At 37.1% G+C, this 60,948-nt stretch overlaps 1 protein-coding gene across 2 annotated transcripts; it reads left to right on the top strand.

The window, feature by feature from the left end:
* The first annotated feature begins 39,122 nt into the window (after window positions 1–39,122).
* Crebl2 (cAMP responsive element binding protein like 2) lies at window positions 39,123–60,009 on the top strand. 2 transcript variants are annotated; one of them, XR_007342032.1, is made up of 5 exons: window positions 39,123–39,448; window positions 50,647–50,844; window positions 52,218–52,362; window positions 52,475–52,569; window positions 56,880–60,009. XR_007342032.1 is itself a non-coding variant. In XM_015498176.2 (4 exons), the coding sequence occupies exons 1-4, from the start codon at window positions 39,434–39,436 to the stop codon at window positions 56,882–56,884; spliced, it is 363 nt and encodes a 120-aa protein (XP_015353662.1). In that variant the 5' UTR covers window positions 39,125–39,433; the 3' UTR covers window positions 56,885–60,009. The 2 variants fall into 2 exon arrangements, 1 of the variants encoding a protein (XP_015353662.1); XM_015498176.2 differs by lacking the exon at window positions 52,475–52,569 and having other exon boundaries at window positions 39,125–39,448.
* The last annotated feature ends 939 nt before the right edge of the window (window positions 60,010–60,948 follow it).

Raw genomic sequence — 60,948 nt, forward strand, 5'->3', positions numbered from 1 at the left:
TCAGAAGTTCAAGGCCAGGGTCAGCAATTTAGCTAAGCTCTGAGTAACTTAGTGAGACCCTGTCTAATAAATGAAAGGTAAAAAGGGATGAGAATCTGGTTCAGTGGTTAAGTGCCCCTGGGTTCAGTCCCCAGTACAAAAAAAAAAAAAAGGATAAAAGAAACATCATTTCTAATATTAGATATAATCTCTTTTAAAAGGCTGAAAAATACTTTCAGTCATAAAAAAATGGCAGTGGCTACAGGAAAATAAATAAAAGACTAGAAAAGATTTACAAACAATATCTTATAACTTTTCTCAATTGCTGATTTATAGCTCACCAGAAAATTTAAATATAACTTATGAATCCCTGTGTAGTTTTTTATTATCTATAATTATCCCAAATATTATACAAAGCTCTCACAAACTTGAGAATTAAGTTGAGTTTAATTCACTTTAGTAAATGAAGGTCTTAGAACAGCTTTAATAGAAAGCCTATGTAGGAATCAAAAAATTAGAAAATGTCAATAAGGATGTTGCAGCAACAAAAATTTGTGAACCATTAGTTTAAGTGAATTCTGCTTCTTTTCATCTGTCCCTAAAAGAAAATACTTGGAATGAATACAGCAATGTTCTTTTTTTCTGATATAAAAAATGTTTTTTGAAGATCTGTGATTTTTTAATTTTTTTTCCTTAGTAAACATAGATATCAATGTGTTCAGTTTTTAAATTCTCAGTGGCTCTTTCAACTAACAATGGCAACATTTCAATAACATTATTCATGTTTATAAATGTAAACATTTACCTTTAGGAACAGTCTTCTTGTCCAGTGTTCTTTAAACAGCAACATGAGGTATTCTGACCAAATAGCAAAATGCGACTTCAATTAAAAATACTTTTAAATTTGTGTGAACTCAGTTTTTGATGTCTTGACAAAAAAGTTCTATTCCTCTAGATTAGGTCACTGAGGTTTAGGAATATCTCAAACCACTACTATTTTTAAGACCCAGAAATTAAATGGAATTTGAAAACAAAATGACATCACCACATCAAATCAAATACACAGTAAGTAGCTCTTATGTACTTGATATGTATTGGGTTTTTAACCTTTAAAGCAAACCTAAGAGAGATTATTTTCTTTCCTACTTTATAGTGGAAGAAAATTGAGGCTGAGAAAAGTTAAGAAATTTGCTTAAAAGATACAAAACTAGTAAATAACAAGTTAGGACCCAAGATCCAGTTTTCTCACAAGGATAGGTTGTTGAAAAGATAAACAAAAACAAATGTAAGTCATTCAAAAATAACATTATAAGCAATGCCACTATCCTAGAATGCACTTCTGTGATTATTGGCCAAACTTATCATTCATATATGAGCTACAAATGTTGGAAAAAAATGAGAGCTCACTGAGCTGAGGCCAGAGCCAGTAGGCTACAGATTCCAGCGCTGCCACATGCTGACTGTATGACTTGAGGAAAATTCAGTTTCCTTATCTGTAAAATGAAGACAAGTGATACCAGCCTCCCAAAGGTCTAAGTGGTATACCAAGTAAAGCACCAGGTACAGTGTGTTGCACCCACAGTAACTCCGCCAGCTGATTCCTTCCCTCCTAGGAAAGGCTGTATGTAGAACTGACCTAGATCTTGAACAGTAGATTGAATTGGGGTATTGAAAGAGAATGGGGAAACTCATTCCAGGAAGAGAAAACAAGCACAGTGAGAGACACAGCGGGGAAAATGTGTTTAAAATAGTTTAACTGAAGCAGAACATTTGAATTTAATATTATAAAATAAGCCTGGAAAACAGTTTGGAGCCAGATTACATCAGGCCCCAGCCAAAGGATTTAGAAGTTATAAGTAACAGGGAATAATGGAAATTTTGATTCTTTTAAAAATCACATTTTACCGTCCTTATTATAAACCCATATATGTTCAAAGTAGAATGTCTGTAAGTTATTGAGAACTATAAAGTATAAGGAAAAAAAATACCAAATCCCTTTATTCAATGTTCACCTTGGGGCATTCTTAGTAAATATTAGCTGTTATTGTTTTTATAGAGAGATAAAATTCTTTTATTGTTATATCCATTAGAGATATAACATTATACTTATAACCCATTTTCTCTGCCTCACTTTAATGAGGCGTAATTGACAAATAGAAATTATACATTCAAGGTATGCAATGTGATGATTTGATATACATATCCATTATAAAATGGTTACCATAACCATATTAATGAACAAATCTGTTACCACACAATTGCTAGCATTTTCCTAAGATGCTAACAATATGTATTTTGATTTTCTTTTTTCTTTTACCATGTACATTTATTATTTTAATATTAATACTGAAGTTTATAAACACATAAAAACACTAATAATATTTATGTAAACTCTCCTTGTAGGAAAAGATTTGCCTCCATAAAATGAAATTGCTTATTTGAAATGGTCTCCAGTAGGAAATCCTCAAGAGTGGAACAAATTAAGTTTGAGTTTCATACTTATGGGGTTCAATGGTTATTTATCCTTATTACATATCTTGTCCTATAATTTCAACATGTAATTGTAACATTTTTTCCTTTTCCTTTAAATATAGGAAGTTTTTTATTTAATTTCTCTCAAAAAACATTGCTATCATCACATTATCCAAAAATGACCTATGGGGACATTTGGGTATATTTTCAGTTTAAAAGTTTGAACTTGAGAGTTAACTGGGATAAAAGTAGGATTTTCAGCAGTTTAGTCAGACCAAAGCATATTAGAAAGATCTGAGGAGAGATATTATGAAATAAGGAAACCATATTGGGCTATGGCAACAATTCAGACATAAGTCAAAAAGAAGCGAGACTGGTGAGGTGACGATGAATATGGAAAGAAAACAGCAAATTCAAGAAGTAGTAGAGAGCAAATTGACAGGACTTGGTGAGTCATACACTGTGGAAGGCACTGAAGATGAGTAATGAAAGATGATGGTAAGGTGTCATTCTGGCAATTTACATAAGCTTCAATTTCCTCATCTATAAAATGGGGTTAATAATTGTACCTTCCTCACAGGGTTGTTGGGAGGATAAAATGGATGACATCTAGAACACAGCACAGTAACTAGAATGCATTCTTAGTAAATATTAGCTGTTATTGTTTTTATAGATGTCGAATCTAGATGATTGGGTTTGAGAATAAATAATTATCAAGAGAAGTAGGGCCTGGCACAGTTGTGTACACCTCAAGCGGCTCAGGAGACTGAGGCAGGAGGATTGTGAGTTTAAAGCCAGCCTCAGCAAAAAGTGAGGCACTAAGCAATTCAGTGAGACCCTGTCTCTAAATAAAATACAAAACAGGGCAGGGGATGAGGCTCATTGGTTGAGTGCTCCTGAGTTCAACCCCTGGTACCCATCCATCCACCTCCCAAAAAAATAGAAAAAAAAAGGTGGGGGGAAAGGGCTGGGGATGTAGCTTAGTGGTAGAGTGACTCTGGGTTAAATCCTTAGTACCAAAGGTGGGGGAGGTGCAGTTGAGATGTATTTTAGACATGCCAAGTTTATATTTATGGTGGATAGTCAAGTAAAACTGTTCAGCAAGAAGACACCACTGGGGGCTGCAGTTGTGGCTCAGTGGTAGAGCACTTGCCTAGCATGTGTGAGGCACTGGGTTCGATTCTCAGCACCACATATAAAGAAAGGAATAAAATAAAGGTCCACCAACATCTAAAAAAGAAAAAGACACCACTGGTCCATGATCTTTGACAATGGGCATACGTTAGGAGTACTCCATATTTATGAGAAGCAGACATTTGGAGAATGGTTACCTCCACAAAGTGCTACTTATATTCTCTCCCAACCTCCACTTAACTAGCAGAAATTACCCAAACTAATGAATAATTTCTGTTTGGTATTGACTTCCTGGCTAAGGTGGGACAGATACCAAAGTATCAAAGCACTTAGATTTGGCAACCAGACAGATCTGTTTGAATTACAGATTTTATTGTACTTTATTTTTAAGAGATGGGGTCTCTCAGTGTTGCACAGGCTGGCCTCAAACTTCTAGGCTCAAGTGATCCTCCTGCCTTAACTTCCTGAGTAGTTGGGACTATAGTTGTGCCCAACACACCTGACCTTATTTCTGCTTAACTATTGTTTGAACTTAGGAAAAATTCAACACTCTAAACTTCAGTATTTTTTGGTTGCGAAACAAAATAATAAAAATTTCTACCTCATAGTATTTTTTAAAATTTTTTTTAGTTGTAATGGATCTTTATTTATTTATTTTTTGTAGCTGTACTTTAAGTTTATTTCTCGATCATATTTTATTTGTACAGATATTTTAGTAGGGATTTGAGGCAAGAAACTTGACTTAATTTTTTGTAGTCTGTGAGTTCTACCTCTGATCTAACCCATGAGCTACATCTCTTGTCTTCCTTCCTTTGCTCCTTTCTAATTTCCTAATGTCCTAACTTTCTTCTTTCCTTCCCTCCTTTGATGCCTCCTATATTTTAAGATGAATTTTATTGTGTAAATTTAAGATATATATCATGATGTTATAAGGTACATATAGAGAAAGTAAAGTGATTACTATAGAGGAACAAATTAGAATACACATTGTTTCACATAAGACACCTAACCACTGAGCCATATCCCCAGTCCTTTTTTTTTTTTTTGATTTGTTATACATGATGGCAGAATGCAATTCATTTCATATTACACATATAGAGCACAATTTTTCAAGACACTGTACACAAGTATTTTCACACTATTCCTGTCTTATACATGTACTTAGGGTAATGATTTCTAATTCATTCCACCATCATTCCTACCCCTGTGCCCCCTCCTTTCCCTTCCCTCCTCTTTGCCCTATCTAAAGTTCCTCCATTCCTCCCATGCTCCCCGCCCCCAATCACCATGAGGCATCTGTATCCTCATATCAAAGGAAACATTTGGCCTTTGGTTTTTTGGGATTGGCTTGCTTCTCTTAGCATTATATTCTCCATCTCCATCCATTTACCTGCAAAAACCATGATTTTATTCTCTCTTAATGCTGAGTAATATTCCATTGTGTATATCTACCAAAGTTTCCTATCCATTCATCTACTAAAGGGCATCTGAGTTGGTTCCATAATTTAGCTACTGTGAATTGTGCTGCTATAAACATTGATGTGGCTATGTCTCTGTAATATGCTGTTTTTAAATCCTTTGGATATAAACTGAGGAGTAGGATAGCTGGGTCAAATGGTGGTTCCATTCCCAGTTTTCCAAGGAATCTCCATACTGCTTTCCAGATTGGCTGCACCAATTTGCCATCCCACCAGCAATGTATGAGTGTACCTTTTTCCCTACATCCTCACCAACACTTATTGTTGTTTGTATTCTTGATAGCTGCCATTCTGACTGGAGTGAGATAAAATCTTAGAGTAGTTTTGATTGGCATTTCTCTAATTGCTAGAGATGTTGAACATTTTTTCATATGGTTGTTGATTGATTGCATATCTTCTTCTGAGAAGTGTCTGTTCAGTTCCTTAGCCCATTTATTGATTGGGTTATTTGTTTTTGTGGTGGTAAGGTTTTTGAGTGCTTTATATATTCCAGAGATTAGTGCTATATCTGATATGCTTGTGATAAAGATTTTCTTCCATTCTGTAGGCTCTCTATTAACCTCACTGATTGTTTCTTTTGCTGTGAAGAAGCTTTTTAGTTTGAATCCATCCCATTCATTAATTCTTGGTTTTAATTCTTGTGCTACAGGAGTTTTATTAAGAAAGTTGGGGCCTAATCTGACATGATGGAGATTTGGGCCAACTTTTTCTTCCATTAGATACAAGGTCTCTGGTTTAATTCCTAGGTCCTTGATCCACTTTGAGTTGAGTTTTATGCATGGTGAGAGATAGAGGTTTAATTTCGTCATGTGGATTTCTAGTTTTCCCAACACCATTTATTGAAGAGGGTATCTTTTCTCCAATGTATGTCTTTGGTGCCTTTGTCTAATATAAGATAACTGAAGTTATGTGGGTTAGACTCTGTACTATTGTTCTACAGGTCTATTTTGGTGCCAATACCATACTGTTTTAGTTACTTAGGTCTGGAATAGTAATTCCACCAGCTTCATTCTTCTTGCTAAGGATTGCTTTGGGTATTCTGGGTCTCTTATTTTTCCAGATGAATTTCATGATTGCTTTTTCTATTTCTATAAGGAATGCCATTGGGATTTTGATTGGGATTGCATTGAATCTGTATAGTGCTTTTGGTAGTATAGTCATTTTGACAATATTAATTCTGCCTATCCAAGAACAAGGTAGATCTTTCTATCTTCTAAGATTTTCTTTAGTTTCTTTCTTTAGCATGTTGTAGTTTTCATTTTAGAGGTCTTTAACCTCTTTCGTTAAATTTATTCCCAAGTATTTTTTTTTTTTTTGAGGCTAGTGTAAATGGGGATGTTTTCTTAGTTTCACTTTCAGCGGATTTGTCACTGATGTACAGAAATGCCTTTGATTTCTGGGGTGTTGATTTTATATCCAGCTACTTTGCTGAATTCATTTATTAGATCTGGTGGAATGTTTTGGGTCTTATAGGTATAGAATCATATCATCTGCAAATAGTGATAATTTTAATTCTTCTTTTCCTATCGACATGCTTTTGATTTCTTTCATCTGTCTGATTGCTCTGGCTAGAGTTTCAAGAACTATGTTAAATAGAAGTGGTGACAGAGGGCATTCCTATCTTGTTACAGTTTTTAGAGGAGATGCCTTCAATTTTCCTCCATTTAGAATGATGTTGGCCTGGGGCTTAGCGTAGATTGCCTTTACAATTTTGAGATATGTTCCTGCTGTCCCTAGTTTTTCAAGCATTTTGAAAATGAAGGGATGCTATTTTTTATCAAATGCTTTCTCAGCATCTATTGAGATGATCATGTGATTTTTATCTTTGAGTCTATTGATGTAATGAATTACATTTATTGATTTATGTATGTTGAACCAACCTTGCATTCCTGGGATGGACCCTATTTGACTGTGATGCACTATCTTTTTGATATGCATTTGTATTCGATTTGCCAGAATTTTATTGAGAATTTTTGCATCTATATTCATTAGAGATATTGGTCTGAAGTTTTATTTCTTTGATCTTTGTCTGGTTTTGGAATCGGGGTGATATTGGCCTCATAGAATGTGTTTGGAAATGTTCCTTATTTTTCTATTTCATGAAATAGTTTGAGAAGTATTGGTGTTAGTTCTTCTTTAAAGGTCTTATAGAACTCAGTTGTGTATCCATCCAGTTTTCTTGGTTGGTAGACTTCTGATGGCATCCTCTATTTCCTTGCTTAAAATTGATCAGTTTAAATCATCCTGATTTAGTTTAGGCATATCATATGCCTCTAGAAATTTGTCAATGTCTTTAATATTTTCTATTTTATTAGAGTACAAATTTTCAAAATAATTACTAATTACCTTCTGTATTTCTGTAGTGTCCGGCATAATATTTCCTTTTTCATCACAGATGTTAGTAATTTGAGTTTTCTCTCTGCTTCTCTTTGTTAGTATGGCTAATGGTTTATCAATTTTATTTATTTTTTTCAAAGAGCCAACTTTTTGTTTTGTCAATTTCAATTGTTTCTTTTGTTTCAATTTCATTGATTTCAGCTCTAATTTTAATTATTTACTGTCTCCTACTGCTTTTGGAGTTGATTTGTTCTTATCTTTCTAGGGCTTTGAGATGTAATGTTAGGTCATTTATTTGTTGACTTTTTCTTTTTTGAAGGAATGAACTCCATACAATGAACTTTCCTCTTAGCACTGCCTTCATAGTGTCCCAGAGATTCTCATTCACTTCTAAGAATTTTTAATCTCCCCCTTTGATAACTTTTGCAACCCATTGTTCATTCAATAGTGTATTATTTAGTTTCCAGGTGTTGAAGTAGCTTTTATTTTTTATTTTATCATTGATTTCTAATTTCATTCCATTGTGGTATGATAAAATGCAGGGTAGTATCTCTACTTTTCTATATTTACTAAAATTTGCTTTGTGGCATAACTTATGGTCTATTTCAGAGAAGGATCCATGTGCTGCTGAGAAGAAAGTGCATTCACTCACTGATGGGTAATATACTCAATATATGTCAGTTAAGTCTAAGTTATTAATTATATTATTGAGTTCTATAGTCTCTTTGTTTAGCTTTTATTAGGTAGATCTATCTAGTGGTGAAAAAGGTGTGTTAAAGTCACCCAGAATTATTGTATTATGATCTACTTAACTCTTGAACTTGAGAAGAGTTTGATTGATGAACATAAATGCTCCATGTTTGGGGCATATATATTTATAACTGTTTTGTCTTGTTGACATATGATTCCATTAAGCAGTATGAAATATCCATCTTTATCCTTTTTGATTAACTTTGGCTTCAAGTCTACTTTATTTGATATGAGGATGGAAACCCCTGCTCACTTATGTAGGCCATGTGAATGGTATATTTTATCCCAAACTTTCACTTTCAGTCTGTGGACATCTTTTCCTATGAGATGAGTCTCTTGAAGACAGCATATTTTGGGGTCTTTTTTTAAATCCAATATACCAGCTTATGTCTTTTGATTGGTGAGTTTAAGCCATTAACATTTAGGGTTACTATTGAGATATGATTTGTATTACCGGTCATTTTTGTTTATTTTTGGTATTTAGATTGACTTGGTTTCTCCTTTGGTTGGCTTTTCTTTTATTGTAGTTCTTCCCTTTGCAGATTTTCATTGTTGTTTTTCATTTCTTGCTCGTAGAATATTTTGCCAAGAATGTTCTGTAGAGCGGGCTTTCTTGCTGTAAATGATTTTAGCTTTTATCATGGAAGATTTTTTTTTTCATCATCAAATTTGGAGCTTAATTTTGCTGGATATGATTCTTGGTTGGCTTCCATTATCTTTTAGAGCTTGGTATATGTTGTTCCAGGATCTCCTCGCTTTGAGAGTCTGGGTTGAAAAATCTGCTGAGATCCAAATTGGTTTTCCCTTATAGGTAATATGATTTTTCTCTCTTGCAGCCTTTAAAATTCTATCCTTATTCTGTATGCTAGGCATTTTCATTATAATATTATTTGGGGCAGATATGTTGTAATTTTGTATATTTGGTGTCCTATAGGCCTCTTGTATTTGATTTTCTAATTCATTCTTCATACTTGGGAAATTTTCTGATATTATTTCATTGAAGAGATTGTGCATTCCTTTGGTTTGAATATCTGAACCTTCTTCTATCACAATAAATCTTAACTTTGGTCTTTTGATGGCATCCCATAATTCTTGGATGTTCTCTCCATGGTTTCTTACCATCTTCACTGTGAAGTCAACTTTATTTTCAGGATTGTATATTTTGTCTTCATTGTCTTAGGTTCTGTCTTACAAGTGGTCTAATTTGTTGGTGATGCTATCTATTGAGTTTTTTAATTGGCTTATTGTTTCTTTCATTTCAAGGATTTGTTTGTTTGTTTATTTTTCAGTAACTCTCTTTCTTGAAGTAATCTCTTGTAACCTGTATTTGCTCTCTTATCTCTTTGTTGGAGTGATCGATTTTTGCCTGTATGTTCTCACTTAGGTCGTTCTTTAATTCCCAAATCATTTTAGTTATGTATATTCTGATCTCTGGCATTTCATCTACTTCATTATCGATGGATTCTATTGTTGTAGTGTCATGGTTTGTTTGGAGCACTTTTCTCCCTTGTTTTTTCATGATGTCTTTGTGTCTTCCTCTCTTGCAGTGTAGATCTGAGGTATTACAGCTTCTGCCCTATTGTCTTACAGTGTGCCACAGGTTACCAATACCTCACTTTTAAGGAAGAGATCAATATTTAGCACTCAATGTACCCAATGTGCAGCCATATATATATCAGTTAGCTTCTATTTTTACATTTACAGTTTTGTCACTATAAACAGAAATGATAAATTTGGTTATCTTCAACCATATAATCAATAGGTTTGCATAATGGTTTACAGTTTTGGTGGTGGAAGGGGGGCATAGGGGGTTGGCTGAGATGTTTATAAGGTAGTATGTGAGAATATGGAGGTATTATATTATATGACTAGTGAGAGGATAATCATAGGAAGTTGGCTGTTCGTAGGAAAAACAAGAGATAGGCAACCTATGCAAGACTCCCTGTTACCTCAGCAACAGGATAACTGTTAGCACCCCTAGTAGAGAAACCTCTGGTGTAGCCAGGCCATAGGGACCTTGATAACATCTTACCAGGTCTTTATTGTTGTCTCTTGATAGAAGCAGCAAATCCTAGTTTTGTGGTGGTGGCAGCCTTAAGCCTATATGTTTCCTGATGTTGGGCTGTGCAGCCACACTTTGGTGAATAAGGAACCCCAGTATGGGGTGGTTCTCCTCTGGAACTCTGGGTAATGGTGGTATGGGGCAGGCAGATGGGCTCTGCCTCCTTTATTTATTTTTATGTGGTGCTGAGAACTGAATCCAATGCCTCACACATGCCAGGTAAGCGCTTTACTACTGAGCTACAACCCCAGCCCCTTCCTCATAGTATTTTTTTCTTGTACCAGGGATTGAACTCAGGGGAACTCTACCACTGAGCCACAGCCACAGCCCCATTTTGTATTTTATTTAGAGACAGGGTCTCACTGGATTGCTCAGCACCTTGCCATTGCTGAGGCTAGTTTTGAACTTGCTATCCTCCTGTATCAGCCTCTGGAGCTGCTGTGATCACAGGCATGAGCCACTGTGCCCAGCTTACCTCATAGTATTAATGGAAGGATTATATGGATTATTTAAATGAAACCCTTTATAAAACACAGGATAAGATAGATATATATATATATCATTGTTATTAATCCTGTCTCTCCTTGAGACAATTAGTATATTTCCATTTGTTCTTCATTCATTAAAGTACCAAACTGGAGAAGCACTTTCTACTGACTACTGATCATTTTGCTAGCATAAATTTGGTTCTCAGCTTCTCCCTAAGTCTCAGTCACCTTAGGAACCTTGTTGCCCATGTTGTGTAAAATACCAGAATGTCAAATAGCATTTATTACCAGGGTGAGATTGGATAGACCCTCTGTGTTAGTTTTTGTTTGGAGAGACTCTTTGCATTCATTTTCTATCACTGCTCTAAACAAATTACCACACTTAGTGGCTGAAAAAAAAATACAAACTTATTATCTTACAGTTTTATGATTCAGAAGTCAGAAGTAGGTCCTAGTAGGCTAAAATCAAGGTGTCAGCAGAGCTACATTTCTTTCTTAAGGCTGTAAGGGAAAATCTATTTCATCATGCTTTCCAGTTTCTACAGGCTGCCAGCATTTCTTGGCTCATGACCTCTTCTTCCACCTTCAGGAATAGTAGGTTGAGTTCTAACCACATCATCAATCATCTCTCTGGTTTTCTTCTATCTCCCTCATCTTATACTAAGGAGCCTTGTGATTATTTGAGGCCCACCTGGACAATCCAAAATACTCTACATGAAGATCTATTAATTAGCAACCTTAATTCCCTCTGCAACTTTAATCTCCCTTTGCCATGTAACCTAACATAGTCACAGATTCTAAAGATTAGAACATGAACATTTTGGAAGTCCATTATTCTGTTACCACACTCTCCACAAAGAGAACACCAAGAAAGTTTCCCTCTGCTTTGTTCCTCCACTCTACAAGACCTGATTTATGATGAATAGTTGATCACAATTCAATAATTATAATAATCACTGTTAAGTGGTCTTTCATAAAAATTTTCTTCTGATCTAATCTGATTCTGCTCTATGCTTAAATATATGTTTGCAGTCTAACACAATGGCTGTTTAAAGAAATGTCTCCAATAAATCTTTAGCATGGGAAAGAAAACTTTATCATTAATCATTCATATTCATAAATGATACAAATGCCCATTTCATTTCCGAGATTACCCCATAAATCCACCATGATCTTCACTAATATGTTTCTTATTTCTTTAACAGAATCTCAGCAGCAGTGTTTTCATTTTAGCTCCAGCTGATGATTAATGAACAGCAGAACATATCCTAAGACAGGTGAAAAATATCAGGTTGCCAAGCAAAGCATGTAAATATATCAGAGATAGGAATTTTTTTAAAGGGTGAAAGGCCATGAATACTATTTTAGAAGTACCAAGAATTTAAATACTATAGTTGGCAATGGGCAAAAAATTCAATGCCTTTTGAATTTAACCCTGAAATTCAGTATTTATGTCTTTTAAGTTTTTTTTTAAGCTTGATGTATATAGATCTGTTAAAAATAAACATCCAAATCTTTCTGGACAGGGTGGCACACACCTGTAATCCCAGGCACTGAGGAGGCTAAGGCAGGAGGATTGCAAGTTGAAACCAGCCTGGGCAACTTAGTGGGACCCTGTCTCAAAACAAAGGAAAATTTAAAAATTTATCCAAATCTCCAATGAAGATAATTTTTACCTTTTTTTACACCAATAAAAAATAACAAAGACGTAAGGAATAAATAAACTTTGGCTTAAAAACAGGACAGGTTAGGGCTGGGGGTGTAGCTCAGTGGTAGAACGCTTGCCTCGCATGCATGAGGCACTGGGTTCGATCCTCAGCACCACATAAAAATAAAGATATTGTGTCCATCTATAACTAAAAAATATATATATAAAGAAAAAAACAGGACAGGTTAGCACTAAACTGTTTTATAACTTTGGAAGGGCACTCAAGAGACAGAATGAGAGCAAGTATTGAGCTCTATTACAGCTAAGCACTATAATTTGTGTATATCATCTCACTGTTTTCACAACAACCCTTATAGGTAGGCATTGTTATCCTCACTGTGCAGATGAGGAAATTGAGGCTCTGAGATGATAAGATTCTCTCCCACAATCACAGCTAAAACGTGGCAGCCCTGGGATGACATTCCAGTTCTACCTGGTCCAAAGCTCACACATACACTCTCTCCCCCACCCCCAGCTGTTCTTTCCTATTTCCTAATCTACAAAATGAGAGTTGAGTCAGATAATCTCCGATGCTCCTCAAGCTGTAATTGTGTGGCCTTTTTTGTTGGGAGGGGAAAGGGAATCAAGGAAGGGGTCTCAAGCAGTAGATGGGATGTCTTTCTCTCCCAAGGGGAAACACGTGGAACCATGTGTTTCATCTGTACTGTCTTGACTTCCTGTTCTATGAAAGAAGGCTATTGTTGTTTACAACACTACAAATGATGGGACTCCCATACTCCTCTTTCAAAAATAATAACATTGTCTAATTCTCCTTTTTGAGGCTACTGCTTATGAATTTTAATTTCCAAAAGTACATCTATCAATATTTACTAAGAATTTTATTGTGCCCAAAACTGAGTTAAATTTTATTGTGAGACTCAGGAAACAGCAATACTTATAATACGTATTCTCAGGAAATTTGTAACTAGCTAAGGAACACAACTAACACATAAAGCAAGTTTTAAAAGTCCGCATATAATGCAGGACTGGAATGTGTAATCATCCAGACAACACATACTATAGGAGGACAAAGAAAGGGGAGATCAAGGAGGTAGAAGTACCCGTGAGAACTGGGGCAAAGACAATGTTCTTCACCTTGCATTCTGGACTGGTCTTTCTTGGACTTTTCTGTGATTGTGAAACCCTGGTATGAACCTTTCACATAGTTCAAGCATTCCCAGCTTTGCAGGCTACAGTCTATCCTTCATATCACGTCATCTGAATGCCACTTCATATTTATTGGCACTTACTGGGAGGGTAAAACCCCATGGTATGCAAACACCGTCATGGTTACTTGCTTCAAGCCATGGGAAGTTTCATGCAAAACCAGTTTCTCAATAGGGCAAATGTTGTGTAAAGGTATAAGGAGCTTGAGAAACTAGTTAAAAGAAAAGCCTGTCACAGCAAGAACCAGATTTGAATGGGGACACTTTCTTGTCTGTGTCAGCAATGGTCACCTTCCAGTTCCTCACCTGCAGGGCTTTGTTTGCTTAAGCATTTCTTCAACCCCTTGGCCGAGAGGCCATAGGACTTTGTTCTATATGGAAGGAACTCATCCCCATACCCCTCTGTGTCTGCCCACCTCTCATGCCACTCTATTAATAAAGAGACTCTAGGTGTGAAAAATTATTTCAGAATTCTAGATCCCTCCCCTCAGACTACTAAGTACATGTCCCTTTCTCCAAATTTAAATGTGACATGGGAGTGTGATCCCAAGAGATGATGTGACCTAGTAGGTTAAATAGTCACTATATGTTTACTGTCTGATCTGAAACAAGCTGGACTGAGGAATTTTTTCCAAACTAGTTGAAAACACAATGAATACACAAGAAACAGTAGCTCGGGGTATCTATCAGAATAATAGCATCAAATGCTAAATCTGAGCCAATTAGGCTCAGAAAATCAAGATATTGATGTTGATGAGTACGGAAGTGAGGAGGGAAAGTTTCATGGAGACAAACAAGGTTTAGGATGGACCCTAAAGAAATGGAAGAGTTTGCATAGGCAAGGAAGATAAATCATGACATTCTAGAAATGAGGAATACCATAATCAAAGGCAGGAAAAATGGAAGATGTATACATGGAGAATGAAGGTGGTCAATTTGTCTCAGGGAAGGATGAGGTGAGAATATGCAAGCAAGAACAAGTGGGAAATAAGACCAAATGGATAGGATGAATTCATAAACAAAATCAGCTGACAAATAAGTGCTGAGTAGGCATTAAGAACTATATTAGGGGAGGGAGAGCATGGAAGGATTAGATTAATTCTAGATAAGGAAGAGGGGTGAGAGGGAAAGGGAGGGGGAAGGGGATTAGCAAGGATGGTGGAATGTGATGGTCATCATTATACAAAGTACATGTATGAAGACTTGAATTGGGTGTCAACATACCTTATATACAGAGATATGAAAAATTGTGGTATATATGTGTATTAATGGAAAAAAAGAGAACATGTATAATGAAAAAAAAAGAACTATATTAGGTCTCTTCCCACATAATAGCTAACAGCTTACACCTATTAAAGCTTACACTGTGCCAGTCGTAGTTTATGTATATATTCATATATATACACACACATACATGCATGCCTATATGTACACATATCTACTGTTCATTTCTCCATTTACAGATGAAAAGATGAAGCCCAGAGAGGTTAAGGAACTTGCTCCAGGTCACATAGTAAGTGGAAAAGCCTGGACTTCAAGCAAGTGAGTCAACTCAAATGTGATCTCTGGACACAATACTAAATTGACTCCATACATATTATCTAATTAAATCCTCATAAAAGTCCCTATGACATAGGTATCATTACCTTCATTTTGCAAATGAGGACACAAGGCTCCAGGGGTCAATGAATTACCCAAGGTCATTTTGCAGGGATGTGGAAGTAATTCTGCTAATTCCAAGCTCATTAAACTTTCCATTACAACATAGCTACCTGCTGACAAGGTACTTGAGTATGGTATCAAATAGGGGAAAATTTGACAGGCTGATAAAAGCAAGAAGTCAGGAATAGGGAAGAACTTCGTAAGTCTAGGTCTGGCCTCAGCCAGTGACAGGAAATTGAATCAGGGAAATAGTGGACACGACTCTCTGTTAAAATGACTTAATGGACTATTGTCAGGGCCTGAGATGTTACCCAAGCAGCTGGTTTGTTGCAAAAAAAAAAAAAAAAATGAAGGTTCTTTTAGATATGTTGCAACCTGTATTGCAGAACCATGACTGGCTCATTCCCAAGGAAATGACTAGTAGACATTCAGGAATGTGGCATTGGAGCTCGGATGGAGAACAGAAGGTGTCTATCACATTCAACCGAAAAAAAAGAAATCTACGTAAGGACCACTGAATGCACTGAATCAGAAACTCAGATCTCAAGGAAAATAAATTGTTAATAGTTGCAATAATCTGGTAGTCAGCACAGAACAAAAACGCAGGATAACAAAAGCAAGTCATAGGTCAAGACAAGTGGTCAGGGCCAAGGCACAAAAGGGATACTGCAGCAAATGAGATCTACCAGTAAAAAGGCAAAACTGCAACAGAATAATCTCCTGTTCTGTTTCTGATATCCTATGTGTTTCCATATTACAGGAGCCAAACTCAACTAGATAGGACCCTACAGTTTGACCCTTCAGGTCAGGAACTTTCCAGGCAGAGAGTACATTAGCACAGAAATAGAACTTAAATCATCAAAGCAGGCTTCTCCACTGATTTGCACTCTTTTTAAAAATGGCCAAAATGATAAATGTTATGTATATTTTGCCACAATAAAGAGAGAGAGAGAGAGAGAGAAAGCTAAAGGCAAGCTAGGGAGGTAGCTAAGTGGTAGAGCACTTGCCTAGTATGCGTGAGGCCCTGGGTTTGATATTCAGCGTCACAAAAAAAAAAAAAAGGAGGGCCTTGCCTCCAAAAATAAAAACAACTATGGACCCCCGAAAACCTCCAAAAGCCCAACTAACTTAGCATCTCCTAGACTCACCCCTCTTTGTTAAAGCTCTTTATCTACTTGCTCAAGATGGTGGGGCTGTGATACTGAGGGATAAGAGTCCTTATGAAGTCATGGATTCTGTAGCCGCCTGGCTCCCATGTCTTTCCAATCTGGAGAGAGAATAGAACAGTCAGTTGTGGACAAGTCCTCTCCCCCACCCGCCCGCCACAGTGCAATGGGAACATGACACATTGACCAGTATCCCTGGCTCTGTCACCTCTTCTACATCACAGAAATAAGAAAGTGAGGCATAGAACAATGCAGCCAACATCTAAAAGGGATTTACCTGAGATGGGATCTGGGAGGCCTGTCATTTCAGTTCTTGCTCATTATCCTATTGATTTTTCCTCTCTAGGTTCTAGAGTTCTCCTTCTGACTGATTTCACAGAGATCACCCTTTCCTGCTCTTTATATCACCTATTCCTAAATCAGGCATCCTCCACAAATCAGGGCAATCCATAGAGGCTCCTATACTCTTAAAAGTAGCCAGGTGGGGTTCCTTCTCGTTTTACAAGTGGGGACACAGAGGCCCAGGATTGCTGAGTGGTTTGCCCAAGGGCATACACCCGGTTAGTTGCAGCACAAGGAGATTCTGGCCTTCTGATTCATTCTCCAAATCTCTCTTAGATAGACAAAGAGATCCTGGATGAAATATTTGAAATTCTGGTTTTGGGATTTTGGGGGATTGGGGATTGAACTCAGAGGTGCTTTACTTACAACTGAGCCACATTTCCAGATCTTTTTATTTTGAGACAGGGTCTCTATAAGTTACTAAGGGTTTTGATAAGTTGCTGAGCCTGCCCTTGAATTTGCAGTCCTCCTGTCTCAGCCTCCCAAGCTTCTGGGATTATAGGTGTGTGTCACTGAGCCCGGCTGGAGTTCTGTTTTTATTGAAGCTTTGCTTTCCTCAAGGTTTGATCTCTTTTATTGCCCTTTTCACTAAAAATGCTTAAATGACTGAAAATACCAATTAGGGATCTAGAAGAGAATGGTAACAGCAATGATGGAGTAGGAAAGCTCACTGGTTGCCCACAAAACCATCACTGTGCTGTGGGTAAAACTTGGATCCACATCCCCAATCAGTCCTTGTATACACAGCCTCACAGGGACCCTATGTACTAGCACTTTCTAATTCTTTTCAACAAGGCACCGTGTTAGACCTTAATATTTGCCTCTGAAATCTTTGATTGCCAATGTTAACAGTAGATAGCCAGCTTAGGATAGGACCTCCAAGGCTATGACAAGATAGAAGAATGACAGACAGTACAGCTCATCATAAGTATATTTATTGAGCAAACCTCAGGAAAAACTGGTTTCTCAAGCTTGTCACTTCAAGAAAAGAAGTTTTGTGTGACGCTTGACATGGTATGAAATAGATATAAGCAAGGTTGTTCCATTATCACACTCATTTAGGGAAGGGCATCTATGGGTCGGTTCAATACAAAAAACAAAGGTTCTTTTTTTTTGTTTTTCTGAAGGTAATTCAAGTGATGAAGTTAACCAGAGAAATGAATTATCTGTTTTCATTAAATCTACCTATCTTTGGCATGGTCATGTTCATAAAATGCAGGGATTCACGTTTAGAACTTTTAAGTCGTTGCATCATATTGAGTTGTTGGGGATTTGCAAATCATCTAAACTAGCCCTTAATTTTGCAGATGAGGAAGCTGAAATTTCCCATTATTAGCATATTGTACTTCTACTATGCAGCCTCAGATTGCACTCATTTTTTTATAAGCTAAAATTGTACTGTTGGCTCTTGCAAAACTGGCGGCTAACCTAAAACCCATAGTATTTTTCACAAAAACTGCTGTTCAGCTAGATTTTCATCATCCTGGATTTATACAATAAATTTCTAAAAATTTGGTTTGAGAAGCTTATGTTTTGCTTTTCCATTCCATTTTGTTAGTTTTAACTCCATATTCTAGTCCACAGTTTGAATTTTTGTCTGTCTTAATGTACAAGTGTGTTTAAGAAAGATCATTTGCCACTGTGCACTTTATGCCTGCTATCTCATGTAATAGCTAAACTGTTCTAAATAAAACTCTATGTATGAAAAACATTTAAATTTAGAATTCCCCACTTAGTTTTTTGGGTCCATTAGAGGGCTGCATAGCTTTTCTCCTTTCTGCATAGCTGCAGAGCTCTAAAAATGGGTCTTTCTTCATAGAACAGAATATTCTTATGTTTTATCTCCTGCCAGGAACAGGTGTAGGTGGGATAATGCTGTAAAAGCTCATCCTCTAAACTCCAGAGTCTGGAATATTGTATGTTCATTTTTTTTTAGTTGTCAATGGACCTTTATATTATTATTTATATGTGGTGCTGAGAATTGAATCCAGTGCCTCACACATACCAGGTAGGCACTGTACCACAGAGCCACAACCCCAGCCGTGTTCATTTTGATGTATAAATTAACAGTTTATTAACTATGAAACTGGAGAAGTCAAGATACTCAGGTACAAGAAGGAAAGGAAAATTTTTGATCTCTTTCATATTTAAAAGGATATATTCTATATGCAAATAGAGAACAAGATGAATAGAGTATTTGTGATTACTTTATGTATTGTAAATAGCCTGACATTTAGGAATAATCCCTGACTTCTTTCACTCCTTCATTCCCCGTATCTAATAATAAGAGTGGCTAACATTTAACAACACTTACTAAGTGTCAGATACCTTGCTCAATACTTTATAAATCTGGTTAATATATTCCTCACAACAGTTATCACAATGTTAAAACATGAAGACTGGTACTGTGTGTGTGTGTGTGTGTGTGTGTGTGTGTTTCTGGGGATCGAACCCAGGGCCTTGCATGTGTTAGGCAAATGATTTTTCACTCAGCTATTCTCCCAGCCCAAGAGTGTCACTTTTAAGAAGTTAAATTACTGCTTGAACTCACATGCCTAGAACTGGTATTCTCATTCAAGTTATTGTTTCTCCAGAATCCAAAAGCTTACCCACCATTAAGTTTATTCTGGGTCTTCTAGGAGTGTCATTGGCCCATGATGCAGCTCTGACTCTTTTGAATCATAGAAGGAAGGGAGGGAGGGAGAGAGGAAGGTTGAATGAAGAATCTTAGACTGCAGTGCACTACTGGGAAATTTCTGCAAGTCTGAACATCTTGGAGCTAAAGTAGCTCACCAGAGTAGTTCCACATTGCCCAGGAATGGACCTGTTTTAGACTTCAAGAAGTATAAGCTCAACAAGAAGTAGTGATGAATTTCAGAGCACAGAAATTATTCAATTGTAATCCTTTATGAGCGGTGCATTTTTATTCCTGCCACTTTATATCACACTTTCTTCAAGCAAATCTGCTGGTTTTGTCTTCTCTGCCTATTCCCCTAGTTCAAATAAAGTCATCGTTCACCTAAACAATCCGGTGTGTGTGTGTGTGTGTGTGTGTGTGTGTGTGTGTATGCCGGGGATTAAACCTGGGGCACAAAATCACTGAGCCACATCTGCAGCCCTTTTTTGTGTTTCAGAGACAGGGTCTCTTTTAATTGCTTAGGGACTCACTAAGTTACTGAGGCTGGCTTTGAATTCTTGATCTTCCTGCCTCAACCTCCGGAGCCACAGGGATTACAGGAGTGCACCACCGCACCCAGTTTCCAGTAACACTTCAACATTTTCTTACTTCCAGTTTCAGTACCCTTAAAACAATTTTCTGCAGTGCTGCCAAGATGATCTTTCTGATACATAAAGCCAACTATGTGATAACCCAGTTTAAGCAGCTAGGTAGATATATCTTTTTGTCATTCCATGACAGGTGTGATGATCCTCTAGCATATAAATGACAAGAATCTCACCAGTCTCATTAACTAGGCTAATTTCAAAATTGCCTCATATTCTTTTTTTTAAAGATTTTTAAAATAACTTTATTTACTTTTAAATTTTTTTAGTTGTTAATGAACCTTTATTTAACTTATTTATTTATATGTGGTGCTGAGAATTGAACTCAGTGCCTCACACATGCTAGGCAAGTGCTCTACCACTGAGCCACAACCCCAGCCCCCAAGTTGACTCATATTCTTTTTTGGTAAGTTCATCATTATGAAATTTAAAAATTGGGCTATCCCATGTGCCATACATCATCCATCTTCTTAAAAATTCTTCAAATATTTATAGGCAAAAACCGAAGCTTTTTTAAAAAATTCTTTTTAGTTGCAAATCAACACAATACCTTTATTTTATTTATTTTTAGGTGGTGCTGAGGTTGGAACCCAGTGCCTCACACGTGCTAGGAAAGCGCTCCACCACTGAGCCACAGTCCCAGCCCCCCAAACCCCAAGCTCTTGATCATGGTATATCAGGACCTCTAGGACCCAGCCACTTCCTACTTCTTTCACATTAATCCCTGCCACTTCTTTCCTGGCATTTAATACTCAAAAAAATATAGTAGTGAATTATTTGTAGCTCATGATATGCTATATCATATCTCCATGTCTTATCAAACTCATATACTCTACCTGACATTCCATTTTTTCTCCTCCCTTTGTTTTTATTTGAATTTTATTTCAGATTCAGCAGACAAGAGGAACTGGGTTTAAAAGAGCTGACTGCAACATTAAGCTAAGAAAGTGACGACAAATCACACAACACAAACGTAAGTTTTTCAAATCGAGGGCGGGACAGCTCTACGACCTTAAAGGTCAGCTTCCACACTGGAAAGAGAGAGCATGCACCCAGAATCCATTTATTTATAGGGAAATGAACAAAGGAGTTTTGATAGAATGTTCTTCACCAAATAAGGCAGGGTGTGGGCTGACCTAGCCACAATGGGTAATGCCCAGGTCCAGAAATATGGGAAAGCAGACTTCTTTGCAAGCGAAGGTGGAGACCACCTGCAAGGTGCAGCCCAAACAGCCTGCAATGCCAAACCAACACCCCCTTGGCTCAAGGCTGAGATAGGATGCTTAATAAAGCTCAGGGGTGGCCCCCCACAACCAACTAACTTTTCATAAATCATATATATCCCAACACAAAGATCAGTTAGTCCAATCTCTAGTCCATTCGGGAATCTTATCTAAGCCATCCAGGCAGAAGTTCATCCAGGAAAGAGTAGACTTCACAAGACCAATGGCTATCTCTTTGATTGGTTTATGTGACTATGCTCATGATCACATTAACCAAGCAAAGCCACATCTTATTCCACTCCATCAGGAGTCTGTTAGTTCCTCTTTCTCCATCTTTTCTGTGGGCAGTGGTTAAAATGAATAGCACTCAATTAAAGTGAGTTGCAATAAAAGAGCATTCACCTGCAGCCTCAAGATGAATGGAGAGTTAGAAGTTAGGAGCCTGAGAAATTCTGGCAAGTCCCATAGAGATGAACTCTAGCTTTGAATCTTAGGTGGGGGTGGAGGCAGGAAAGATGAAGATGAGGAAGGACAGAACTTACCAATAAGCCATTGGTTGGTTCTTTATAGTTGTGATTCCTAAACTTTCTGCCTTTTCACTTCTGAATCCCCTACCTGTGACTCACAGATGTTTCAAGAGGCTTTCAGAATGCTTGTGGACTTCAATAAGTGGAATGACTGTAGAAGGAAGACACAACCTATGAGAAACCATATAAGAATTAGAATTTGGCTACAGTGATGGTAATCACTAGGATTCCAAATATAACCTTAATGCCTTTTTGGCAAACCTCCCTTTCCACCAGGCCAAAAAATTGCATCTAGAACTATGCATGTAGATGAAAGATACTTAGAGTAGAGGGGAAAAAAAACAGTAAACGTAGACTGATTTGGGAACCCTACACTTCTGGGATTCTGGGATAAGATGATGAACAAAAGTGTTCTTTATCTATATCTAGCACAGTATAGTTTTTCTAAATTTCAATATGCATTGCCTGCTTTTATGCATTTTAGAAGGCTCCATATGGTGGTTGAATAAACTCTGGTACATTGTCAAGTTGTTTTCAGTCAAAAGTTTATTTGGGGGAAGCAGAGAAGGACTTGTAATACATATGAACAAATCAGAAAAAATAGATATGATGAAAAATCTCACCATTAACAAAATTATTTACACTGTCATACTGGAAATAAATTCTCTTACCAGCTATTGTAAGCCTGTACACACAAAGCATATGATTGAATTATAAATAAGAAGTTAAGTCCAGATCATTGGGAAATATAAACATGAGAACAGAATGATAAAAGGAAATTAGAGCTGGGCACTGTGGCACACACCTATAATCCCAGCAGTTCAGGAGACTGAGTCAGGAGGATGGAGGATTCAAACCCAGCTTCAGCAACTTAGTGAGCCCTAAGCAACTCATTGAGACCCTGTCTCTAAATAAAATATTAAAAAGGGCCAGGTATATGGCTCTCTGGTAAAGCACCCCTGGGTTCAATCCCTAGTACCAAAAAAAAAAAAAAAAAGGAAATTAGTGTAATTAGATTTTAAAATGTATTCTAAAGCTACATTAATTAAAATAGTAGTTACAGTGCAAAAAATAGGCAGGTGAATGGGAAAAGTAGATGGCCACAAATGGACTCACATGCAAACAAATTTAGTTTATAATGAAAGGAGCCCTCCAAATCAGTAGGAAAAAAAATCAATAAATAGTATAGGGATAAAGGAATTTTTTTAGATAAAATGGAATTTTTAAATAAATTTTTAGAGAAAATGAAAGGAAATCTATATTTTTCTCTGCATATAAAAAATAAAACAGGTAGAACAAAGACAAATATACAAATGAAATTATATAAGTAGTGGAATAAAATACTGAATTTTTGAGTAATCTTGGCATGGAGAAGGTTTGGTCTAAATATAATATAAAACATAATGGTCATAAGGAAAAATTAATAAATATGACTATTTAGAAAAGGAATGTTTTGAATAAAAAATACAATCAACAAAGTCAAGGACAATCAAGAGTCTGAAACAAAAATGGGAAACATCCATGATGTAAAAATTCTAATTCCTGTAGTATATATAGATGGAGCTTTCAGAAATCTATAAAGACCAATTATTCATAAAGGAGTAAGCAAAGAAATATGAATGCACCCATCACAACCACAAAATAATATCCAATCTTATTGCTGACTCAACAAATGCAAATTAAAATATCAATGAGTTACTTTTTTGTTCTTGTTACTCAGGGAGGCTTTATCACTGAGCCAAATCCCTAGCCTCCCCCTAACACCTTTTTTTTTTTTTCAAATTTTGAGACAGGATCTCAAAGTTGATTAAGCTAGCCTGAATTTGTGATCCTCCTGCCTCAGCCTCTGAGTTGTTGGGGCATGCTCCAGTGCACCCAGCTAGTTACTATTTTTAACCCACAAAATTGCAAAGTTTTGAAAGTATAATAATAAAACACCTTGTGTTAGCTTTCTGTCATTGTGACAAAACACCTGAAATAATCAACTCATAAGAAGAAAAGGTTTATTTTGGCTCGTTATTTCAGAGGTTTCAGTCCATGTTTGCTTGGCCCTGTTGCTCTGGGCCTGTGGCAGCTCAGCACATCACTGTGGGAGCATGTGGCAGAAGAGACCCATTTCTATCATGGCAGCTGGGAAGCAAAGAGAGAAACAGAAAGGGGCCACAGAGGATATTCCCAATATCCTCTTCAAAGGAATGCCTCTAGTGACCTCATACCAGACCCTACTTCCTAAAGGTTCCACTACCTCCCGATAGTGCAAGGATCTGGGGACCAAGCCTTTCCACACACTGGCCTTGGGAACTATTCCAGATCCAAGCTATTCAGCACAGTGACTAGCATGTGGGGAAATGTGCAAATACTGGTGGAAGTATGTATACTTAATGTTTTTGGAGGAAAACTTGGCAATATTTATAAAAATTTAAAATACATTGATATGCTGTATTTTTAATCTAGAGGTTCTTCTAGGAATCTATCTAAATTCACAAAAGAACATAAAGATGTATAATCAAGGTTGTGTATTTCTGCACTGTTTAATAAAAATAAAAAGTAAATAAGAAGTAATTTCTGTCAGTTGTTTGTTTGTTTGTTTGTTTGTTTGTTTGTGACAGGATCTTGCTGTGTTGCCCAGACTAGCCTTCCAGGCTCAAGTGATCTTCCTGTCTCAACTTCCCAAGTAGCTGAGACTACAAGTACATGCCACTGTGCCTTATAGGAAGAAGTAAATTCCAAAAGAAAGAAAAACATCAGTGGAGGAAAGAGTGTTTTATGGGATGTTATAGAATAATATCCAAGATATATTGTTAATTTAAAAATTAGAATGTATACATATGTTAGTCAGCTTTTCATTGCTGTGACCAAAATGCTTGACAAGAATAAAGTAGAAGAAGAAAAGTTTATTTGAAGCTTACAGTTTCAGAGGTTTGGACCCAAAGTGAGGAAGAACATCATGGTGGAAGGGCTTTTCAGAAAAGCCAGCAGCTGCAGCCAGGAAAGAGAGGAAAGGGAGGGACCACAGGGAAGATGCACCCTTCCAGAGCAGCCCACAGTGACCCACTTCTGTTAGCCACTCCCCACCTGCCTACAGTTACCACCCAGTCGGCCCTTAGGTTACAGCTCTCACAATCCAGTCATTTCACCTCCTGCATTTTTAAAACAAAGTATTTATTTATTCTAATTAGGTATATATGACAGGAGAATGCATTTTGATTCATTGTACACAATTGCAGCACAACTTTTCATTTCTCTGGTTGTACAAGATGTAGCATCCCACCATATGTGTAGTCATACAGGTACCCAGGGTAATGATGTCCATCTCATTCCACCATCTTTCTAGCCCCCATACTCCCTCCTCCCGTTTCTCCCCTTTGCCTAATCAAAGTTTCTCCATTCTTCCCATACCCCTCCCCCCATCATGGACCAGCATCCACTTACTTATCTGAAAGAACATTCGGTTTTTGGTTCTTTGGAATTGGCTTACTTCACTTAGCATGATGTTCTCCAACTCCATCCATTTACCTGCAAATGCAATAATTTTATTCTATTTTTTAAAAGATATATATAGAGAGAGAGAAGAGAGAGAGAGAATTTTTTAATATTTATTTTTCAGTTTTTGGTGGACACAACATCTTTATTTTATTTTTATGTGGTGCTGAGGATGGAACCCAGCGCCCCGCGCATGCCTGGCGAGCGTGTTACCACTTGAGCCACATCCCCAGCTCAATTTTATTCTATTTTAATGCTCAGTAATATTCCATTGTGTTTTTATACCACAGTTTCTTTATCCATTCATCTATTGAAGGGCATCTAAGTTGCTTCCACAATTTGGCTATTGTGAATTGAGCTGCTATGAACATTGATGTGGCTGCTTTACTATAGTATGTTTATTTTAAGTCCTTTGGGTATAGACTGAGGAATGGGATAGCTGGGTCAAATGGTGGTTCCATTCCAGATTTTCTAAAGAATCTCCATACTGTTTTCCAGAGTGGTTGCACCAATTTGCAGTCTCACCAGCAATGTATGAATGTGCCTTTTCCCTCACATTCTCACCAACACTAATTCTTATTTATATTCTTGATAACTGCCATTCTGATCGGTGTGAGATGAAATCTTAGAGTAGTTTTGACTTGCGTTTCTCTAATTACTTAGATGTTGAACAACATTTTTTCATATATTTGTTGATCGATTGTATATCGTCTTCTGAGAAGTGTCTGTTAAGCTCCTTAGCCCATTTATTGATTGGGTTGCTTGTTTTTTGTTTTTGGGGGGGGGGTTTTGGTATTTTTTTTTAGTTCTTTATATATCCTGGAGATTTCACTTTCTGGATTAACATAGGGGAAGCACCTCATATCCAAATCATAATAGTATAATGCCATTTGTGTTAAAATGAAAGGGAAATGCCTGTATTCCTTGTAGTGCATAGAACATTTCTAAGAGAATAAAACTCTGGAGAGTATGTCAGACAGAGGCAGAAGAGGGTTTATATTTTTACTTTATAACCTTCTTTACTGTTTCAACTTTTTGCCATGCATATACTACTTTTGAAATAAAAAGCTACCTTTTTTTTGCAAACAAAAAAGATAGTTAATGAAAGTTTTCTTTTTTAAAAATTTTACCTTTCTTAAATAATATTTGTTCAACTCTAAATAGTGTCTATCATTTCTTAGCCACCAGTTCTTGAGACTTAGCATGGGAAAATGAAAGGCATGGAGAAGTTTTAGTCTAGTCATATATATCCATTACAGATGTCACTCACCTTGCCAAATGGATATAGTTGACCCATAACAAGAAAGACATATAATCAAATACTTATCTATAATAAATTCCATGTCTTACTAACATTTTAAGAGTTTGTATCCTTTCCCAACAATATTACAATAGATCAAATTAAAATTTTGGGTGAAGGAGGGGGTTAAAAAATTTTCTGGAATATATATTAGGCAGCCCCATAGCTGTATCTACATATTTATGTAACATCCCAACAGTTCTTTTATCACTTGTTGCTTATGTATGAAAAAGAGTCTGAAGAGAAAAAAAGTCAGGATATTTGGCCTGTGGTCCCTGAGTACCACCAACATCTCACCAAAGGTGAGAGACTTATGTCAGCATTTTTGTTCAGTCATCAGATACTGTGAGTACTCTTAGTATGTGCCAGGCCTTTATGCTATAATATTTAATTTGGTATACCGTGCTATCACATAACATATGTTACAAATACAATATAATCTAGTGTAATCAAATATTCTAAAACAAAATAAGAAATAACAAGAAGGGGCTGGGGTTGTCACCCAGCAATAGAGTGCTCGCCTAGCATGTATGAGGCTCTGGGTTCGATGCTCAGCATCACATAAATAAAATAAAGGCATTATGTCCAACTACAACTAAATATATATAACTATATACAATATATAAACATATATAATATATATAAATATATACAACTAAATATATATATTTCAATATATATATGTATGTATATTTTTTAAAAAAAAGAAGTAACAGGAAATGCCAACTGCATGTGAAAGAGTTAAGTCCCCCCAGATTTAATTGTCACTCTTCTGGTTAAACCCTTAGTGGCTCCCAAGCACATTCAAATTAAGTCCACTCTTTTTGGCATTCAACATGTTTCATCTATTACCTGTCTACTTAGTTAGCCTTAGTTCTTGACATTGCTCTCATCCCCTGAGATACCTATATTATACCTGAACCTAATTATCTGCAGTTCCTCACTATTATTTCATATCACTATGCCTTTGCAAATATTTCTGTTCTTGCCTACTTGTGCTCATCCTTTGAGACCTAATTCAGAAATCAACCTTTCAAGAAACTTTCCCTAGTTCCTCTCTATATTTATGAGTATTATATTATCACACTTAGCACACTATCATGCAGTTATTCATTATGTATTCATTTACAAAAATGGAAGAGAACATAAATAAATCCCTACTAGTGTGCAAACTCCTTAAGAGTAGACACCCTGTCTGATCTTTCTATCTCTAGTATATAATACAGTGCCTGGCAAGAAGGACCTGTTGGATACAGTTCATAAATGAGTGGATGGGTAAAAGAATGTATCAATCATACCACAGCTGCAGGACTTCTTTGTAGTATGATTTTTCTTTTTTCTTTTTTGGTACTGAAGATTGAACCCAGGGTTGCTTAACCTCTGAGCCATATCTCTGGCCCTTTTCTTATGTTTTATTTAGAGACAGGGTCTTGCTAGGTTGCTTAGGGCCTCCCTAAGTTGCCGAGGTTGGTCTCGAACTTGCAATCCTCCTGCCTCAGCCTCCCAAGTTGCTGGGATTACAGTTGTGTGCTACCATGCCAGGTTATAGTATGACTTTTCTTTATATACTGACAAATCTGGTGAAGCTTGCATCTCTCTCGGATTCCGTATATTCTCTACTCTGTCCCAGTGCGATAGGCACTACCCCTGGCGTTACAGTGAGATGCCTGTAACAATTCATTGAGGCTGACTCTCAGTTTGTGCAGTCTTGGGTAGGGAAAGGTTAACTTTAAAACACACCAAAACACTAAGTATATATCATTTAAATCTTGACAGCCTACTTGAAAGCAGATGCTTGAGTTTTTCTTCCATCACATAGCTAACATCTCTGCAAACAAGCTTAGATGGCAACCTGTTTTCTTTGGTAAACTGATAAATGGGAACAATTACTCATCTGCCTGGTTGTATGACATTTCCAATAACATTGTCATTTTGTTTTTGGAGTGGTTGGTAAAAATATCCAGGAATTTACTGTGAGAGGAGGAACCACCTGTCTACAAAAATGCTAAAGGAAAAGCTGGGGAGGCAGCTCCCTTGAAGAATGCCGAAAAGGGTCTAATTCTGTCACCCGCCTCCCCCAAGACACACTGCCTACTCCAAGCTTAGCAATAGCACCTGTGGAAACAAGGGAACAATCTTGCTGGGCACCTTAACACTTTGGCTGGCTGGAGACCAAGGTCCCCTTCAGGTACTTGGTAAAACTGCAAAAATAGCTTTTCTCTTGCTTGAGGATGGCAGAGTAAAGAAGCTGGGGCCCTGGCAAGAACTGCATCTTGACTTAGGAGTATAAACAGAAGATAAGAACTAGAGAAGGGATGGGAATTTGGGGGAAGAGGAACATAGTAGTATGACAGGAAACTGGAAAAGGGTAGCTCACTACTTCTACCTTGCCTGGGGGACCTTAAAGCATTGGTGGGGAGGGGCCAGGGAGGATACTGACCATGAAAGGGTGGGGTGATCTTATCCTCAGGAAGCTGTAACAAGACAGCAAGGTATCAAGCACACATTTGGGCCTCCTCAGCAGTAGCAAGGACAGAGCAGATTAACAGACAAATTCCATGCTGATGAGAAAGGACGCTATCTAAGGGAAACACATGCCTGAAGTTTTTGATGGCAAAACAAAACAAACTGGAGAAAATCTTTAAGGATCAGGAAAGGATGCGTGCGCCCCCCCCCCCTCGCCCCGCCATACACACATACCCCTGCTATTTTAAAAAAATAAAACAACAAAATTACCAGAACCAGCCGGACCCAGTAATGCATGCCCATAATCCCAGTGGTTCGGAAGGCTGAGGCAGAAGGATCTCAGAGTTCAAAGCCAGCCTCAGCAATTTAGCGGGGCCCTAAGCAATTCAGCGAGACCCTGTCTCTAAATAAAATATTAAAAAGTGCTAGGGATGTGGCTCAGGGATTAAGTGTCCTGGGTTCAATCTCCAGTACCAAAAAAAACAAAACAAAACAAAAAAAAAAACCCCAAAACCCAGAACCCAACACAAGAACTGCCAGAAAAAGGGGAAAAGATGAAGTTTCAGAGAACACCATAAGAAAGTCCAGGAAGACCAAATGGAGTGCTGCACACTGCAAGATCAACATTTCTTGCGTAATCCTTGACTGCATAGCCAGCACAAGGCCATCTTGAACTGCAATTTTTGGCACCATTCAAGAAGCTTATCTGAAAGTTAGGACTGTAGCTCAGAGACAGAGAACATCTAGAATGTGCAAGGCCCTGGCTTCCATCCCCAGTACCACAAAATATAACAAAGAAGCTTACTTGAAGAATCCAGCATTGAAACAAAATGACTTTCTCTTCAAATTAAGAAAAATACTTAGAAGGCCAGCTGTGGTGGCACACACCTATAATCTCAAATACTCAGGAGACCAAAGCAAGAGGATCCAAGTTTGAGGCCAGCCTCAGCAATTTAATGAACCTTTGTCTCAAAATATAAAACAAAAAGGGTTGGGGATGTAGTTCAGTGGTAAAGTGCCCTGGCTTAAACTCCATTACCAAAAACATAAAACAAACAAACCCCCCCAAAACCAGAGTTTAAATGAATGGTAAATCTATAAAATGCAGTGATATGTATCTCCCCCTGGTAAAAAGTGGAAATAGCCTTTTCTTTTCTTTTTTTTATCTCTTTCGTACTGGGGATTGAACCAAGGGGGCACTTAACCAATGAGCTATATCCCCAGCCCTTTTCTATAGTTTATTTAGAAACAGGGTCTAAGTTGCTCAGGGCCTCACTAAATTGTTGAGGCTGGCTTTAAACTTCCAGTCCTTCTGCCTCAGCTTACCAAGCTACTGGGATTACAGGTGTGCACCACCATACCTGGCTACTTTTGTGGGGTTTTTTGTTGTTGTTGTTTACTTTTGTATTTTTAATCTGGTAGTTCTGAGGGGAACAGGAATGTCAGGATAGGCTGTAGCCATAAACACTTGGAACTGTAAAATTCTTATGGTGTAAAGGATGAGCTAATTGTATGAACTCTGATAATGCTCTTTTGTTAGGGAAACAAGGTAGCTGTCTAAATATCTAAAATAAAGGAAAAAAAATTAAAGAAACAAAGAACTTTTGTGTCAAAAATATATAGTTGCCTATACAAAGCTTTGTCCAAAAATTCTAGTTGAAGGCCCCAGAAAGTCTAAGGTTAGTACCTAATCTGGAACAGAAATGGAAACAGAATATTTATTTTACTCAGATTAAAAACCAAGAAAATAGGGTTAGGGAACAATTCTATGTACAAATAAAAAAAATTTAAAGATATATCCTGGAATGGAAATCTTCCTGTATAAACAAGAAAAACCTTTTAAAGCCTTTTAAAATTAAAGCAACTAACTATTCTTTAAAAAAAATTATTGGGGTCGGGGGTGTAGCTCAGTGATGAAGCATATGTTTGGCACGCACAAAGCTCTAAATTCCATCTCTTATGGGGGGGACCTTAACCTAAATATGTAAATGAATAAAAAACTAAACAAACATATATGACTATTATATGATCCCAAATAGAATCAGAATACCCACAACATTTCAAAGTAATGCCAAAGAGAATCAAAGTTATGTACCTCTAGCAATAGAGAGGGTCTAACTAGAGGCAGACAATACTGTTAGAACTCACATTCTGGTAAATATTGTTTGTGGCCCTTTGAAAATATCTTTATAAGTATTTTGGTAGGCTCCCAATAGTAAATTTTAGTTTGCATCTTTTTCCCTCCAAAGTGGGTAAGATTGAAACAAAGGTTGAATAGTTAAGTCTACATATAAAGTAAAAGATGATTCCTCTGCTGCTCTTCTGAAGTTTCTAGGTACTGAAAGGACACTTATTTCTGAATGGCCAAGGAGTCCTGTCTTTCACTCCTTAAAAATGCAATATTCCTGGGCTGGAGATGTGGCTCAAGCGGTGGCACACTCGCCTGGCATGAGTGCAGCCCGGGTTAGATCCTCAGCACCACATACAAACAAAGATGTTGTGTCCGCCGAAAACTAAAAAATAAATATTAAAAAAAAATGCAATATTCCACCAGGAACAGTGATGCTGGTGACAGCAAACACCTCTGATCCCAGCAACTTGGAGGTCTGAGGCAGGAGTATTGCAAATTCAAGGCCAACTTGGGCAACTTAACAGAACCTGTCTCCAGATTAAAAATAAAAAGAGCTGGGGATCTAGAGTACCTTGGGTTCAATCACCAATACTGGGGCTGGCGGCATGGGGGAGGAGGAAGATACAGAAGAGGAGCCCTGTCAGATTTCTATTCAGCAAAGTACTCTGGATTTATCAAATTTTGTGCTAGAAATAACCATTGAAGAAGTGAATTTTGATGGAAGCTGCTTTTTAAAAACAAAGTCTTCAAGGTACTGAGGCAGAATATAAGAAAGTTAAAAAAAATAGAAAATATAAATGAAGGACAAGGAAATAAAATGTTAATTGAGAAGTTGGGCACACTTTTCCAGGTTTGTTATTCCCTTAGTGACAATCTCTCTTCCAGGCCTTTCACTCCCAAATTTTTGGGAAATCTGTAAATCTATCTTGTGCACTATGGGTTAGTCTACCAATAAAGAGAACAAATAGGGGCTGGGTCTGCAACTCAGTGGTAGAGCACTTGCTTAGTGTGTGTGAGGCACTAGGTTCCATCCTCAGCACTACAAAAAAAATAAATAAACAAACAAATAAATAAATAAATAAAGGCATGCTGTCCATCTACAACTACAAAAATTTTTTTTAAAAAAGAGAATAAGTAAGAAGAGATATGACATTTTAAGAAACCTATTGTTAGGAGACTGTTTCTAACATTATCTGCTAGATCAGATAATGGAAACCATATCAGCCTGACAATGTGAAAATGACCAGACCATCAAAAACCATCTTGAAATCACCAGACTGATGTCATTCTCACATACCTTCCCATACCCATCCCTCACCAAGTTTTCTTTAAAAGAAGAGCCAGGAACTCCAAAAGCATGTCTCTTACTCACAAAATGGTTCACATTCTCCCTAGCATGTACTCCCTGCTTTTATAAATAAATCTCTGTGCTTCTACTGACACATACTGAAATTCTTTTCCATCACTTTTGTCCCATATGTCAAAGATCCCACTGGTCCTGAGTCACGTTCCCCTTTCTCCTTGGGATCCTCTTCTAGAAATATCTGTTCTCCCCTGACACTCTCAATGCAGGCTGAGTTTTTTGTTTTTTTTTTTAACTTGCTCTATAACATGCTCAATAAGTTTAGACATCTTCAGGGCTGAGTCAGTAGAATAAAATGTGCCTGGCCCGTTGTGCTAGTTAGTTAAACCCTTCAGAGAATTGTGAAAGAAATTACCTGATTACTTCTTTCTTCAGCAATCTCCTATCTCCTCACCATAGTTCCAATAGATAATTCAGTGTCTACTTGCTGATCTTTAAATGCTTAAAGCTCCATCACAGCAATCAGATATACCTCCTTTAAAACCATGTATTCCTCTATTCTCCCCCACATAAACCCCAGATTGGAGAGCCAGTAGTTCAGTTTTAAGCAGTTGTTTGTTGGCTAAATAAATAAATTTTCTATTTTTCCTTGAATAAGGACACACCTTGTTCTTTTTCACTGGATAAGGTATGGCTTAGGTAGGGCAGCAATATTTCAAGTAGAAAAGTGTAGTTAGGACAGTATTAAGAACAGCTGTTGTTGAGTTTGAGGAGCAGCTTTTAGTACTTCGGTGAAGAGGAAGAAGTGAAGGAAAGTTTGAAATTGGAAGGTTTTGGTTCCTTGAACTTCATTTTCTCTTCCTTATTTTTATGCTGATTGGGTCTCTTTTTCCTTCCCTGTCAACAAACTGTTTCAGTACTTTTGGACTTTATTTATTTATTTTGCTCCTGCAGACAAACTGGAGGCTGAGTTATGTGCTCACTCTGAAAACGTTCCTTCAGACTCGCAGAGAGTTAGTAGGTACTGTGCTATATGCAAACGGGGGCATATTTGTCTGTGTAGGCCAAAAGGAGGAGAGGCATATTGCCAAACGCCTTTAGAACAAAAACAAACTTTTGAGATGGAATATTTTGTAGCATCATTGAAAATAAGCTACACTTTTAGAAAACAAAAAGTACAGAGGAATACTTATCTATAAAATAAATTTGGGGAAAAAAACCACACACAAAACAAAACATGACTAATACTTCAACAGTGAGTTCACCTCAAGCATTTCATGAATTTCACATGACCCACCCACTTTTCCTCTGTACCTCTGAAGATTACCATATCAGCTGCAATAATACTCTGTTGTTCAAGGGCCAGATTTACATATCAACGTGGCTATGGCATTCCTGAAAGTAGAATATTCTACTGTTCCCCTCATTTGTGGTTTCTATTATAAGGTTAATTTTTGTTCTCTTACCCTCCTCTCTTAATTCCATGCCACCCCCTACCTCTCTCCAATCAGTGCATTTTTTTTTCTTTGAATAGTTTTCCTCTTTTCCTTTCTCCTTGGTCATGATTTTAACTATCTGCAAATTCATCATGCAAACTATGCTATATTTTAACATCCTCATCACTCAGCACAGCTGATCAATTCTTTGAAAAGACAAACCAGGAACAGAGAAGTAATGAATGGTCATTTCTGAAATGACCCTGGGATGCTTTCTTCCCTAAGATCACCGTGTATGGTATAGATAGATCTCATGGCCCACTTTGTCTTTCTTTCTTCCTTCCTTTCCCCCTTCCTTCCTTCCTTTCCCAGGGATTGAACTCAGGGGCATTCAACCACTGAGCCACATCCCTAGCCCTATTTTGTATTTTATTTAGAGACAGGATCTCACTGAGTTGCTTAGCACCTCGTTGTTGCTGAGGCTGGTTTTGAACTAGCAATCCTCCTACCTCAGCCTCCAGAGCCACTGGGATTACAGGCGTGTGCCACCATGCTGGTTTCATCTCTTTCTTGAGATGAAACCAGCATTCCCTCCCTCTCTTCATCCCTTCTTCCCCCTTCTCCTTCTTTTTTAAAATTTTTTCCCATTTTTAATATTTATTTTAGTTGTCAATAGACCTTTATTTTATTTATTTATATGCAGTGCTGAGAATCGAACCCCAGGGCCTCACATGTGCTAGGCAAGTGCTCTACCACTGAGCCACAACCCCAGCCCCTCCTTCTTTTTTAATGATTGATATTTCTAGATTATATTGGAAATTGTTTAGCAAAAATTTCCGTGCCAAAATTGCATCAAACAATTTTCATCTTCAATGGAAGTTTGGAAAGGGCAGGGCATTATTAAAAATTTCAGGCTCATATGTGTCAAACTTAATGGAAAGTCAGCTGGAGTCTAATAAGCTATTTTAATGAGCTTCCTTTCTTTCTGATGTTCCTCTGGGGATATGTGCCTAAGCAGACCATGAGACTCTGGGAGTAACATGATCATCTTGGCTCTGTTTAGACACCTGTGTGCTCTTTTAGCCTGCAGTAAGAGAAACAGCAGAAGGAGAGAGATGAACAGAGGGAGAGAGAGAAATGAGGGCAGAGAGGGCGTGCAAAGTGTGAGTGGGCATAAGGCCCCGCTGCTTAAGATGTTCCTACAAGAAAGTCTTCAGCAGCAGTGGAGGCTGGATGCATCATAGGCCAACAGTGCCTCTGTGTGGGGGTGCCTGGGAGTATGTGCAATGTATTTGTGTGTATTGGGGAGGGAGTGAGGGAAGGAGAGACACACATACATTTTTTAAAAAGGAATTGCATGCGTTGGAGGTTTCTTTCGAGAAGACAATATAGAAAGAAAAGATTGAGAACCATGGATATAGAGAGTATGCCCAGGATCCTAAGAGCACATTCTTCTAAATTTCTCCAGCCCCTTTTAAAAAAATGTTTGCTGTGTTCACTTTTTCTTTGCCCTCAATCTCTCTGATGCTTGGCTCTCCCTACCCACTATAAACATCTTTTTAACCTCACTTCATCAAGTAGATATTATAGTTGATTTGTATTATTTTTTACCAGGTGCTTGTTTAGTGAGTGATCTTGATCTCATGCATGTGTGGACTTCCCCTACTGGATTATAAAAGCCCTGAGGATTTGTACTTAGAGAAGTTAATAAATCCTCTTGTTCTCTCTCCATCTCTTCCTCGCCAATTCTGGGTACTTCTTTTTCTAAATCTTTTGTTTTATTTTTGCTGTGCTGGGGATTAAACCCAGGGCCTTGCACATGCTAGGATGTGCTCTACCATTGAGCTACCTCCCTAGTCCTCTGAGTACTTCTGAACATATGACTGTGCAATACTTCTTCATAATATTTTCTTCCCTCCACAAAGGCTTTTATGACACGATTAGGATTCATACTTTCCAAATTAAGAATTGTTTACAAGTATTTCTATACTGTTTTTTGTGTGTGTGTGTGTGTGTGTGCACTGGGGATTGAACCCAGGGCCTCTTGCATGCTAACTCATGTAACACTGAGCTACACTCCCAGCTGTACACTTTTTAAAGTGAGCAGGTTTACTTACACTTTAATTTTTAAAAATTCTATTCTGTGAAAATTTTTAAATATGCGGAAATATAAAAAATATGACATATATTTCATACCAACCACTACCATATTTAACATGTTTGTTTTTCTCTTTAAAAGCTAAATTATACAGCTAACTGCCCTAGGCCTTCCTTATCCTATTCCTCTCCTCTCTCCCCAAGAGATAACCATTCTCCAAAACTGGGGTCTAAGAGTCCATGACATGGCTCAAAATATCTTGGTCCTCCATCCTAAGAGGTGGGCTGAACTCTTGAGCCCAAGAACTGCTCGCACACAGCCAAGCGTTGCAAGCAATTCTTAGGTCTCTTGAATGCTCCTTTCCTGAATTCTCCTGAATGCTGGGTGAATTTTTGTCACCTGAGAACATAACCTTCCTTTTTCTTTTTTCCTTTTCTCCCTGCACCCTCACTTCTTCTCTTTTTCTTTCTTTCTTTGTTTTTCTGGTACTGGAGATTGAAAACACGGGTGCTTTACCACTGAGCTACATCTTCATTCCTTTTTATTTCATTTTGAGACAGAGTCACGCTGAATTGCTGAAGGTCTCACTAAACTGCCAAGGCTGTGATCCTTGAGTCACTAGGATTATAGCTCTGAGCTACCATTTCTGGCCCTGAAATAACTTTCCTTATGGCAGCTGGGATTCAGGAAGAGAAAGGAGCAGAGGGCCAACCTAGAAAAGAAGTTCAACTCTAAAGAAGAGGGCTTAGCAGTGGCCAGGGCTTGGCTGGGTTGGAAGATTGAAGCCATGATGGACCCGAGGCAAAGAAGTGCCCTGAGGTGGAAAAGACTCCAGATAGGCTTTCCCTCTGTTCACGGTCAGAAAAGACAGGCTTGATGTTTCTCATGCTGTAGGGACAACCTGGCTAGGTGGCCTTAGCATGGAAACTGACCTGCTGGAGTCCCCCCCCTGAAATAATGTATAGACCTGATAGAGACCATTCAATCTTTCTGTTATTCCTCCTCAATTTAGAGTTGTCAGATAAAACAGAGATTATCCAGTTACATTTGCTTTTCAGATCAACTACACATAATTATTTTTTGGTAAAAGTATATTTCCAATATTGCATTTGAAATACTTATACTAATAGGATATTTTTAATTTGAAGTACAAATGTAACTGGGTGTCCTATATATTTATTAATAAATCTGGTAAGTCTACCTCAGTTGAATTTTGGGTTACCAAAATTTGAAAAGGTACAAGCCCAAGGCTTTTCAGGAGTGATATCAGTAAACACAAAATGTCAGGTTCTCAAAGGCCTATGAGAAGGGTCTGGGGTTGTGGCTCAGTGGTCGAATGCTTGCCTAGCACATGTGAGGGTTTTTGGTTCTCAACACCACATAAAAATAAATAAAAAAGATATTCTGTCCATCTACAACTAAAATTTAAAAAAAAACAAAGGCCTATGATAGGTTTAGACAATGATAACAAAAACAAGTTCACTGACTTTATTAGGACACAGATATTTTTAGTTATTTTTTAATTACTTCATTGAAGTATATAATTCACTCAAAGCATAAAATTCAGTGAGATTTTAGCATATTCAAAGAGTGGGCAACCACCACCAAAATCAATTTTAAAACATTTTCACCACATAAAAAGAAATCCAGTATACATTAACATTCACTTTTCTGTCGCAGCTACCCTCCTTCCTTGTTATTCCTCACCCTGAGCACTTGGCAACCTCTAGTGGACTTTTTGTTCCTTTAGGCCTGCTCATTCTGGGACATGTCATTAAAAATTGAATCATACACTACATGGCCTTCTGTGATTGGTTTCTTTCACTTAACAAACTATTTTCAAGGTTTAAGAACAAGGTAGTATGTATTTGTACTTTATTCCTTTTTATGCCCAAATAATATTCTTTTATAGCTATGGTCCACAAATGGTCTCTTAGTCCATCCATTGATGGACATTTGGGTAATTTCTACTTTTTTGACTATTGGGAATCATGCTACTAGGAGAGAACGTTATACTAATGTGTTTGTGTAGTCACACGTTTTCACTTCTCTTGGGTATATTCCCAAGAGTGGTCACATGGTAGCCCTATGTTTAATATTCTTAGGAACTGCCAAACTGTTTCCTAAAGCAGCTGCACCATCTTACATTATAATTATCATTTTTTTAGATGGACAGAATGCCTTTGTTTATTTTTTGTGGTGCTAAGGTTCTAATCTAGTGCCTCACACATGCGTGGCAAGCGCGCTGCCACTGAGCTACAGCCCCAGCCCTGTAATTATCATTTTTAAAATAAAGAATTTAAGCCAGGCGCAGTGGCACATGCCTATAATCCCAGCGGCTCAGGAGACTGAGGCAGGAGGATCCCAAGTTCAAAGCCAGCCTCAGCAAGCAAAAGTGAGGCCGTAAGCCACTCAGTGAGACTCTGTCTCTAAATAAAATACAAAATAGGGCTGGGCATTTGGCTCAGTAGTCCAGTGCCCCTGAGTTCAATCCCAGATACCAAAAAAAAAAAAAAGAAAAGAAAAAGAAAAAACAACAAGAAAAGAAAACTTAAACCGGGCACGGCGGTGCACGTCTGTAATCCAGGAGCTTGGGAGCCAGTTCAAAGCCAGTCACAGCAATTTAGCGAGGCCCTAAGCAACTGAGCAAGACCCTGTCTCTAAATAAAATACTTTTTTAAAAAAAGGGGCTGGGGGTGTGGCTCAGAGGTTAAGCTTCCCTGGGTTCAATCCCCAGTACCAAATAAATACATAAATTAATTTTTTAAAATAACTTTATTTTGCACCTTCCCAGAGTCCCGTAAAACGCCTGCTTCCAGGGCCCTGCCTCCATCGTTGCCTCGCAGGGCCCCAAAACCTCACTTTCCCTGTCCGGCAACCGCTGGCACTCCAGAACCAAACCCAAGGCCCTTCGCGCTGTGGGAAACGCAGTTTCAGACTTCCGCACGCCCCGCCTCCTTGTGCTGGTAGGCCAACGGGAAAACAGACGCCCCTTTCTGAGGCTCTCTGGATATTGTAGTTCTCTTTTCAGTCAGCTGCGCAGTGACTACGGAAAGGAAAACTACAATTCCCACAATTACCGCAGCGCTACGGAAGCCGAAGGGACCATTACGCGCGCGGCACTACCGCCCACTTTCAGGACTCGGTGGCTCTCCAGGGCGTCTGTAAACACACCCAGAGACTGTCATGGAGGGGGAGGAGGAGGCGGCGGCAGTGAAGGGAGGCGTTTTGGGCCGCCTCCAAGGTCCGCTCTGCCATTCCTGAACTAGTCCCTGGTCCCCGTGACTGGCATCAGGGAAGTGAACTGTTAGGCGAGAGGAGGAGACAGTCAGAACCATATCTCCTTCTTCCCCGGGGCGGGGGCCGGGCCGGGCCGGGCCGGCTGAGCCAGGGGAGGGCCAGGGGAGGGAGTGCCTGGCCGGGCCGGCCTGTCTGCCGAAATGGATGACAGTAAGGTAAGTTCTGTGGTTTGCACGCGCAGCTGCCGCCGCCTCCTGCTTTTCGCTAAGTGCTAGTCCGCCGCTGAGCCTCAGCTCAGAAGTCCATGCCAACACCCAAGCAACACCTCCCTTACACATCCCTGCTCCTCTCCACTTATTGCCTGATGGTACCCAACCAAGAATTCAGGGAACACCGAGGCTGTGTTTTTCCAGGAAGGGCCCTGTCTTTATTCCCAGCACAACCCTGTTTGCCAGCTTTTCCAGAGAATTCTAACCATCGTCCTTGACCTGCCTAGCGAAATAAGTGAAGAAATTACTCTGCTTTTTCTTTTTGCCCTTCTGTGCGCCTTCTCAGCCGTCTTAGGTTTGGAAGATCCTAACTAGTGAACCCTGAACCAGCCCTATTCCCTTTGACTAAATAGTCCCCTTCTCTCAGAATCCCTCACTCAATGCCCCATTCATATAATCAGTTCACTCCCCTTATGAGCTATTTTCCTGTGGTTGGTTGGAACACTGCTAAGCTCCTGTTGCTATTTGGCCAGAGTCTGGAATTTAACCTCCTCTAGAAAGCCTTTCTCTAAAAAGAGTAGTGAATTTATTCTTGTTAATTTACCTTAATATTCCATCTCCATCATACTTTTCCTGTCCAACATATCCATCTTTGTGATTTTAAGATAATAGAGAATGTTCATTGTTGGTTAATTCATACAGTTGAACTATGTATAACCTATTCATATTGTCTTCATATCAATCAAAGTTTGTATTGTTTAGTTTTATTCCATGAAGACCGAGATGGTCAGGGATTTGCATATTGGTGTTTTAGAATGTTTAAGAATTGGGCCTTTTTATTTTAAGGAATCAAACTTTTAAAAATTTGCCTGTTTTTGAAATCAGCCCTTCCCAGAGCTTTTCAAAGCCTCATTTTCTGAATTCTCTGGCATACTCCTTGGATAATGGTTTCCTTTGTTTGGATGCCCTTTTTACCTCCACCTAAACTACTAAATTTTGCTGTTGCTGTTTTGTTTCATACATCCTCAGAGAGATAAAAAAAAAAAAAAAAAGTCCAGCTTTTCTTTGCTGTTTTATTCTACATTATCTTCCTTTCTTCTTCATGCAGAAGGCCTTGAGAAAAGTGATAGAAGGTAAACCCCAGCACAGTACTCTGGACTTAGTACTCACTTAGAGGAACGGATTGCGTGTGAAGCAGCAAACATTTCCTATTAGCATTGATATTTCTAACATAAGTGGTTAGTTCCAAAATTTTTCCAGAAAAAAACAGAAAATAATTTTTCATAGTCTTTGCTAGTTCAGTCTTTTAGGGTTAATATCTTTTTAAAATATTTATTTTTTAGTTATAGGTGGACACAATATTTTATTTTTATGTGGTGCTGAGGATTGAACCCAGTGCCTCACATATACTAGGCGAGCGCTCTACCTCTGAGCCACAACTCCAGCCCTTTAAGGGTTAATATTAAAATTATATCTGAATTCGGTCCATTATAGTTCCCAGAAAATAATAATTTTGTAACCATTTAAGAATGCTAAAAGAACATATTGTTCTTTTATTTTCTCAGCTTGTGACTCCTACCGCATTCTAATTTTCAGTTGCTTCCTTTTCAGATCTTTAAAGCACAATAGCTTTCTTAAAGTCTTCAGTAATCTCAAATAAGTCCCAAGAAAAACTTAAAGGATTTTGGGTTATTCTCCTTACATATAAAATCCCAAAGGGGTTATTTTTAACACTAGCACACAGTAGTAGGAGGAGGATATAAAATTTCATCCAGCAGTGTACCTCAAACAACAGAAAGTACTACTTAATAATGATTCATTGGAGGGCTGGGGTTGTGGCTCATTGGTAGAGCACTTTCTAGTATATGTGAGGCACTGGGTTCGATTCTCAGCACCGCATATAAAATAAGTAAATAAAATAAAGATCCATGAACAACTAATAAAAATATTTTAAAAAATGATTAATTGGAACAGAATAACATTAAGGTGATTGCCCAGAAGTAGCTGGGCTTTATTAATCAATGTGCTCTAGTTGAGCAAAAGAGTGAGAGCATATATATAATAGCAAACGGGGAACATAGAGCAAGAGGTAAAATGGGCATCTAAAAAAGGTATCGCCCACTGATCAAAGAAAAAAGCTGTGTGCCTACCCACTGCTCTTTACAGCTAAGAAAAAACAAAGCAAGTAGTGACATCTTCATTGAATACTTTTTTTTTCAGTTGTTGATGCACCTTTATTTATTTATTAATTTTTTTGTGTGGTGCTGAGAATCAAACCCACTGCTTCACACATGCTAGGCAAGTGCTTTACCACTGAGCCACAACCTCAGCCCATCTTCATTGAATGTTAAGGGCTACTGTTAATTTCCTTCACCACCACAACCTAGGTCTTTTATTTACCACATCTTCAGAAAGTGAGAATGTCTAATCACTTCTTTTCTGCTGCTAACCTTTCTGCCAGTTTCTCCAATCAGAGGAGAAAGAAGATAAAGTAGGCATCTCTAAACTGAGGGTTAATTCCTGCCACTCTTCTTTCAATTCCATGGCTTTGCCCTTCTCCCAACTATTCTCTTTTGAAGCTGGAGCTAAGTATACCTTCACCTAAATATAAAACAATGGCTGAAATGGTTACAAACCTATTTTAACAATTCCTGAAATGGTTACAAACTGGCTCAGCAAGATGGTCTTTATTTTACTGTCTTTGCTTCTTTCCCACCCAACTCTTCTCAAAATTCAGTTAACACATGAACCACTCCCTGGGGAACTATTAAATCCAAAAATAGACCCCATTCCCAGGGATTCTGATTCAACAAGTATCTTCTACACTTTGAAAAATACTGACCCAAAATTATCAAGCCTAGCTTATCATAATTTGGCCCCTGATTATCTTTCCAACCTTTTCTGTGATGACAATTTTACTTATGCCTTATGCTGTAATCTCAGGGTTAGTAAAGTATGCCCTGACAGCAAGCCAAATATAGTCTGCTGCTTGCTTTTGTAAATAAAGTTTTATTGGAACATAGCCATGCTCTTCCAATACATTCTGCCCATAGCTATTTTTGTGAAACAATGGAAGAATTGAATAATTACTAAAGCAATCATATGGCCTACAAGTATTTACCATCTGGCCCTTTACAGAAAGTTTGCCAATCCCTGTTAATCAAAATTGGGCATCTAAAATGGGGAGTTTAGGAACATGTTAAATAGTAGAGTAAAAAACAGTCGTGCTAAAGTATATCTCATACTAGGCTAGTTGGGTAGGAAAAAATCCTAGCCAAGTTATTTAGCCTTTCTGAGTTTCTACTTTCTTATCTTTTAAATGAGGCCAATACCTTCTTTGCAGGCTTTGGTAAAGATTACAGATTAATCACATACAGAATCTAGTTCAGAGTCTTAACACATAGTTGGTACTAAAGAGCATTACGGGGGGCTGGGGATATAGCTCAGTTGGTAGAACGTTTGCCTCATGTGCATAATGCCCTGGGTTCAATCCCTAGCACCACCAAAATAAATAAATAAATAATCGCTTATGCCTTTGGGTTTAAAAAAAAAAAAAAAGAACATTACTGTGAGGCTGGGGATGTAACTCAGTGGTAGAATACTTGTCTAGCATGTGTGAGGCGCTGAGTTCGATTCTCAGCACCACATATAAATAAATAAATAAATGTCCATCAACAATTGCTCTTTAAGATGTCTGTACCATTTTACATTCCTACCAGTCATGTATAAGGGTTCCAGGTTCTTCACATCTGCACAAACACTTGTTATGGCTCCCTTTTTTGTTATATAGCCAAGTCCTAGTGGTTATAAAGTGGTATCTGGTTGTTTTGATTCACGAAAAACTAGTGATATTGAGTATTTTATTATTAGCTTATTGACCATTTATGTATCTTTAAATGTCTATTCAAATCATTTATTCTCTTTGCTTCTTTCCCACCCAACTCTTCTCAAAGTTCAGTTAGCACATGAACCACTCCCTGGGGAACTATTAAATCCAAATTCCTAGGATGATTGCAAGTTCAAAGTCAGCCTCAGCAAAAGTGAGGCACTAAGCAACTCAGTGAGACCCCATCTCTAAATAAAGTACAAAACAGGGCTGAGGATGTGGTTCAGTGACCGAATGCCCTTGAGTTCAATCCCTGTTACAAAAAAAAAAAAAGATGGCAATACACCAAAAATTGATTTATAGATGGAAAAGATATGCTATCAGAATTCCACCTTTTTGCAGCAATTGTCAAGACAGTTCTAAAATTTATATGGAAATACAAGCAATCCAGATTAGCCAAAACAATTTTGAAAAAGAACAAAGTTGGAGGGCTCACACTTTCCAATTTCAAAACTTACTAAAAAGCCATAGAATACTCTCCTGTTTTCTCTTCAGATCGTATAAATCTTTTGCCTTTTACTAAAAAGCCATAATAATAGGCTATAGGGATATAACCCAGTGGTGGAGTACTTGCCTAGCACGTGCAAGGCCCTGGGTTCCATCCTGTGCAGGGAAAAAAAAAAAAAAAAGGAAGAAAAGGAAGGGCGAGGAAAGGAAAGGAAGTCACAGTACTCAAGGCAATGTGATACTGGCACATGAATTGATACGCAGATTAATGGAAAAGAATCTAGAAATAAATCCTTAAATTTATGGCCAAATGATTTAAAAATGTGCCAAGGGGGGATAAGGGTGTAGCTCAGTGGTAGAGTGTATGCTCAGCAAGTGCAAAGCCCTGGTTGCACTTGAGATGGATGTGCACTTGGATAGAGGATACCCAGCATCCCTCTCTCACAAAACAGTGCCAGAATAATTTAATGGGGAAAGACTAGTCATCTCAATAAAGGTTGCTGGGACAGCCACAAGCCACATACAAAGTCGGATCCCTATCATGCAATACACAAAAATTAACTAAAAATCAAAACAAAGATTGAAAAATAAGAGCTTTTTGTTTTGTTTTGTTTTGTTTTAAGGGTACTAGGTATTAAACAGGGGCAATCTAACACTGAACTACATTACTAACCCCTTTTTTATTTTTTAAAATATTTTTTTAATTATTGATGGACCTTTATTTTTTTAATATTTATTTTTTAGTTGTAGTTGGACACAGTACCTTTATTTGACTTATTTAATTTTATGTGGTGCTGAGGATCGAACCCAGGGCCTTGCATGTGCTAGGCGAGTGCTCTACCGCTGAGCCACAACCTCAGCCCCAGACCTTCATTTTATTTATTTATATGTGGCGCTGAGAATCGAACCCAGTGCCTTGCACATGCTAGGCAAGTGCTCTGCCACTGAACCTAACGCCAGTCCCACCCCTTTTATTTTTATATGGAGACCAAGTCTTGCTAAATTGCCAAGGTTGTCTTGAACTTGTGATCCTCCTTCCTCAGCCTCCCCAGTCACTGGGATCACAGATGTGTGCCACCATGCCTGGCAAAAAGTATAAAACTCTTAGAAGAAAATATAGGATCTAATCTTTGTGACCTTAGATTGGATGATGGTTTCTTAGATATGAGCACAAACAATTCCCTCCCCCCCACAAAAAAACTATACTTCATTAAAATTAAAAATTATATTTCAAGGACAGTATCAAGATAAAAAGACAAGCCCACTTAATGAGAGAAAATATTTGTAAATCATAGACATGTTGTAGGATTTGTATCCAAAATACATAAAGAACTCTTACAAAAGTCAACCATAAAAAGACAGCCCAAATAAAATGGGGGTAATTTTTAATTGTCAATGGACCTTTATTTTAGTTATTTATATGTGGTGCTGAGAATTGAACCCAGTGCCTCACAATGCTAGGCAAGTGCTCTACCACTGAGCCACAACCCCTGCCCCTGTTTTTTCCATTTTTAGTGTATTTATTTTCACTGTAATATTTATTATTAACCTTCTGTCTGCTTGCTTTGGGTTTAATTTGCTCTTCTTTTTTAAAGTTTCTGAAGATGGAAGATTAGGTTATTGATCTTAAAACCTTTTTAAAAAATATTTTTAGTTGTAGATGGCCACAGTATCTTTATTTTATTTATTTATTTTCATGTGGTGCTGAAGCTCAAACCCAGTGCCTCACACGTGCTAGGCAAGTGCTCTACCACTGAGCCACAACCCCAGCCTCTTAAAATCTTTTTAAATATTGGTGTTCACAGCTCCCTCTTAGCAGTGCTTTTGTTGTATCTTTTTTTTTTTAAAAATATTTATTTATTTTTTAGTTTTCAGCGGACACAACATCTTTGTTTATATGTGGTGCTGGGGATCGAACCCAGGCCGAACGCATGCCAGCCGAGCACGCTACCGCTTGAGCCACATCCCCAGCCCCTTTTGTTGTATCTTATAGAGGTTTTGGTATGTTGTGCTTTCCTTTTCACTCACCTCAAATTAGTTTTTTAATTTTCTTTGTCATCACAATCTTCTCTGACCCATTAATTATAGGGAATGCCTTTTTAAAAATTGTCTTATTTTTATTTTTTTAAAGAGAGAGAGAGAATTTTAATATTTATTTTTTAGTTCTCGGCGGACATGTTTTTATTTTTTTAAATGTTTATTTTTAGTTGTAATTGGACACAGTACCTTGATTTTATTTATTTATTTTTATGTGGTGCTGAGGATGGAACCCAGCGCCTGGCACATGCTAGGTAAGTGCTCCACTGCTGAGCCACAACCCCAGCCCTACCTTTTTTTTTTTATCTATCATTATTTATTTAATACTTATTACCATGTACTAAGAATTATATGATACTGTACAGGTGTTTCCTTTGTTATAATCATGCCTTGGTGCATGACTGTAAACCCAGTGGCTCTGAAGGCTGAGGCAGAAGGATCTCGAGTTTAAAGCCAGCCTCAGCAAAAGCAAGGCACTAAGCAACTCAGTGAGACCCTGTCTCTAAATAAAATACAAAATAGGGTTGGGGGTGTGGCTTAGTGGTCAAATGCCCCTAAATTCAATCCCTGGTAACACCCCTTCCAAAAAGAGTGAACCTTTTTTTTTTTTTTTTAAGAGTAAATAAAACAGATAGTTAACAGAAAATAGGACCTTTATTCTTACTTGCTTATAACCAGTAACATTTAATATTTTTAACATATAATAAAGATAGACTTAGTATTGCCTGAAATCTAACGTCTTTAATATCCTACCTTTTTGAAAGAGGTTCTCTGGAAGGTATGAAAAAGTGGCTAGCAAGTTTCTTTTTTTTGATGGTAGAGAGTATGGACTGAGGTCCTCTTGAGTGTTTCCTTAGGGCCTATTATCTTTAGCTCACTAATGTGTTTGGGGTGGAAAAAGAGGCAAAATGGATAGTGGTAGAGAGGTACACTGTTTTAAAGCCAGGTATTTAAATTATCATATGACTTTAAGTCAATAGAAATTAAAACAGTAGAAAAGCTAAATGTTTGGTTATTTTCATAGTTCTTGGAGTTTGTGTTGGTACATAAAAATCAGTGCTTTCATTTAGCCATATTAAAATCTTCCTCACAGAATACATATAAGGAGAGAGCAGAGGGACAAATGTAGTTATATATGAGATTGTGAAGATTTGATTTATTGGGAAGAATGTATTTTTTGGTCCAGTGATTTTTATTTTTTAGTATGGGGGATTGAACCCAAGGGCATTCAAACACTGAGCCACATCCCCAACCCTTTGTATTTTGAGACAGGGTCTTTCTAAGTTGCTGAAGTCGTTGCTAAATTGCTGAGGCTGGCTTTGAACTAGTCCTGCCTTAGACTCCCTAACTACTGGGATTACAGGCATACACCGCTACTCCCACATGCTCCAGAGATATTTAAGGAATTTTCAGGGTTGATTTCAGTTTTAGCTTCTGATTCTTAAGTCCTAATTAACATTCCTTCTCTATTCCTCAATCTTTTTGGCTTATGAAATACTAAAAGTTAAGGTGTTAAAGGCTATTAGTATACTAACCAACATTTGTCTAATATTTTTACAAACTGCTTTCATATACATTTTATACTAGAGATTTATTATAGTCCTTTTTATACACATGACTTTTTTGAAAATTGGTACACGTGTCAGACATTATCTGGTACCAAAAACAAATAATTCAGCATATTAGTGAAGAAAAGTTCAACTAGAGAAGTGGTGGTTACATGGTTTTAAATGCAATTTTATAGGAAATGACATAAAATACAGGAACCATAGATTCATTTAATGTACCTTTATTATTTAAAAAAGGAATAAATAGCTCTAATTCAAATATTTTATTATCATGAAACCTAAACAAAGGGTTATAACTGTTGTTTGATTTTTATGACTTTGTTAGATTTTAAAAAATCAAAGAAATCTATGAAATAACAGTGTTCTCTTGCTGACTTCAGCCATTCCTGAGTTAATTGAAAAGAATAGTATGTGAGATGTTGGATTATAGTGTTATAATTGCTGACTCATTTTACTACATAAAGAATAGAGCTGGGTGTGGTGGCGCATGCCTGTAATCCCAGTGATTTAGGAGACTGAGCCAGGAGGATTGTGAGTTCAAAGCCAGCCTCAGCAATTAAGTGAGGCTCTAAGCAATTCAGTGAGACCCTGTTTCTAAATAATATATAAAAAAGTGCTAGGGATGTGGCTCAGTGGTTAAACACTCCTGGGTTCAACCTCTGGTGCCAAAAAAAAAAAAAAGAAAGAAAGAAAATTAAAAGTCATTATACATTTATTTTACTAGTACTTGCATTTATGCTGTAACATACTGCTTTTTAAAACTGTAATAATAGTATATTTAATTCAGGGCATTCAAAATATTTTACTAAAATTATGCAGTTGATGAGATATAATCATTATTTAAAATTTAAAAATTAGTAGTATTTGGGTCAACAAGGCCATTCTGTAATTGCTATCAAATATTTGGCTTTGAGAAGTTTCCTGATGAATATATTGGTTTTTTAAAATTTTTTTTTGTAGTTGTAGATGCACAGCATGCCTTTATTTCTTTTTATGCATTGCTAAGGATTGAATCTATTGCCTCACACATGCCAGACAAGCGCTCTGCCACTGAGCTACAACCTCAGCCCCAAATATATTGTTATATCGGTATTAAGACATGATGATGCAGAATAGAAAAGCTTCAAAAGACCAGTTTTTGAAAANCTTAAAAAAAAAAAAAAAAGGTTCACTCTTTTTGGAAGGGGTGTTACCAGGGATTGAATTTAGGGGCATTTGACCACTAAGCCACACCCCCAACCCTATTTTGTATTTTATTTAGAGACAGGGTCTCACTGAGTTGCTTAGGGCTTTTTAAGTTGCTGAGGCTGGGTTTGAACTCTCACTCCTCCTGCGTCAGCCTCCAGAGCCACTGAAGCAGCTATCTTTTAAGATGATGGTGGAAATGATACTCTTTTCCGCCCCAGACCTGGAAGTAATTGTCTCATTTCAGACTTATACTATAAAATGGTTAGCCATTATGTTATGAGTGGGGTTTGGTAAATGTGGCTGATTGACATTTAAAATTTGTTTTCTTAGGGCTAGGGATGTAGCTCAGTGGCAGAGTGTGCATTGCCTAGCATGTGCAAGGCCCTGGGTTTGATGCCTTGCACTGCAATAAATATAGATTAGATATTGTTTTCTGACTAACCATTATACATAGTATTGATTTGATCTTTATAGGGTATTTGGCATTGTTGGTGTATGATGTTAATAATGATTTTGAACAAATAAATCAAGGTTTTTATATCCAAATAAATATTGACTTAGAGTTTTGCTACCTGGGAAGCCTTTTACATTTATTTAAGTATTTGCTGGTGATTTGAATTTTGCATCTTCTCTTTTAGAATTGCTTTTAAAGCCTTAGCAGTATTCCTGTCAGTATACTGAAGGTATAAAACTTGCATTCTCTGAGAGTGATTTGCAGTGTTGGGGATCAAACCCAGGATTTCAAGCATGTGAAGTCCACACTGTACCACTGAGCTACATCCCCAGAATCACCTTTCTCTGAGGGTGATTTTCAGAATAAAAACTCATCATCATTCAGAACTTCATCAAATAAATAAGATAGACAATCATATTGTTTGTGAATTTAATGAATAGTTTTAAAATAATGAGACACAGTATGAGAACTGGTTCCAATAGTACTTTCCAAAAAAGTACTTTGGAATAAATGCATCCCTTTTCAAGGTTACTGCTTTAAAGCATATTTACTTGATGTGCAAGTTTAGGTTCATGAGTTTAATTAAAACTTCATCACCTTTACTGCATAGTTAGATATAGTATAAGACCTTGGGAAGGTTTCAAAGCTAAACAAGGAGGAAAATTAAATCATTTTGTCAGTCAACTAATAATTGTGCCTAGGCAGGTAAAGATAGTGAGAGGATATTTTGTGACACCCAGTGGGAGCAAGTAGAAATCACTCTAGGGTTATAATTATCAGCTTCTAAAGGCAAAAGAGAATTATCCTGAAGATTTCTTGGACTTTCTGTGTGTTCCTTTGGGTTGCAATTTGAAGAGGGAATTTATAGCTCAAATGCTTAGGATGTATGTTTACATACATATATATATAAATAATATAAAATTCAATACGTGTATTTTTCTAAATTTAAACATTTCAAAATCATAAAAAAGATCTTATAAAAGCTATTATCACATATCAGAGAAATCATCACTGACCTTGTTAATTTCTTTTCATCTGTTTATTATAACATTGAGATCATAAGGAACTTGCAATTTTGAATGTTGTTTTGCTTATTTCAGTATAGTTTTTTCAAGGCAATAAAAATTCTTTATAAGCAAAATATTTAGTGGTGATATTTTAGTTTTTAAAAATATATTTTAGTTGTAGATGGACACAATACCTTTATTTTATTTTTATTAATTCTTACCTGGTGCCGAGGATCAAATCCAGTGTCTCATACCTGTGAGGCAAGCACTCCACTGAGCCAAAACCTCACTGAGCCAAAACCTCAGCCCCAATATTTTAGTTTTTTATTATTCATCTCCATATGGTTTATAAAATTTACTGTTTAACTATTTAAACTTATTATTGAAGAAATAATAAAAGCTTATGTTATATCTTTTCTCACATTCATGGTATCAAAAGTATCAGGAAAAAAGAGAGACAAAGACCTGAAGGCATTTGATGGAATTGGGCTTTCTTAGTTCCAGAAGCTTCACTTATTTATCATTTGTAAATGTTCTCTTTGCTAATATGTATCCATGGCCACTTTGCTATATAAACTAAGAGAAAAAACAATTATTTCTTCTCTCTCTTGTTGAAGGTGGTTGGAGGCAAAGTAAAGAAGCCTGGTAAACGTGGTCGGAAACCAGCCAAAATTGACTTGAAGGCAAAACTTGAGAGGAGCCGGCAGAGTGCAAGAGAATGCCGGGCCAGAAAAAAGCTGAGATACCAGTATTTGGAAGAGTTAGTATCCAGTCGAGAAAGAGCTATATGTGCCCTCCGAGAGGAACTGGAAATGGTAAATTCTCTCAGTAAAATAAGCCAATCTCATCTTGGCAAAATAAATGTATACAAAAATATCAGTTTTTGTTAATCCAGTTGGCAAACATTGGAAAGAATATTAATCTGTTAGCCATGCTGTGGGCAAATAGTCATTTTCTTAGGTGGGAACAAAATGTTGTTGTTTCATTGAGGAATTTTTTATGATAGGAAAAAATAGAAAATAACCCAGATGTGTAACAATCTAAGTCAAATAAATTATACTACATTCACATATGGGACTGCTTTGTAGCCAGTAAAAAAATCACAGGGCACATATGTGTTTACTGGTATAGAAGGATGTTCATAATATATTAATTGTGAAAAACAGTGTAACAATATGTAATTGCACAAATTATGATACCATTTGTGTTTAAATGAATTTATCTATTTTACATGTTTTATTTCATTCATTCATTCATTGTTTTTTCTTTTTGATACTGGTGATTGAACATAGGGGCATTTACCACTGAGCCACCTCCTCAGCCCTTTTTATTTTTTATTTTGAGGCAGTTTTATTTTGAGACACTGAGTTGCTTAGGGCCTTGATAAGTTGCTGAAGCTGGCTTTAAACTTGTGATTCTCCTGCCTCAGCCTCCTGAGCCACTGAGATTATAGGTGTGCACCACAATGCCCAGCCATTTAATTTTTTTAATACATTGAATTTGACCTATGCTATAAAGTATTTTTACCTGCATTATAGGTTACTTAAGGGCTTCAACTTTGTATATACCCAAAGTCCATAGTATACACTCTGGTAGAATATACATCTCCTGTCATCTATATCTCATAGTAGTGTGTATGTCTGCAATCTAGTAGATGTTTAGTGACTGTGAAAGAGGGAAGGGTAATTACTAAAATTATTTTTTGTGTTTGGGATAGAAATAATACTGTGACAGTTATAAAAAATTGAGATGAATTCTAATTAATGGCATAGTATGAGGGCATGTTCTTTTAGTTAGAGGGACCTCTTTAATCTGAGCAACCCTCCAGCACATTTCAAAACTGTGCAGTAGCAGTTTTTCTGGCCTCTTCTGAAAGATGACAAATCTCATATATGATCTAATGTGATAAATGGAGTGTGGGATTCTCAGCAATCAACCTGACCTCTAATTGTGGGAGCTTGTATATCTAGGATTCTACCAGTGGTTCCTGAATTCTGTTACCTTTTTTTTTTTTTGGTGGGGGTACTAGGAATTGAACCCAGGGGTGCTTTAGCAGAGCTACATCCCAGTCCTTTCTATTTTGTAAGAGAGGAGCTCACTAAGTTGGCTTTGAACTTGTGATCCTCTTGTTTCAACTGGGATTACAGGTGTGAGCTACTGGGTCTTTTAACATTTTTATATATTTCAGTATAAGCAGTGGTGCATGGCAATGGACCAAGGAAAAATCCCTTCTGAAATAAAGGCCCTACTCACTGGAGAAGAGCAGAACAAATCTCAGCAGAATTCAAGCAGACACACCAAAGCTGGGAAGACAGATGCTAATAGCAATTCCTGTGAGTATGATCCATGGGAGAATTTTTATTTATTTTTTTATTTAAATTATTTTTTTGTTGTAGTTGGATAGCATGCTTTTATTGTATTCATTTATTTTTATGTGATGCTGAGGATTGAACCCAGTGCCTCCCACATGCTAGGCAAGTACTCTGCCACTGAGCTACAGCCCCAGCCTGGAAGAATTTTTATTAAGGGAGCATCTCAAGGTAGGGTTTCTGTTGATCACTTCCTTAATGTCTTTTTTTTGGAGGGTACCAGGGATTGAACTCAGGAGCCCTCGACCACTGAGCCACATCCCCATTATTTAGAGACAGGGTCTCTAAATATTTAGAGACAGGTTGCTTTGCACCTAGCCGTTGCTGAGGTTGGCTTTGAACTCACAATCCTCCTGCCTCAGCCTCCCATGTCACTGGGATTACAGGTGTGTACCACCAAGCCCGGCCTTAATTTGTCTTTAAATAAAATGAAAGGTTGATGTCATTTGCAATGCACTAGTAAGGAAGTTAAATAGCATTAGATTCTAAATACTGAAATGCACTTTATATGAGTTCTATAAAGGGCAACTGATCCATTTATGGAAATTTTTTTTATTAGGAAGATAATACATAAATAGGAATGACACTGATCTAGTTATTGTTGCTACTACTATATTTTATTTGTATTTTATTTAGAGACAGGGTCTCACTGAGTTGCTTAGTACCTCGCTTTTGCTGAGACTGGTTTTGAATTTGAGTTCCTCCTGCCTCAGCCTCCCCAGTTGCTGGGATTACAGGTGTGTGCCACTGTACCTAGCTTTATTTATATTTTTATTTACAGCTTACAAAGTAGTTTCCCTTATATTTATCTTAAATATGAACTCTAATAATCACATTAAAGAATTTAAGGGTTGATGGTATAGCTCCATGGTAGAACATGTGCTTAGCATGTGCAAGGCCTGGGGTTTAATCCCTGGCACCAAAAACAAAAACAAACAAATTATACTTATTTTTTAGATGAGAAATAGCAGGAGTCTGGGTAATGTGCCCAAGGTCACACAGCTATAATATTAGAACCTGTCCTCACTAGTCCAGGCCCTTTTTCTGTCAATATAAAGATTTCTTTTCTTGCTGTGGAGATTGAACCAAGGGCCTCACATGCTGGGAAAGTGCTTTACCACTGAGCCCAACCCAGCCTAGGAATATTTTTTTCCCTCAAAATCCATTTTTTAGTTGTAGATGGACACAATATCTTTATTTTTATGTGGTGCTGAGGATCAAACCAAGTGCCTCACATGTGTGAGGCAAGCATTCTACCACTGAGCTATAGCCTCAGCCCCCCCACCACTTTTTAAAATTTATATAACAAAATTAACCATTTAAGAAAAAAATTAACCATTTTAAAGTAATAATTCAGAAGCATTTAGTATATTCACAGTGTTGTACAAGTATCACCTCTAGTTACATAACATGTAATCACTCTAAAAGAGAACCCTAAACCCACTAAATAGTTATTACCTTTATTCCTCCCCTAGCCAGTCCCTTAAGACTATGAATCTTCTTTTTGTCTATATGGATTTATCTTGGTCCGATATTTAATATAAATGGAATCATATAGTATATGACTTTTTTGTCTGGCTTCTTTCATCTAGCATGTTTTCAAGGTTAATTCACATGTCTTAGTGTTTATTCCTTTTTGTGGTCAAATAATATTTTTACACATATGTATATCACTGTTGTTTATCCACTTATCCATTGATGGACGATATTTTTTGTACCTTTTGGCTCTTGTGAACAATGCTCCTATGAACATGTATGTACAGGTATTTGTATACTTATTTTCAGTTCCTTTGAGTATATACCTAGCAGTCAAATTGATGGGGCATATGGAAATTCTGTGTTTTAACTTTTTGAGAAATTGTCATGATGTTTTCCATAGTGACTAAAACATTTTATATTTCCATCAGCAATATATAACCTCTAATTTCTACATAGCTTATCAACACTTGTTATTTTTCATTTTTTATTATTTATCATTATTTATTTTTTTAAGAGACAGGGTCTTGTTATGTTGCCCAGGCTAGTCCTTATCTTCTATGCTCAAGTGATCTTCCTTTCTTAACTCTGGGGTTGCTGGAATTATAGGCATGTACCCATGTGCCTGGCTGGATTTTTTAAAAAACAGTAGCTATCCTAATGAATGTGAAGTAATATCTTATTGTAGTTTTGATGTGCATTTCCCTAAATATCTAATCATTTTGTATCTTTTCATGTGCTGCGATTGTTTGCCATTTCTTTGGAGAAATGTCTAAGTTTGCCAGTGTTTTAATTGTGCTTTTCATTTTGTTGTTGAGCTGTAAGAATTTTTTTCTGGATATTGGACCTTTATCAGATATATGATTATTTTCTCTCACTCTTTTAAGCTATCTTTTCACTTTGTTGATAGTGTCCTTTTGATGCACAAAATATTTTCATTTTGATGAAATCCAATTTACTTTTTTTTCTTTTATTGCTCATGATTTTGGTGTCATATCTAAGACTCCATTGCCAAATCTAGGGTTGTGAAGATTTATCTCTTGGTCTTTCATCTAAGAATTTTATGGTCTTTTATTTGGGTTGTTGACCCATTTTGACTTTATTTTTCTTCATGGTGTGAACACAGGGTCCCTGTGTTGCATATAGGTATCCAGTTGGACCAGTACCATTTGTCTTATAGATTGTAATGATTTTGTTGGTTGATTGATGATGATGATGATGATGATGATGATGATGATGATTTTGGTAATGGGGATTAAACCTGGGAGCACTTTACTACTGCGCTACATCCACAGCCCTTTTAATTTAAATTTTTTTTCTCTTTTTTTTATTGGTTCTTTTTAGGTATATAGGATAGAATACATTTTTACATAATTATACAAGCATGGAATTTATCTTATTCTAAATAAGTCTTTAGTACCTCTCCTTCTGCTTCTCTTTCCCCTCTCCCTTCTCTCTATTGATCTTCCTGCTATTTACCCATAGTTATTTTTTAAAATTAATTTCTTGGGCTGGGGATGTGGTTCAAACGGTAATGCACTCACCTGGCATGTGCGGGGCGCTGGGTTCGATCCTCAGTACCACATAAAATAAAATAAAGATGTTGTGTCCACCGAAAACTAAAAAATAAATATTAAAAAATTCTTTCTCTGGGCTGGGGATGTGGCTCAAGTGGTAGCGCACTTGCCTGGCATGCGTGCGGGCCGGGTTCGATCCTCAGCACCACATACAAACAAAGAAAGATGTTGTGTCCACTGAAAACTAAAAAAAAAAAATAAAATATTAAAATTCTCTCTCTCTCTCTCTCTCTCTCTCTCTAAAAATAAATAAATAAATAAATAAAAATTAAAAAAAATAAAAAATTCTTTCTCTTCTCTCTCAAAAAAATTATTAAAAAAAATAAAAAATAAAATAAAATAAATTTCTTGTACATGTATATGATGATTGATTCATGTGGTATATTCATATATGTACATAGGAAAGTTATGTCAGATTAATTCCACTGTCTTTCCTTTTCTTGTCCCCCCTTTAATCCACTGAACTTCTATTCCTCTCCCCACCTTATTGTGGGTTAGCTTCCACATATCAGGGAAAACATTTGACCTTTGGTTTTTTTGGATTGGCTTATTTTACTTCGCATGATAGTTTCCAGATGTATCCATTTACCAGCAAATGTCATAAAGTCATTCTTCTTTATGGCTGAGTAATACTCAATTGTGCATATATATACCACAATATTTTTATCCATTCATCTGTTCAAGGGCACTTACGTTAGCTTAGATTTTTTAAAAATTTTATTCTGAAGCTGGGTATGATGGCTCATGCCTGTAGTCCTAGCAACTTGGTAGGCTGTGGCAGGAGAATTGCAAGTTTTAGGCCAATTTAGGCCTCAGCAATTTAGGCCCTAAGCAACTTAGTGAGACCCTGTCTCATCAGTAAGTAAGTAAGTAAGTAAATAAATAAATAAATAAAAACAGGGTTGGGGATGTAGCTCAGTGGCAAAGTGTCCCTCAATACCAAATAAATAAGTAAATTTTATCTGGAGATGAAGTCTTGGTAAGTTGTCCAGACTGGCCTTGACCTTGCAATCCTCTTGCCTCAACCAGCCCCACCGAGTCACTGGGATTACGGATGTGTGCCATTGCACCTGGTTTATAAAGATTCTAGAATAAAGGTATCAGGTGTTTTCTTCATTGCGATTACTCTGGGAGGACTTACTGTAGTTATTAGGAAATATTATCAATTTTTTAGTCTTTAATTTTTTCTTGAATTGATATAATTGTCTTTTTGATGACTTTTATTAAATGAGGTAACACTGGATCTTAATCAAAATTGAATTAGTGAAAAAAGGCAAATCAACTGTTTTTCTTTCAATCTATATTTAAAAAAATAACCTTCCCATAGATGCTAATCTGAAAAGAAATTCATACCTTTTAAAACAGATTAGTCAAATTTCATTGACCTTGAAAGCATTATAACATTGGTGAATTTGATTTATTTTTCAGGGTGAAGATGATATAAAATGATGAATCAGTGATTGAAGCCAATATTCTAATTTCCATGGAGGAAGAATAGGCAAGATTTTGCTTCTTGGCTCCACTTACTACCTACTGCTCAGTAGTCATCTCTGTAAATCTGCAGTTTCTACCAAAATGTGGGATTACAGATCTCAGAAGATCTTGCTTTAACTTTTAATACTTAGAAATTTTTCAAACATTCAGATCTGTTCTGTACTGCTACCCATGACATTTAACATGTTAAGATGCTTGAAAACACAAGAGTAAAGTGGTTGAAGATTGTATTTTTGCACCTTAACTCCACATTGCTTTATTGGTTAATTTATATTCATGTAATTCACATAATTGTATGTGTATGTGTGTTTAGGTGTCACCTCCTTTCATGTTTCTGATTGCCCTACAAAGAGAAACCAAATGGGCTGATTGCTAACTGTAAGTTCTCAGCCTTTATGGACCTAATATTATTTCTTTTTATTTACTTGAGTAATGTTTATTTTCTGCATGAACCATGATTTCTCCTGTGAGCCATTCCAGCATAAGCTGTGAATATGTATTAACAAATATATACATTTCTATTTTTATAATCCATAGATATGCCTGTTTTAAATAATGTATATGTTTAAAAAATACATCAAGAAAAGCCTTAAGACAGCCTCTATTTAAAACTTTTGTTGCTGTCTTATCCAAATGTATTTATGAAAGTTTGGTAGGTCCACACTTTGATAATAGTCAAATTTCACTTTTAAGCGGAAGTAACCTTTTAGGCATTTCAGCAGCATACATTATCTTGACAACCTAGAGTATGTATGTATATGTATATGTTCTATTTTATGTTTATATATGTATGTGGAGGACAGGAGTGAATGTTCACACATTTTCTTGTGTACTCAACTAAATTGGAGAATTTTTCTGGAGAAAATAGGATGAGGGCTGGGATGTAGCTTAGTGGTAGAGTGCTTGCCTTAGCATGCATGAGGCCCTGGGTTCAGTCCCCAGCACTGGAAAAAAAAAAAAAAAAGATGAAGAAATTAGCTGCTGAGATTGAGTTTCTGCCTTGAGATCTGGAAAAAAACAAGGGACAAACTGTTGGTAAATTTAGTGGCTATAGCCCTAAGCAGAATACTTAGTGTCTTCCATGACATGAGTTTTCTTATGAACATGTTCTGAGCCAGAAAGAAACATACTATGGTCATGCATCTGGTTCAGTCTGTGCCTCCACTGGTATGAAGCACTGGAGCTGGAGTTGTACACAGCAGTGCAGCTAGTGTGTCCAGCAGGAAGTATGCAAGGGCAGAGGAGTTCTTTGCAGTTCCCATCATTGCTACATTTACTTTCTTCTTGACCACCAAATGGAGTGATGGTTGACGAATCAAACTTATAATATGATGTACTCAGACCTAGGAATCTTTTGATTTCCCCAGTGAGACACTTTATCACTCTTTCTCATAGTTAAATCAGTTGTGTTCTCTGTTGCTGCTAAATCATAATTGTTCTTCACTAATGAAACAAATGTTTGGCTTCCAAACAAATATACTTTTGTTATAGACTAGAAGTTTAATAGGAGGCATCATCATCTAGATTGTTTTTGAGGTGGGACATAAATTGGACCACACAGTTTAAGATTAAAAGATACTTTTTCCCTTTCTGTCAGGCCATGCATTTGAATAAAGTGCTTCCCCTTAGCCTGAGTTCCTAAAGACCTCTTGTGCTTAGGTTGCAAACTCAGATCTCTTGGCTAGTTGTGTGTAACTACTGATAAATCACTAGCCCAGCTTGTTGGGTTTCTGTATTTTGGAAGATAGGAACTTTAAGAGTATTTAATGTCTTCTTAGGACCATAAATGTGGGTAGATTAAGGATTGTTGATATTTAGACCTTCAGAATCTGTGTTTCAAATGTAATGTTCAGATTGTAATGGGTATGTTTTTGCCAGCTGGTCTACTCAATTGTATATTTTTATTTTGCAGAACAACCCAAGACTGACTTTATGTTGCTTTGTTCAGTACCTTCTGAATTCCCCAAAAGAGTTGTTTTCAAAGCAAACATTCCAAAATGAATGTGGCTCTTCAATGCAATGTCTCCATTGTGATTGAAGGATTTCTTTCTGGTTATAATTCTAAATGACAGGGTCATTTGCACTTCCTCCCCTCCTCCCTAGTATCTACAAGAGCAGGGACTTTGTCCTCAGGTAGAGGATATATAATTTTGGGTGAAAGTAAATTATAATTTATTTTAGTTTATTTCTGAACCTATCTATTTGGTATCTTGGAGTAGATCAAACTAAGAGAATGTTCCTTGGTCTTGAAAATGACTGTTGTGATTGCTTTGGGCATTGTGCTCGCTGCACACTTTGTCCACTTTGGAGCATGTGAATAAATGTCACTGATTAAAACAGTTAGAGCACTTCCCTTCCCATCCAGTGAAGGGGCAGCATACCTAAATCTCTCCCTACCTGTGATGACAGGGCTGGGAGAGGACAGACAGTGAAGGAACCAGTGAGTACAGGAGAAGGATTGTTCTCCTTGCCCTCTGAGTGGACAGAGAAATGTTTTTCCTTTTCCTTTTTTCCCCCAAAGAAAGAAAGGTAAAGGAAAAGATATATTTGTGTATTTAGACCAGGCATATTAAGTCATTATTTTAGCATCAACATTCCATATATTAGGTCAACTGAATGTAATATGGAATGAATCTGACCAGGCCAAATTCTAGGATTTAGTTGAAGTCCTTAAACATTTTTCCTATTTTATTTAAAATATTCCTATTACATCTAAATCAGAATTATCTCAGTGCAGCAAATTCATATAATTGTTTGCCAACTAATACATTACTTAGTGTTACCATTTAGCATTTAATTTTGTCATCTTTGAATTATGATTGATATGACTAATTATAGAAAGTACAGGTTTAAACTGGAGTTTTCTTAAGTTAAAGGTAAATGAAATTTTTAAAATGCTGTATTTCACAAGAAATCAGTTGCTACTATCAGTTACATATTTCATTTTTAAAAGGAGGAAGATTATTGAACCACATGGTATTTGGGGGCATTGAAGGGATTTTTTTCTTTCTCTGAGAGCATTGTACAATTATATTTTTATGAGAAATAAAATATCTTCACCAGAGTTTGTCTCAAGTTGTCTATTTCACAGTACTGAATTATGTCTGTATAAGAGTATGGGGTTTAAATAGAAGAACTGGTCCTAGGTCCATTTTCTGAGTCACTTGAAATTATTTAATCTCTCATTCTTTTTCCTCATCTACAAAAAAAGGAGAATAACTTTCACAGAATAGCTAAGCTAAATACGAGTTAAGAGAAATTGCTTGTTAAGTAGTACAAAACTATATTAAATGTTCATTATTATGCCTGTTTGAGTGTTTTTTTTGGATTTAAAAAATATAGTTCTTTAAAAAGTTGGAATCTAAAAATGTAGTGTTGCACACATCATATTTCCCAAGTCTTTAGCTATATTATGTCAGTCCTTGAAATAGTGTAGTTGGATTCTGGATGCTCTTTTTATCAACAGTAGCCTTCTATTATTAGGCTAATTTTAAGAACTAATATTCCAACTGGCAATATTATCCTATCATCTGCATAAAGCAGGTTTGCAGGCTGCTAGGTAAGTTGGTCCTCCCCTTCCCATTTCCTTCAGTTTTCTTAGTTACAGGGGTAATGAATCAGAGTTAGAACTGCATGTGTGGTTGTACCGATTGTTCTGCACAAAGGCCCTCAGTTAAGAGGGTAAAGGCCCTAAAATCTAGTTTCCAATCCCTTCAATAAGCTATATGTAGAGAAAGGGGCACTTGTCATCAGTTCATCTAGGCATAAATGTGTGAGGGTCTGTCTAGAAGAGGTGGCTTTTGATGACTTGCTCAAAGTGGATACTTCTCTCTTTTTTTTAATGTGCACAACAATGGTATGTAGCAGCTGGCTTTGCTGGCTTCCCAGAGAATGGCCAGTTTTATGCATCTTTTCCCAACTCCATGTTCAGTGACATTGGATTGGTGGCTTTTATTCATCTTGTTTTTATATATATAGTACTGGGGTTTAAACCCAGGGGTCC

Source organism: Marmota marmota, unplaced genomic scaffold (assembly GCF_001458135.2).
Source record: "Marmota marmota marmota unplaced genomic scaffold, marMar, whole genome shotgun sequence".
NCBI classification, from domain to species: domain Eukaryota; kingdom Metazoa; phylum Chordata; class Mammalia; order Rodentia; family Sciuridae; genus Marmota; species Marmota marmota.

Coding starts and splice junctions, on each gene's coding strand:
- Crebl2 (XM_015498176.2), top strand. Junction 50,845..52,217: donor TCCGAGAGGAACTGGAAATG/GTAAATTCTCTC, acceptor TATATATTTCAG/TATAAGCAGTGGTGCATGGC.